Here is a 70,689-nt window from a genome sequence, read left to right as displayed (position 1 = left end):
TAACCAGCTTGCGCATGCAAAGCTCTGATTGTTCACGCGCTCCAGACATCTGCGTCCTGAGCACGGCCACAGTAACATTATCAAATCAGGTGTTGCCACCTCAAAAACTAATTTAACACGCAATCGTTCATGTTGGCTCGTTTCCTTTAATGTTTTTTGTCTTTTATTCTTTTATTTGTGCCTGATGCGTTTCGCTGCTGCGGATCAGGGCGCATCACCTGTTTTGTCCTCGGTGACACACCTAACTGATGTGGTCGGCAAGCACTCCGCTGTTTTCGCGGTCGGTAGATCTTTTAGAACTGCAGTTCAAAGGTAACTCATAAGGTGAATATATATGAACCCAGGTAGCAGTTTTTCTTTAGGATTGAGAGGAGAGGCAGGAAGATAATAAACAGGCAGGACAGAAAAATAGTCAAATAAAAACAAGTTAGTTTTTGTACCTAGTGGTTGCAACAAACAGACACCATTGAAGGTAATCAGAAGTGAGGAACAGAAAATGAAATAATTATTTTAATGTTTAGAGCAGCAGGAACTCCGAGAGGCTGCAGGCACATCAATGAGTTTGCGGCAGCTGCACAGGGAGAGGGGGGAGAGGGCTGAAGCAGAAACTGCCGTTGTTAAAAGAAATGTGTTTACGAGCCTTGGTTCTGGTTCAGGGTTTTTAATAACCAAATATCACCACACACCGTGGGAAAAACTAATCAGAAAGTAACTTCGTCGTCGTCTTCCTCCGCTTATCCGGGTCCGGTTCGCGGGGGCAGGGTTAGGGCTAGTGTCCCTGAGGAAGGGATGTAGACTCTGGTCCCTTCCTCAGTCCCCAGAGTCTACGTCCCTTCCTCAGTCCCCAGAGTCTACGTCCCTTCCTCAGTCCCCAGAGTCTACGTCCCTTCCTGTGTCTCCAGAGTCTACGTCCCCTCCTGTGTCTCCGTCCCCTCTGATTCTGTTGCGAGCTCTCGCATGCCAAAAATAATGAAGGAGGTCAGAAGGTGAGCAGAGATAAGCTCGGGCCCGCTTTGTGTGAGTGGAATCAGCCAGAAGATAAGGAGGAGGGGTCCAAATGAACAAGAAGCACCGAAGCTGGAACAAAAGAAGACCAACTGAAGAAAAGCATCTCAGGAAATGACAAGCCCTCCATGGAGAGTTCTGGACTTTGGGAGGAGCTGAAGACTAGTTTACAAATGTGACATCATATGGGTTTGGCTGTCTTGTGTTGAGCTAAGATATGAAAGTGACAAATTATCACATCATTTTGCTGTCTTGTGATAATGAGATGTATGTAACTGAAAAACGATTACATTGTTTAGGCTGTCTCATGACTGTTTGAGATATTGCTTGGCAGTTGTTCAGGACGAGTATAAAAAGAGCAGCTAGAAGAGTTAGAGAGAGAGTCGACAGTGGAGAGACAGAGCAGAGGTGGGATAGAAGAGGTTGTCCTCCATCCAGAGGACGGAGGATGACGAGGCAGAGAGTAACAGTTGGAGAGAGTCGTACTTAGAGTTAGAGTGTGACAGGTTAGTGTTGACACAAGTCAGCCAGTTATTCTCAGGAAGATTTTAGCATTAGCATCCTCCAAAGGGGATTGGTTAGTTTAATATTTACCTATTTTTTGTATTTTATAATTTTGAAATAAATTTTTGGGAAAAAGAAACCTCATTCTTGATTCTTAAAGGTCCATTTTAAAGCTTTGAGTGGGAGCCCTGACCAGATCTCCAAGGGAGGTGCTGCCTTGAATTGCTTGCTCCTGTATTGCAGGACTTGTTTTCAGGTTGTGACAGACTAAGAAAAGATACCTTAGGTAAGGGAGCTTGTCCGTCCCCGCCCCCCCACCCCCCACCCCCACTCCCCGGTAGCGGGACACCCTAAGGATTATAGTTCATGATGGTTCGTTGGTTCAAACAGGCTCTTTTTTGCACTAAAAAGTCTTTGTATAGCGTGGGAAGAATCCATTTCAAAGGGTGGATTAATTAGATTAATTGATAAATCTATGTTAGCCTGATCAACTAACAAGAATCATTTTCTAGTTACCACCGCCCACATTGCTGACAGAGGCGCAAATTAATCCTGATAGGACCCAAATAATAATCACAAAGATGCCCTCTTCGTGAACTTTTGCCCTAGTATTTAAAACCACTAAATAACGGGAGAAATTAAAAGGACAGTGGTGTTATTACGGAAGAACAAGTAGCGCAAATTTCATTTCACCTTAAACTAGAAAGCGAGTCCTAATTCAGGTGCGTGGTCCAAACCAGGGTCTAGTACAATAATACTCACCTGCGACCCCAACTTCCCTGAGAAAGCAGCGTATTCTAAGGTTCTAACGGAACCAGGTTCTCAAGGAACCAATAAAAGGACACGCTCGCTACAATTCCAGGTCGGTCATCGGCAGCCATCACCGCCAGTCCGGTCCTCGCCCATCGCCGCGGCCCCCAAGACTCCCCAGGTCCCGGCTCCTGGTTCCCCGTCGCCAGCCCCCCAGACTCCTCTGGCCCTCCTTCCTGGTCCCCCTCCTCCCACCCTGCTCTGGCCCTCCCTCCTGGTCCCCCTCCTCCCGCCCTGCTCTGGTTTCCTGTGGGCCTCTGGAATCCACCCTTGAGGGGGGGGGGGGGGGGGTGCGCTGTCATGACTCCCTGTCTTTCACCCTCCTCTGCCTCTGCTGTTTCCACAGCAACGTCAGCCTGCACCTCATCAACTTCATTCATCTCACCTTTTCCTGTAATCAGCTCATCCCACACACCTGCTCCCTCTGCTATTTAACTCCCAGCCTGCTCCCCAACCAGGGCCAGATTATTGAACGCTCATTGCCAGTAAATATTCCAGCCTTTCACCTTGCCTGATCTCAGCCTCCGGACCTCGTTTTCACTCCTGACCCCTGCCTTGAACTCTGCCTGTCACCACAACCCTCGCCTGTCTGCTACCTCGTCTCCAGCCTGTTCCCTGTTCCTGCTTGTCCGATCTGGTTTATACCCACACCTCCTCTCCGACTGTCTCCTACCTCGCCCTCTTCGGTAACGTCACATCTAATAAAGACTTTTTATTTAACTTTTTACTGTGTTTGGCATCATCATGGGTCTTCCAAGTTCTGAACGTGACATTTTTAGGTGTTGTTATTGACAAACACTTATCGTGGAAGTCTCACATAAATTATATTAAAAACTAAAATATCTCGAGCTATTTCAGTACTAAATCAGACGAAGGAATTGTTGAACATAAAAGCTTTGCATATTCTGTATAACTCGTTATTTCTTCTATATCTGACATATTGTATCGAAGTATGGGGAAGTACCTTTAAAACATATACACATTCAATTTTTCTTTTACAGAAAAGAGCAGTGAGAGTTATTAGTGGAAGTGGATACAGGGATCATACTGATCAAATATTTTCACAACTAGACCTAATGGAATTTGACAAACTAGTAGAATATAATTTATTAAAATTTATGTACAAAGCACATAAAGGAATTCTACCAATAAATCTTCAAACGAAATTTGTAAAAAGAGAAAGTAATTATAATCTAAAATGAACTGATATTTTTTTAAACCAAGATTCCGAAGAGCGATAATGGAAAGATGTATCTCAGTTAAAGGTGTCTATTTATGGAATAGACTCAACAATGAAATAAAACAATCTAAATAATTTTCTGTATTAAAAAAATGTGAAATGTATCATGATGAAGTAGTAAGACCTTAAGTAGGCTGACTGACTTGTTTTGTGTTGGGGTGGGGGTTAGATGAACGAAATTCTTTGAGTTGAACAGCTAATGTCTTGATGTTGTGGTTCTTTTGCCTTATCAAACACAAGAGAGAGACAGCTTTTGTCCAAAAACACAGCGTGGGGCTTTTATTTGTACAATTCAGCAATACATCACCAACACTTCATGGGGACAGCCTTCAGCCTTGATCTAAATGCCTCGGCTGGAAACCTTCTGCAAGAGCCCTGTCTCCTACAACACGCAGCATCGGTTATACTCTTCTGGCCCCCACCCTCGTGATTTCGGGAAATGATGGGATGCTGTTTTATTACCCAATATGGTCAAAGTAAGCCAAGACTTACTGGAAGTTGCATAAACTGGACCGAAAAACAGGATGTTGAAACTGCACGTACGCAGCAGCTGGACAATCAGGATGTTGAAAGTGCACGTACACAGGATGCTGGGCTGATAAACAACTTGTCAAAATGCACGTACACAGAACACTGCTTTTTTGGCTCCTACAGATCCCCCCCCCATGGGGGTGTCCACCCCCATAACCAAGCTGGCTACATAACAAATAACATAACACATAAATGAATGTTAACATAGACCAGTAAATGGGTGTTAAATGACAAAATGACTAATATACTGCAGTCTTCAGCCAAACTATATAGGTATAAATGTAACGACGAAGTAACTGCAAAGTAAGTATCAGCTGCAAGACACAACATGGAATGTGACGTCTTTAACCACCCCAGCAATACATTAAAATGCATGCGCACACTGTAAGAGGGCGAAAAACCTGTCCGCTGTTCTTAACAGGAAAATTCCCCCTTGACCTCCTGCCCCAAACAGGACGATCACATAATGCACAGAGTGAGCATACAAGTCTAGCCTAAGTATATGGCAGACACTAGGTAACATTGAATTAACAAAAGAACACACATAAGAGAAAATGAAGTGATGATACCTTCCAACAGAGAATAAAAAATCATGAGTACGATCGTGCATTAACTACCCTTAGCAATATTGCAACCAGTAACTGTACGTGAATATGCAATCAAAAATACAAACTCATGTGAAATAAATGATTGACGTGGATACGAATGAACAACTAGGAGATGTTGATGTGACTAAACCTATAAAAAGTTAAACACAACAGTAAATGTAATGAATATACGAATATACTAGATGTAACAACACAACTGCTCAACCGAAATAGAGAACGGAGTCAGAGTCTCAGTTGCAGAGCTGGAAAAAAGAAACGGAGTGAAGAAAACACAAGAGTCAAGTTCAGTTTTATTGATGACTGCTGCAGGGGTCTTGTCGCTGGAAGAGGACTTCGAGGCCGATTCCTTAGTCGAGTGCATGTAACCACAACAACAACATCTCTGATGAGACGCAAAGCTTACTCCACCGCCATCTCATCAGCCGTCCCGTTCTTCAGGCACATTGGGTGTCGTGCTGAGTCCATTGCGGCCATTTCCATTTGCACGTATTGAGACGACGCAGCAAGGTTCATTTGGGCAGCCAGAGTTCGCTCCCACAGTCTCCTCAAAACAGGTAGGATGCAACATGCCAATAGAGAAATCAGAATTAGTACTACTATTGCACTAATTCCTGCTTTTACCAAAATAGCTCCCCACTGACCCAATTTGAGGGCTAAGGAGTCTAAGGACCAGCTTTCCCTGCCTGCATTCTCCCTCAGCTCTATCTTTAAATCTTTCAATTTCCTCATTCCTTCAGTAAATGCACCATCAGAGGCCGTATTACTTGGAATGTAGGTGCAACATTCTTGCCCACTGGAGTTCAGAAACTTACAGAGCCCACCTTTCTCGGCCAGCAACCAGTCCAAAGCCTGGTCATGCTGCAAAGTCATTTTGACTGTGGCATGAAGTTGTTCACCCAAGAGGCCAAGGTTATTTACTGTGTAATTTAAGATTCTTTGCTGATTAAAATAAACATAGTTGATCCATTTCACATTCTTATTTATTGTTATCCAAGGAAGAATTGACTCTAAACCAGCTACTACCTCATCTCTTGCTTGAAATTCTATGGGAATTCCTGTTGGCAGTCCTATGGCGTTTAAATGCACTTTATGATCAAACACAGCATACCTCTTTGTCCTACGTCTATTGGTAGTCTCCAACTGAAGTAATTCACTCACACCTTCATGCAAGATAGTCACTGGAACTTTCATACGTACTAGCGTACACAACCCAACCCAAAAACTTGGCAAAACATTCATTAGAACATCACCACCACACATCCAGTAGCTGTCGGCCACTGGAATGTCTTGCTCACCTATGAGATCCAGAGTGGGGATCGTCATCGATATGTTATCACAGTCCTGACTAAGAGTTACAGGGTTTTCATACCAAACAGGGGTATCAATGAGAAGTGGCGTCATATTTGCATGCGGGAACCAGGATAATACCCAAGTGACGTTACAGTTGACAGATGTATTACCTACGTCCACTCCTCCATTTTCAGCGAAACCTCCACTTGCAAAACATTCATAATCAGCACTATAATCAATTTTGTAGTCTGTTGGAGGACCATTTTGGTCTGTTTGGATTGCAAATTCAGCACATTCCTCTAGGATTTTATATTCTGCATATTTTTTTAACATACTTGTACTTATCTCGTGTACCATGGAGCAATCTGCATTGGAATCCACACAATGGCAACTTAAGAATAGGTGGAATCTTTTTATTTATCTCTATTTCCTTTCTAGTCTTACAAGTGCGTCGTTGTGTAATGGCACATTCACTAGAAGTATATTTTTCTGGAACAACCTCAGGTAACATTCCGGGTGCTTGAGCGCACACTATGCAGTCATTAGGAGTCATTTCTCTCGTCGTATACAAAGCCCATTTATACCAACTATTTTGCATGGCGGCATCCCAAAGCCTATCCTCTATCGGCAATGGTCTGCCCGCTCTAGGGGAGATAGGTCCTGTGTTACTCCCGGACCTAGGTCTAATCGGCCCAAATAGTGGCTTAGGCACAGCTTTGCGATTGGTCACTTCTTGTTCATTTTGGCCTTGCTGAGTAAGATTACAAACATGGTTACTACCAGAGGTTGCTGTGGGAAAATCAGATTTCACAGCTACATCTCCTGTGGGAGTTGTAGTACTAACAGGTGGCTTAGTAGTTACACTTCTTAACTTGCTAACTGGCGTTGTTTCAGGTCTTAATATCAGTGGAGTCACTAGCTGTAAGTGAGAGGAAGAGCTCCAGTCGGACCTCCCCTCTTCAACAGGAGCTGTGGTAGTCAAAACATCAGGGATTACAGTAGTAGTAGTAGTAGTAGCGCTAGTAGTTAAAACATTATTTGGAACTGTGGTCACACTGTCAGGGATTTTATTTATCTTAGTTGTGGTCAAAACATTATTTGGAATCGTGGTTGTAACACCAGTTTTAACAACTGCTACGTCGAATGCAGGCAAGGATGCTGACCTATGTTGCATCCGGCCTGCTGGATTGTACTTAACTTGATCACGGTGTGCTGCCTCGTCGTTGACCAAGTCGTCTGGCGTATGCTCTTGTGATGGGTCGACGATCTGCTCCTCGGCCATCGTCTCCATCTTCACCTCCTCCAGCACCACCATCAGACCCCCTAGTGTTATCCAAAACAGAACTGTTATCAGGCTTAGCACGCCCTTCTTTTCCTCGGCCATCATGCCGGTTTGTTACGTCAGACACAATACTGCCCTGAGTTTTGTCTTTGACTTTCGTGCAGTGTGTCAGATGATGCCACGTCGATCTTCCTTCGACCTGGACTGCCGTTTGTAGGGACCCTCTCGCCGCGGTTCGTGCCACTTCCTCCTGAAAACTTTGATGTACACCTGGTCTCCAGGAACTACTGGCCCGTCTGCGCCTGCGCTAGAGACGAGCTCCTTTCTCTTTTCCTGCAAATAGATGGCTTTATGGATGCTGGTTAGTTGCTTGATATAGCTTTTGAATTCAAGCTCTAGCTGCTCCAGTGAAGGCCCCTTGTGGGGTCCTCTGAGCTGAGGAGCTGGCATTGGCCTGCCTGTTAGGACCTCATGAGGTGAAAGATGCGTGCTTCTGTTAGTTTGCATGCGATAGCTCATTAAGGCAAGCGGCAATGCATCAATCCAGTTAAGGTTAGTACAAGCACAGATTTTGCAAATTTTAGACTTCAACGTCAGATTCGCTCGCTCGACCATTCCTTGGCTCTGGGGGTGATAAACTGATCCTAATCGTTGCTTTATCCTTAGTTGTTGCAACACACCTTTAAGGACTTTTTCAACAAAAGCAGGACCATTGTCCGAGCTTATTTCCGACGGGATACCAAAGCGAGGAATCACTTCTCTGACTAGAAACTTTACCACTGTTTCTGAACCTAGATCTTTGGAGGGAACGGCTTCGATCCACCGACTGAATCTGTCAATGATCATCAACATGTACCGCTTCCCATGCACAGACTTAATCATGTCAACATAGTCAATGACCAAATGTTTGAAAGGACCTTCGGGCACTGGAATGTGTCCCGCTGGGACTGTGATGTCCTTTTTTACATTGTTCTCAGCACAAATGTCACACTGATCTATTACTTCCTCAACCATGGCTTTTAGGTATGGTGACCAGTAACCTTGTTTGTTAAGCCTTTTCAGAACCTCTGTACGACCACAATGATCAGGACTGTGGCTCTCTGAGATTAGCATTGTCAGCAGGGAGACAGGTGCAACGATCAAGCCCTCATGAGACCTCCACAAGCCGCTTGAGTCCATTGTTGCACCTCTTTTTCTCCAACACTGCTGCTCGCTTTTCTCTGCCTTTTCCTGAATCAAAATGATGTCTTCTGGTGTTATTACAGGTTCTAATGATATTACAGGTGTCAAAATGGCTTCTTCACACCTGGAGGCAGATTTTGCCGCCTCATCTGCTGCATTGTTGCCTCTGATGACATCGCAGTTACCCTTGCGGTGTGCAGGACACTTTACAATGGCCAGTTTCGATGGAAGCATCATTGCTGAGATCAGCTCGTTGATCTGCTTTCCATGAAGGATGGGTGTACCGTCCGTCTTCTTAAAACCTCTTTGCCTCCACACACTTCCAAACAGGTGACAAACACCATGTGCGTATGTAGAGTCAGTGTAGATAGTTGCTACCTGGCCATTTGCCAACTTGCAAGCTTCGGTCAGGGCTTTGAGTTCCGCTAGCTGTGCAGAACAGGGTTGGTTACACTTTTCAGCTTTTACTGTTTCAAATCTGTCATCTACTTTTTCCACAACAGCAAACGCTGCATGGTTTCCTAAGTAGTCTCTAAAACATGAACCATCAACAAAATAGGTGACATCAGATTGATTGAAAGGGGTAGATTCCAAATCAGGCCTTAGCTTAGTGTATCTAGATACCTCAGCTATGCAGCAATGTGGTTCTCCTTCGAACTCAAAGGGAACACTGTTAGCAGGGTTTGTTGTGGTACACCTCTTTATGACAACGTCAGGATATGTCAGTAGTGGCATATACTGCAGGCATCTTGCTTGGTTTAACACAAACCTTCCTCGGTTGATTAGTTCAGATATTTTGTGATGGGTGTAGATGGTGACAGGATATCCCATTGTTATCACTGAGGCTTTCTCATAAGCATAATGCAAAGCAGCCAATCCTTGATAACAAGGGGGCCATCCCTGTGCCACATTGTCAAGTTTTACACTGTAGTACGCAATAGGTTGTTTCCGACGTCCACTGCATGTGTCCTGCATTAACACTGCAGAGGCATACATGTCATGTCTGTTTGCGACGTACAGCAAAAATGGTTTTGTGTAGTCAGGTGTTGCTAAACTTGGCGCAGTTTGCATGTCTTGTTTGATGGTTTCAAAAGCTATCTTAACTTCATTTGTCCATTTTAGAGTCGATTTTAAAGACTCACTTCCAGCATCTTTAATCAGTACCCTAAGTGGTGCGGTTTTTTCAGCATAGTTTTCAATCCACTCGGAGTTGAAACCAGTCATTCCCAGAAATGTCATCATTTGTCCAACAATTTGTGGTTGTGGAGCTTTGCTCACTCCTTCCACGTGTTCTGGTGAGATGGCGACAGTCCCATGGGAGATTACTCTCCCTAGGTACTCTACCTGTGGTTGGCAGTACTGAAGCTTTGTCAGGGAGGCTTTGTGTCCTCCCCGAGCTAACTTCTGGAGGACTTTGATGGAGTCACGATGACAATCATCGATTGTTCGTGCGCAAATCAGTAGGTCATCAACATACTGAATCACAGTGCTGTTCACCTCGATGCCTTCGAGGCTCTGTTTCAAAATTTGATTAAAGATGTGTGGACTGTGTTTTAGCCCTTGTGGTAGCCTTCTGTAAGTGAGCTGTCTCCCACGAAACGTGAAAGCAAAAAGATATTGTGATTCTTTGGCCAATGGGATGCTAAAAAATGCTGAACACAGATCAATTACTGTGAAGTATTTAGCTTCCCCATCATTGTTACTCAGTAATGTGCTTGGGTTTGGCACGTCTGCGTCAAAGTCAGTGATCACGTCATTTACAGCTCTTAAATCATGTACCAGTCTGTACTTGAGCTTGTCTGCTTTTAGCACTGGCAAAATTGGAGTGTTACATGTGCTATAGGTTTCTTTTAGTACTCCTGCTTGAATTAGACCTTCAATAGTTGCATTTATACCCTCTTCTGCTTCTGGTTTGAGTGGGTATTGGGGTCGATAAGGCAGTCTTGCATTTGGCTTCAGTTCCACTTGAACTGGAGTTGCCGATGTTACCAGTCCAACATCCGTGTCATGTTTGGACCATAGCTGGTCTGGAATCTGTTTTAGCATGTCAGCTTTCAACTCGTTTTGAACTGTTTCTGATTCTGCTACACCCTGCATGTGTTTTTTGTTTGCGACTGTTACAACCTGTGGTTTTGACATCATGGTGGTACCGCAGAGAATTTTAATCATTTCTGCATTTTTTGTAGTGTAGATTAGCGGGTTATCTGTTTTCTGCCACTCTGTTTTAGTTGCTGTTAACATCATTGGTCCAAGATCTTTTGACTCAAAGCCTTTGTTTACCATTAAGGTAATGTGTGGTGCTGATTCTGGCACAGTGTGCCATTTTTCAATAAATGGGTTTTCTTCCACATTCACAGCTGCACCTTGCTGTCCTATCACGATGTATTGTGACACTAGCCTAACGTGCAAGTCTTTTGTTTCTTTGTCCCATTTTTCTTCAAAGATTCTACTGCATGATGGATCATAAGTCATTGTGCAGTGATAGTCACTGAACGGTACAGTAGCTTCTGGAATTTGAGCTTCAATGAATTTTTCCCATTGTTGAAACATCTCGGAGACTGGCTTGTTAATGTCACCAAGCCAGTAGACCTTAGCGTGTTTTGTCTGAGCAGTCATTTGAAAGTTTATTCCAGAGCTATCTACATAAATTCCTTCTGGTGTGCACCAGATTTTTGTTTTTAGTTTACACAATGCATCTCTTCCTAGTAGATTAACTGGAGTTTGGTCTGAAATCAGAATTGGGATTACGATTTCACTGTCATCAACTGCTAGTTTTACTGGAGCTGTTAAGGGGTTTATTTGTTTTGCTCCCGAGAACCCTGTTGTCTTTACGCTTTTCTCAGACATGGGGAGATGAGTTGCATAATTTGATTTTATGCACGAGTAGGTTGCCCCAGTATCAACTAACATTGGGACCGATTTGCCTTCTATTTTAACATTGATCACTGGTTCTTTATCGGCGTTAGCTGTTAAAATTGGTAGTTGCTCCTCCCCCCCAGGGCCCTCCGGGCATCCCTAGAATCCTTGTTGTGCTGCCCATGGATTAACTGGACCTCCTCTTCCCCGGTTTGGTCGTGTTCCACGACCACGCCCAGACCATTCAGGGTTTGGAATTGGATCCGGACAGTCTCGATACAGGTGACCCATCTGGCCACACCCCCAACATGAACCTGGAAGTGGGGGTCGATTCTGCTGCACCCAGCCTTGTCGAGTTGGGTAGCGATTGGGGAAACGATTTGGAAATCGTCTCTGTGGTCCGGGCTGCTGTCTACCATACTGGTTTGGGTAGACATTGATAACCGGTTGAGATGGAGTTTGAGGCAGGGCCACAGCTGTCTGCAATGCTTGGACTTGGCTGTCACTTTTCACCACTGCTGCCTGAGTTTTTGCCTTGCTCTGGAGATCATTTATGTGCAGCTGCGTGAGTTTTCTTTGAGCACACTTTTCTTGCTCAATCATTTTGTTATTGTCTTTCCGATAGCGGTCCACTGCGTGGACTACATGGTCTCTGAACTGTGCATGTGGCATTGAGTCCAGTCCCACCACATCCTCCAGTTTGTCTCGCACAGGAGTCGGGAGAGTGGAAATCAGGGATGTTCGGAACAGAGAAGTCATTATTGGCGTCCCCTCAGGACCCTCTTCCGTCTCCAGCTTCCACCGTCTGAGCTGCCTGTCAACAAATGACGCAGGACTCTCAGTCTCTGAAAGTGGCTCACCTTTCAAGGCTTTGGGGTCAATCCTGTTGGGATATGCTGCTCTTATTATGTTCCAGAGTGCATTTCTGTGTGTGTTAAACTCCGTGCCGTCAGCCATTGGGTCCAGCATCCATTGGACTCCATTGGATGCGAGCAATGTTCCCCTAGCTGATGTCCCAACAACTCGAGCCAAAATAGCTTTGAGATCTCCAAGGGCAAGCATTAGCCCAGTTGTCTCCTGTTCGAAGGCCCTAATCCACTTTCCAGCCCCATCTTGTATCTCGGGCAGCCGCGAAACCAAACCAGTGAGGTCGAGGCTCTGCCAGGGAATATAGTTAGCTCTTGTGCCCTTAATTAAAATTGGGTACTGACCATCATTAGTGTATCGAATAGGTGGTTTTAAGTCATGTCTGGGTCTCAGATCACGGCTTTCACTGCTAGGACCTGGTTTTTCCTTCTCTTGAGTCAGACCTGTATTTGGATCAACACGCTCTGGTGAGTGAATGCCTGGTTTGTAAAAAGGCTTGAAACTTTTCTCCTTGCTTGTGCTAGTGGTGTTCTCACTAACCTCATCTGAATGTGTGCCTGTGATGTGATTTAAGGATTTCCGCAGGCCTTCAGATATGTCCTGTATAATTTGGTCAACATCGTTTAGCTCATCCTGTACATTTACATCCTTATTCTCAAAGTCAATCCAGTATGAGTTAGCCTTCGGTTGTTTTTTCAAAAAATCCTTATGTTCTGCAAAACAATCAATCTCCCTTCGTCCTTCACTTACCGCTCGACGTTCTGTACTGCAGTATTTTGGATGCGTTCCACGAGGTGGAGTTGTCTGTTCGAATTCTCTTTCCTCACTTCCTTTTGCATGCTTTTCTTTGCCAGGTGCTTCATCTGATTGCTGTGATGTTGTCAATTTTAAAATTGCATTGTCAACATCTAAACCCTTAGGACCTTTGTCGAATGTGTCGCGCAAATCAAAATCTCCCGTAATTGTAACAGTTCCCAAGAGGGGATACAGGCCCTCTTCTGCTGGGGCCTTCACTTCCTTCTGGGGTTTGTCCAATTTGTCTTTCATTTTGAGAATGGCATGTTTAAAGTTCTGTCTGTAAATCTTTCCTTCATTCCTGAATAAGTCCAGGATCTGAATTTCTTTTTCTCTTTTCTGCTGTCTTTTCTTGGACCCATCTGCTTTATGATCCTGAATTCTCAATTCCAAATTATCGCACGCCGCTACGTCAAAAGTGCCTTCAGATGGCCACGGATTGCATAGTTTTCTCGTCCGTTTTGACCACTTCTCTGACATGTGCTTTATCTCTTTTGCTAAAGCCGGATTCTTTGCTCCCAAAATTCCTGCTGGCGTGACCGACATTTTGCAGTTTCAGTAACACTTATTATTCCTCTGATTAGTAAACTAATTTGTTTATTTATGATCTCCTGAAAATTGAACAAAAATTGAAAGTTGAAACAGATACTGGTGACATAAGATGCTGTAGTCTTGCGTAATCTATTGTTTTGTTTACACAAATGTTCAACAATTTATCTTCTTATTATAAATGCCTTGAAATCAAATCTCTTCTGATTAAACACTAAAGTAAAGTTAGTTCAAAAGCTTTATTTATTGTTGAAAGAAAACTTAATGCCTGATGTATTTATTTCCCCAGCAGTTAAGCTGCAAGATGAGTCTGACTCAAATCTTCTGTCCTGCAGAGTCAGGCTTGTGTGACAGGCTAAGAATAGCCGTATCCTTGGTCCGAGCTGTGTGTGAGCAATGTTCAGCCCACAGGGTAGGGTTTCTCTACGCCTACGGCTCACCAACCAATCCACACACAGAGGTGGAGTCAGAGGCGGGATCGCCTCTGTACTTCTGTGTCTGTGTGTGTGAGGAAATTAACGCACACACAGCTGGTGGGTGGAGCTTACACTTCTATTCTGATTTTCTGCCCAGTCTAAGCTGAGAGTCTGACAGCTAAGGATGTCTGTACAGAGAAACGAACAAGTCCTGGTGACATCAACCGCACTCAGCCTTCAGAATTTAACAACTCTCAAACAGCTTTATAACATTACAACACAGGAAAAAATCAACCACAATAGAAACCCGAATCAGCAGAAGAAAAATCAGTTTTTCTCTAATTTTATCCAAGCAATAGTTTAAAACAGACTCAGAGTATTTGAGCTTTCACCAAACCTTTTTCTTATCTAACCTAACACAAACCAACGTGTTTTGTCAAACACTTCCACGAGTAAAACAACCACACACACAGCAGAACTTTCACACTTGCATAAAGATGAGAAAAACACACTTCAAGGCAGTTTGACACTGAAGCAACATTTCATACCAAACACGCAACACGCATAAACATTATTATTTATTTATTAATCATAATCTATATTTCTCATATTTCACATTACCCAGCTGGTAAAAATAGTTATCACGCTTGTGCACTTCAGCATATATTTTTTATTTATATATATGTCACTTTAAAAACTTATTATTTTAACTTCTGGTTTTCTGTTTAAAGACTAATCAGAACAAGATCACAGACTTTGAAATTTGTATAACCTTAAACATCAAATTTAGCACTGCAGTGAATATTGCTAATCCATTTACACTGTTTTTAAAGCTTCTCCTAGTTCTTCTCCTTTTTCCTTTTTCCTCCTTCTGACCTCTGGCGCCTCACACACACAGCTGGTCTCAGCGCACACACGCTTGTCTCACACACACACACACGCTTGTCTCACACGCACACACGCTTGTCTCAGCGCACACACACACAAAAAAAAAACTCAACAGACAGTCGCCCCGAGCTCCCGGGCCTGTCGTTTCCCGTGCAGCCTCTCCGCTGCTGCTATGACGTCAACACATGCCTTTGCCAACAACTCATGAAATTTACCAATCCTCGAGGATTCAACCGAATTACTGGCAAGCTTATCTGTCACAACTTCAGCGCTTTTTCTCAGATCCCAGTCTTAGCCCGGCTTCACCGGGGCATCCTACTGGATCTCAATCGTCGACCTTTTTTACTTGTCCTCCCTGGACTTTTTTATCAGCTGTCAAATTCTATTCCAATTCTCGCTGTCCCAGCTTTTAATTTGTCACTTTAAACTTTGTCCGTCATCAAAATGACTCAGCTGACTTCACACATGTGTGAATAATTTCACCGCTGCTCTGGACAAGCGCCTTCTCTTGTTGTTATTCTAAATTATGAGTAGGGCATGTTTTTTCTCCCAGACCAGCTCACAGTCCACGGAATAACTCCAAAATTGAACAAAAATTGTTCTTACCTATAAGGGGCCCTGGAGTCAAGTTTCCGCAGACCGTGAACCGAATCCGGAGAGCACACCTCTACTCCCGCTTCGTGGTAGCCAAAATGTGGTTCTTTTGCCTTATCAAACACAAGAGAGAGACAGCTTTTGTCCAAAAACACAGCGTGGGGCTTTTATTTGTACAATTCAGCAATACATCACCAACACTTCATGGGGACAGCCTTCAGCCTTGATCTAAATGCCTCGGCTGGAAACCTTCTGCAAGAGCCCTGTCTCCTACAACACGCAGCATCGGTTATACTCTTCTGGCCCCCACCCTCGTGATTTCGGGAAATGATGGGATGCTGTTTTATTACCCAATATGGTCAAAGTAAGCCAAGACTTACTGGAAGTTGCATAAACTGGACCGAAAAACAGGATGTTGAAACTGCACGTACGCAGCAGCTGGACAATCAGGATGTTGAAAGTGCACGTACACAGGATGCTGGGCTGATAAACAACTTGTCAAAATGCACGTACACAGAACACTGCTTTTTTGGCTCCTACAATGTGAAAAGAGGGAAGTTTTTGCTTCTTTCTGCTCCTTTTCATTTATGATTATTTATGAACATGAATTGTTTTAATGTAACTTTTATTTGATTGATTGAATGAAATAAACTAAACGAACGGACTACAAGTCTATCATCGACCTGCAACCTAGGCTGCCCTGGTACCAAGTGTACCGATGGGCATCCTTATGTTCGAACATGGTGTTCGTTATGGCCAAACTGCGGCTTGCACAGAAGTCCAATAACGAAACACCACTCAAGTTCAGATCAGGCGGGCCGTTCCTCCCAATCACACTCCTCCAGGTCATGCTGTCATTGCCCACGTGAGCATTGAAATCCCCCAGCAGGACAATGGAGTCCCCTGATGGAGCACTATCTAGCACTCGTCCCAGGGACTCCAAAAAGGGTGGGTACTCTGAACTGACATTTGGCGCATAAGCACAAACAACAGTCAGCACCCGTTCCCAGACCCGAAGGCGCAGGAAAGCTACCCTCTCGTCACCCAGGTTAAACCCCAACACACAGGCAGAGAGTCTTGGAGCTAACAAAAAGCCAACGCCAGCCCTGCGCCTCTCACCCGGAGCAACTCCAGCAAAGGAGATAGTCCACCCCCTCTCAAGGACTTGGGTTCCAGAGCCAATGCTATGTGTTGAGGTGAGTTCGACTATATCTAGCCGGTACCGCTCAACCTCTGCCACAAGCTCCTGCTCCTTCTCCGCCAGCGAGGTGACATTCCATGTCCCAAAAACCAGGATCGCCAAGGCTCCCGCCTCGGTCTGCCACCCGATCCACACTGCACTGGGTCCACAGTTGGATGAGCCCATGTATCCGGTTTGGTGAAAGCCCGGCCACCAGGCGCTCGCTCACGGGCCTCAACCCCAGGCCTGGCTCCAGGGTGGGACCCCGGTAACCGTCCGGGCCGGGTACTCCGACTCTTTGTTTTTACGTCCCAGAAAGTAACTAACAAAAAAAAGGAACAACTCATGACGCACGGCAGTTTGAACTGTATTAATAAATTAATGAATTAATAAATATTGGGGTGACATGGGGGTGATCACCCCAAAATCATTAAAATGGCCCAGCAGGTCATTTTGATGTAACATTTGTGGGGGTGCATGTTGCCTTTTGGGCCCCATTAACATCTGCAGACGAATAATAATAAAGAGATCAAATTCTTTGGTGAAAAATAATAAGTGGCTTGCCCCTTTTGGAGGCAGGCCCCTTAATTATTCATAAATTATATAGTTAATGTTAACTGAAAAAGATTCCTGCTTATGCCAATTTCAGAGGATGCATGGAATTATTTTACTCTGACATCTCTAATATTATAACAAGCATGCTACTCTGTAAACTTTCCATGTTAAAGGCAAGCATCTGCCCTGGATTAACTCTGACATGATCTTTTCAGAATAAGGAACAGTATGGTTCCTCTAAAGACCCTATTGATTGGGACAATTATTGAAGACAAAGAAATCAATGTAAGAGTGAAAGAGTGACAAGTAATGTGAAATCAGACCATTTTAATTTATGGTAATGAATAATGAAATTATTTCTTAGCCTCCTTTAATTGGTAAAGCCTTTAGTCAATAGTTCTCTTCAGCACTCACCTAAAGGATTATTAGGAACACCTGTTCAACTTCTCCTTAATGCAATTATCTAATCAACCAATCACATGGCAGTTGCTTCAATGCATTTAGGGGTGTGGTCCTGGTCAAGACAATCTCCTGAACTCCAAACTGAATGTCAGAATGGGAAAGAAAGGTGACTTAAGCAACTTTGAGAGTGGCATGGTTGTTGGTGCCAGACGGGCCGGTCTGAGTATTTCACAGTCTGCTCAGTTACTGGGATTGTCACACACAACCATTGCTAGGGTTTACAAAGAATGGTGTGAAAAGGGAAAAACATCCAGTATGCGGCAGACCTGTGGGCGAAAATGCCACTCGTTACAACCGAGGAATGCAGAAAAGCATTTGTGAAGCCACAACATGCACAACCTTGAGGCAGATGGGCTACAACAGCAGAAGACCCCACCAAGTTCCACTCAGGAAAAACAGGCTACAATTTGCTAACCTGGCCTGCCAGACTCCTCCTCTGTTTAATTCAGCACAGAGAAAGGGGCTGGGAACTCTCCTATTCAAATAACCCCACCCCGTGAGAGTTCTAACCGAGCCAATCAGCACTGAGTAGCGTACGTCACACACCACAACGCCAAGTTTGTCACAAACATAGTCGTGGACGTCACACACAGCTACGCTCAGTTTCTCATAAACAACGAAGACAGTGGCAGAGTTCGCTGCAGCTCTTTCCTCTGTTCTAAATGACTTGAATGTCTTTAAAACCACAACAAGTAGAAGCGCTAAAAGCCTTTCTTCTTAAAAAAAAAGATGTTTGCGCTGTTGCCAGACACCTTTTTTTGCTGCAGCTAAAAAATTACAGCATCGCACGGTACAGTCAGCATTTCCATCTTTTTTCTGATTGGTTATTATTGAGCTGGCTAGTCCCGCCCCTCAAGTGCCTCTCTGCCTGTGAGTTACCAGACTCTTTCTCTGTGCAGAATTAAACAGAGGACGAGTCTGGCAGGCCAGGCTAACAATTTGCACAAGCTCACCAAATATGGGACAGTTGAAGACTGGAAAAATGTAGCCTGCTCTGATGAGTCTCGATTTCTGCTGAGACATTCGAATGTTAGAGTCAGAATTTGGCGTAAACAGAATGAGAACATGAATCCATCTTGCCTTGTTACCACTGTGCAGGCTGGTGGTGGTGGAGAAATGGTGTGGTGATGTTTTCTTGGCACACTTTAGGCCCCTTAGTGCCAATTGGGCATTGTTTAAATGCCACGGGATACCTGAGCATTTTTTCTGACCATGTCCATCCCTTCATGACCACCATGCACCCATCCTCTGATGGCTACTTCCAGCAGGATAATGCACCATGTCACAAAGCTTGAATCATTTCAAATTGGTTTCTTGAACATGGCAATGAGTTCACTGTACTACAACGGCCCCCACAGTCACCAGATCTCAACTCGATAGAGCATCTTTGGGATGTGGTGGAACGGGAGCTTCGTGCCCTGGATGTGCATCCAACAAATCTCCATCAATTGCAAGATGCCATCCTACCAATTTGGGCCAGCATTTCTAAAGAATGCTTTCAGCACCTTATTGAATCAATGCCACGTAGAATTAAGGCAGTTCTGAAGGCGAAAGGGGTTCAAACACTGTATTGGTATGGTGTTCCTAATAATCCTTTGAGTGAGTGTATCGTGCATCCTCAAACACCAGCTCATGTTCTGTGCCAAGCTCTGATCATCTTTTGACTTCTAGTCCTGTCTTGTTTTTCCATTTAAAAATATTCACCCTCAAGAGGTTTTTCAAGATATAGCTGAATTAAAATATAACAGTACTGGTCCTGATGGTTGCATTGCTTGCCTTAAAAGGGTATTCTACCCTAAAGTAAAATTTTGTCTGTTGCCATATTCCCTTAAAAAAGTATGGAAAAACCATCTGTAACCATCCCAGTCATTCTCTTGATCCGGCAGTACTCTTTTAGCTTTAGCTTAGCATAAAACAATGTAAGTGAATGGTACCAACTAGGTACCATTCACCTCAGGCTCAGGGTTACTTGGCGTAACTTTCTGGGACTTTTCCAAAAACGGCGGGGCTGTGGCAGCGCAGAAAATCACACGTAGCGCTGTGGCCATACATTTGCCTCCCATTTTGTAATTTCCAAAAACATCACAACGAAATTTCTGGTGAGTGATCCTAGTCCTACCCTCAATAGAACTTGACCTCAAAATCTGGTGGGCGTGGCCTATTTTTAGAAATAGTGCCCCCTAGGACAATTAAAACTGTTTGCCTCAAGCCGTGCTTTCACTGAGGATTACGAAATTTTGTACACTTATGTAATGTCACAGGACCTACAAAAACGTCTCTTGGAGCCAAGCTGTATATGCCACAGGAAGTCGGCCATGATGTGAAATAAACTGGCCTTGTGTATCTTTGCCTCCAGTTAACAAGTACTATCCATGTTATTAACAGAACATGGTGTCAGAAGAAAATTGACAGTGTTTCAACTTCAGGGGGAGTTGCATGAAAAGAGACATGACAAGATCTATCAGTTTCAAGTCGCTCCACCAGAGAAATTCACCTTTAAAGAGCAAGTCACCCCCTACCAGAGCATTACTTCACTCCCACTTCCTGTTTGAAAAATGCAACAAATGCTGTTGTCTAGCTGACTGAGAGGATGGAGCCGCTCATGGACGTAATTGGGGGGGGGATGTCCCCCCCACTTTTTCCAAAGTCAAGTTATGACCCCTGCACTTTTTACCATCCAAAAACAATATTACGCTATATTAAATTGACACTGGTTGAGCTCTTGGACCAAGTGGAAAACAACCGTCTGTTTCCCATTAGAACATACTGTAAAGATACAACCCCACCCCCCCCCCACCCCCCACCCCCACCCCCGTGTCCCCTCCACTTCTAAAGTGAAAATTACGTCCATGGAGCCGCTAACAAATACACACACACACAGGCTCACAACGACATTGTGACATCATATGGTACCAGCTAACGTTCTAGGGTACGTCTTAGCCAATAGCGATGGCAGATTTAAATTCAATTGCAGTGCAGAGTTTTTACCTGACAACGGCACAACACTGACAGTTTTAGGCAGAATTTTGAAATTCTATTTAATTTAAATTTCAACTAAAATGCACTAAAGTGCTAAACTGTTGACTACACGTGTCTGCAGCACGATTAGATACGCATTTATATTCCGGACTCTTCTTCCAGCTCTTGGAGAGTACAGATACTTTTTTCTCCTCTCCCTCCCTCCTCATCCCAAGGCACTTTGTCCTGTCTTGTGTGCACGGCGCTTTCTGCATTTTTTCTGGAAACTGGAAATTATTAATAATGGATCTGGTCAGTTGGTCTCTCAACGCAATTGACAACAATTTTTCAACGATGAGAACGGGAGAAGGAGCTCCCGGATGCCCCTCTGGGACAGAGCCAGCTGGGTATATCATGGACTCCTGGAAAAGGTGGAACATGATATGCCTCTCTCAACTGTCTGTAGAGGATTCTGAAGATGTTTGGATATTTGTTGTTTTGGGGTCGGGATTCCTGCTGTTTGGCCTGAGCGGTTGCCTGGTTTACCTGAAAATTAACGAGCGTTCGAGGAATATTGGCTCAATCCCGGAGCTCATGGATGGAATGCATCGTGCTGTGAATGCACAAACTCATAAAATTGTCAAGATGAGTCAAAAGCTTGGAACTTTGGCTGAGATTCAGGCTCTGGCACAAAAGGTGGATATAAGGAGCGAGTGGATGGATCAGCATGGATTGGGATGGATTAATTATGCCATTGTTGGATCTAGAGGGGTTGAAGACCAACAAAACACTAAGGCAAAGAGGAAATTATTCTCTGTCTGTCCCCAAAACAATTTTTTTTATGAATCTGGTGCCCTTGGAGCCTGTGAGGCTGAAGTGATAACTCCCCCTCAGAAGAAATGTGGAATGCTGCCGTCACTATGGAAACTCTTTCTCCCTATCCCAGCCTGGGCGGGACTGTGACCGGTGAAGGCCGTGGAACCGTATCTAGGAGTCACTGTGCCCTCTAACCCATTATCTCCCTCCCCTGTCCAAATGGAGGTGACGAGCGCTGCCCCATGCGGCTGCACGCACTGAAGTGAGGAAAGTCCCAACCCTACCTCCCCACCTAGTGGACACTTATGTTGAATAATGTCTGAAGTCAGTGTGCATTTCTGTCTGAGGTGTATTTTTGCATAGCAAAGCTGTCCCCTCTGTGGAGGGTAACTCTGAAGTGCCTTTTTTTCCCCTCCCCCTGACTCTATCCTCATATGAACCCTCCTGATCTATTACTGTAGCGCGACTTGGGCTGCGAATGACCACAGTCACCAATTCTTGTCATGTGTCTATGTATGTATGTCTGATCTCAGAATTGTGTATACTAGTGCCCGACCGATATGCTTTTTTGGGACCGATACCGATATAAAACTTTTAACAAAGGCCGATAGCCGATATAATGGCCGATAAATCTCCCTCACAAAAAAAAAAAGAAAAAATTATTTTCTTAAGCTTAAACCTTGTTGCAAACTTACTTCTCTATTACACACCAAAGAACTGTCTCAATAACTCACTAGGGTTTCCAAGTAATGCAAATAAGATTTATTTAGCAGATCTCAAAAACAACAGAACACACAAACTCAGTCACAGCATAAATCTAACATTCAAGTTTTTTCTTGTAAACTGTGGTTTCCACAAATACATTTTAACTTAAAGGAATATTCCACCACTCAGTAAAATTGTGTCTTGTTAAGATTCCCCAGAGTTAAAGTCAGAAAAAGCATTTTATAACCAGCCCAATATGATCTGGTTGCAGCTGGTTTTCTTAGTTTAGCATAAAACAATGTAAGTGCATTCACATACATTGTTTTTTTAATGTAGGTGAATGCAAGCCTTCCCTTCCATTGCTTTATGCTAAAACGACTGTTTACAAAATGTTTTTTCTGACTTAGCTAACTCTGGGGAATCTAACAACACACACAAGTTTAGGGACAGAAGATCCCTATAAGAATGTTAAAATAATAAAAATGCAGCAATAAATATAACGTAATACGTGTGCTTTGTAACAAAGTAACACTCAGTGGAAGTTAACTTGGTGAACTTATTCACCCTGGACAGTAAATAATTGCACATAAGAAACATAAATAAGAATAAATAAATAAATAAGTTCCAAAACAATAATTTGTGTTCAAAGTTCAAAGGAGTGGAGACACACAACACGAGTTCATAAAGCTGGTGCCATCTGCTGGATAGGTAGCGCAATATCGGCCACATCAGCCGTCTTTTAGGCCAATACCCCAATATCGGCCGGCCGATATATCAGTCGGGCCCTAGTGTGTACAGAAACTCTAATTTCCCTCTGGGATTAATAAAGTATTTTTGAATTGAATATAGTTCATCAGAAAAGAAAGTTAATTTGGGGGTGACTTGCTCTCCAAGTACCTTTCTGGTCCTGCAGTGTCAAATCTATGATGAATATTTTTTTCAGCGGACCCTTTAGATACTGCTGTATAAAACTTATGTTTTTGTCCTTTATTTGACCATTTCCCCCTTTTTTTTAAACACAAACATCAACTAATTGAAAAGAATTGCAGTTTGAATCAGTCTGATGCAGCAGTAAATCAACAGCACAACAGCATAATTCATTTGTTTAGATTTAATCACAAACTTAACAGAAAAATTGTGCATCAGTGTAGACGAATACAACTCTTGTTATTTACAGCTGGGATAAAAATGTGGGAATTCTGCAAACAGATGAACAGATTCACTCCTTAAACTTCCATTCCTGGCGGCACATCGGACACTGCTGCTGCACCTGCTGTGAGTTCAGCCATTTCAGGATGCAGTGCATGTGGAAACAGTGGGAACACTGACCCCAGACCAGTGGGCAGTCATCTCCAGGAACTTTACCTGCAAAATGAGACTTTAATTACATTTTATTAATAGTCACTGTAAAAGGTTGAAGAGAACCTGCTGAAAAATACAGCACAGCTGGTTTGGTTTCCAGCATATGTTGTGCTTTTGTACTGGTACTGGTAAGATGCTCCACCATGTAATGCTAGTCTAGCATGGGATGCTGGACCAGCATTGTATGCTTGTCCACAAGCTAAACCAGCAACCTATGCTGTTTTTGAGATATGAGATGCAGACAACAAACATTCATAAGACCTTTCTTAAGGTGCTGTAGTAACATTTTACAGTTTGTTCTTCTACTGATCCAAAAGATGAAGGATGTTTTGTAATCCTTTGTCACTCAGATGTACCTAAATAGAATAAAATAGATCGTTGTAGGCCTCAGTTAGCCTTCCAGATCTCATTAGGGCAGGATCACCCTTAACAGCAAACATACCCTGAAACATTTTCCTTTCAGCAGCTCTGTAACAATAGTTTTAAGCTAATGTAAGGCATCCTATTCTAGTTCTGGACATTTAAAATCTAATTTTAGGACATCGGATTTGGTGCTACTTTCGAACCAGAACCCATCCCAGCTCGGTTACTCACACTCCGGGCAGCAGCCGTTGAAGGACATCCTGCAGATCCCGCAGTTTTCGTCGTTGGCCACCCACAACCAGGAGGCCACCCCGTTCCACTGCCTGATCTTAACTTTCATCCTCAAACCGCACTTCAGGTCCGCGAGTTATTCAGTTTCTTCCTTCCGACATCCAATAGCAGTAAAATACAACTTTGAAAAAGATTTGTTTTCTGCAACGTAAGGCTGTGTCCCGTTACTTCCGGGGTTGGCGTTCGTCTCACAGAAGCTGCATTGATCGCCACCAAATGCACTTTTTCCAGATTGAAATATTTACCACAGTTCACGGAGCAGCTACCAATGAGCCTTAATGATTTGCAACAACAGTAAAAACGTATGTTCATTAAAGTAAATGCACACACTTAGAATCAAATTAACTAGCTTAGCATTCTTCTACTTCTGTCATCCGGTGTTACAACGAAATATGTCCCTCTTTAGAAAAAGTAATTCTCACCTGCTACTCTGCGGTGTTTTATTTGCAGACATGCAAAGACATGTTGGCATGGAGGAATAACATCTCAGAAAATATACTTAATTCAATAACACATAATTTATGTACATTTGACAAATGAGCGATCACATTTTCCTGAGCCTTGAGGAAACTTAATTGTGGTACTAACCCATCTGTAATCCCCTTGCTAGAAAGGACCCAGATTTTTTAAATAACATAATTAAGAAATTTCCTACAAATATAATTGCTTAAAATGATAATAGCTAAACTCAGCTAGCTACGGCGCGACAAGCGCAGTTTTAATTGACTTTATATGAATAAAATGAGCTATTGCCGCCCTCCAGTGGCGAACAGTTGCAACTACATTTTGGTTCTGTTTAGAAGACATTTATTGAAGCTGTTTTTGGCCTTTTCGGATTATTTGTGTTAAGGAGAAGACGCATGAATAAATGAGGAGGGAACTATATTATAAAGTTACAATAGCTATAAATAAAAAATTAAATATGAAATATTTTTGAAAAGTTGGCAGCATTTGTGATTTTATCAATAATACCTAATTTTAGAGACTTTAATGAACCCATCTTTAAATTTTGATGCGTGCCAAAGTCCATTATACGTTTTAAGAATACATTTGCCATTTTAGTTTAGTGATTTTGTTGTCTTTAATCTGTTTTTAGAAATAAAAATACCTCAAAGCTGTAATCAGTAAGGACAACCATAACACCTCAACATTTACACCAATACATTAGAATTCCTTAAACCTGTCATCATCAGGTTAATCCATTCATTCAATCTGATCGTTTTATTGTAGTTTGAATTTTGTGTTATTCCTCCTCCACCCAGAAGGGGGCCACAGTTTAACCAGGAGGCAGAAAACAGGCCCTGTGGTTAGCTTCAGCATGCTTCTAAATGATAACCGTTGAGCTAGCCGTTCATTCTGAGTGGTAATATAAGTCACCCAACTTGCTTTAGTTGTTTGTTTTTTCTTTAATTTTTATCTTAATAGGAGACACTTTAAAGAAGGATATTTGTCCAGCAGATAAAAATAAGGTAAGGAGGACGTTTTTGTCTTAGCTCGTTGTTGTCGTCAACTAACCAAACACTGATGAGATAAGGTTTTAGCAAAACGCTCAATAGTCTGTCTTATTACGTCTAGGAAATGCATATCTAAGTGAGTTCAGTAATTGTACAAGTCATCAGAGTAAAATCAATTTAGCTAGCTGGCCTAGTAACGGGCCAGAAGGGACCAGAGGCATCAAAAGCTGCTTAACAATATGAGTTTAGTTTGAGACTGGTTACGCCAGTTAGCATTTACAACACGCTAAGAATCGGGGCCCTAAAAAGGCTAAATATGTCTTGTTCCCTTGAAGTTAAGGATGCATCTGCATTATTTGACCGATCTACTTATATCAGATTAATTCCGCCCAGATCAATCATAAAGTCTTGGCTAATACGAAAATCTAACGATCCAGACACTTAATCTGACCATCACTAGTTGGATTAAGTTTGTTAAATCTATTAAGATCTGAATCATGGAAGGATTCCAATGTGTTTGTTTATGTAAATAGCTCAAAAGCTCTTGCTCACATTGTTTCATCAGGTTTTTGCTTTGCTTTCAGTTGTTGGTGTCGCTGTGAAAAGATGTACTCAAACTGGTCTGAGTACAAGAAGCATGAAGGTGATAGAAGTTGGAGAAAGCGGAACAACAGTAACAGCAGATGGGAAGGAAAGTTTGAAGCCCAAATCCCACGGGACTCCTATCGGGGAGATGGACTCAGCAGCACCAAGATGGGGAGCAGAAGTCGAGAGTACATCGACTCTCCGAGCATATGGGCCAGTAAAGATTCACCAAACAGAGACCGGACCAGAATGAGTCCAGTGAGAAGACGTGTGTCCTCCTCATCTGTGTGGGATGCACCTGAAAAGAGAAGTCGAAGGTACACAGAGGATGACGACAGTGATGGTCGATATGGACATGAGTCTTTTGACCAGCTGCTAGGAGATAGTTTCTCACATCATCAAAAGTCCAAGGATTTCAAACACGCACCTTCACGTAAAGACGACTTCAGATACAGGAGGTCACCTTCAGATTTCAGATCCAGGAATTGGCGGGACGAGTTAGCGCAGGAAAAACGACAGGAAGATTTAAGCGACAGAAACGTTTTAAAGCGTTCTGATGGCAAAAGGAGACAGGAACATCCTCGGGAGAGGACTCGTTCACCAGATCACTTTATAAAGGTTAGTCACACATTTCAGTGTTTTGCATCAGGTTAATAACTGTTTAATGTTGAATTTTAATAAACTGTTAATTAAATATCTACATATCAAACAGACTTATGTCGATAGAGAGAGGATGGACAACCCCCCCTCGTATGATTATCATGAAGATTATCGTCAAGAAGGAACACGGGTTCCGTCGGACATATCCAGTAAAGAGGTGGGTTGGTTAATAGATGCTGTGTTTTATTTTCTACATATCTACACATAAACACAACTAATTATATGTTCTTTATCTCTGAGTTCTTTTTATCCTCTGGTTCAACCTTCATGTTGTTTTTATTTCACTGAGTCATAAACTGTGTGTTGTGTTCATAGATTTATCAAAGTTGGTAAATATTTTGTCACAGTTTGGATTTCTTTGATTCATTCAGCTGGAAACTGAAACGGTTTTAAAGCTTGTTGCTTGTTTGAGGAGCCAAAAGTGATTCTGAATCACTTTTTTACAAATTATTTTAAAAGTTCTATATTGAGACGTGGTCTGGACGGACGGATAGACTCAATATAGACGTGATCTGCACATCCATGCGACGTTGACTGTTTGCAGGGAGGAGGAAAGAAATAAACAGCGCTACAGAGAAGTGAGGAGATGAGTAAAAACAAGATGGTATAAAGTCATTTCCTGTCATAAGACTGCATTGATCCCACAGTGGGAAAATCTGTGCATTACCACAGCTCAGGACTGATGGTAAAGGAGTATAAAAGTGACCAAGAATACAAAAATAAAAGATAAAATGAGACAAGACCCTATATACAATAGTAGTTTCTATGTAGACACATACACAGTAAGCATTATGGGTAAGTGGGGGAGGGGGGAATTATGTTTCTCAAAAATAAAATTAATTATTGATGGATACGAGTGATTTTTATCAATATGCATTTGTTCTATATCGTCCTATACTTCTATATTGTTTTCTATGGAGCACTGAAAAACATTTTTTAAATCCTATTTCTGATTTTAATGGGCCACTCTTGAGCTTTTTATGCAGGCTGAACATGAAAATAGTCTCTGATACCTAAATTCCGCATTAGCTTCTGATAGAAAATAGACTCTAGGATAAAAGTCTGAAGGATCAATGTCACACTGTCACTGAAAGCCGCTGTCGTTGTCTCGTCGTCTTCCTCCGCTTATCCGGGTCTGGGTCGCGGGGGCAGCATCCCAACTAGGGAGCTCCAGACCGTCCTCTCCCCGGCCACCTCCGGCAGGATCCCGAGGCGTTCCCGGACCAGATTGGAGATGTAATCTCTCCAACGTGTCCTAGGTCGACCCGGGGGCCTCCTGCCGGCAGGACATTTCCCGAAACGCCTCCCCAGGGAGGCGTCCAGGAGGCATCCTGACCAGAAGCCCAAACCACCTCAGCTGACTCCTTTCGACCCGGAGGAGCGGCGATTCTATTCCCGAGTCCCTCACGAATGTCCGAGCTCCTAAGGCTGAGCGCGGCCACCCTACGGAGGAAACTCATTTCGGCCGCTTGTATCCGCGATCTCGTTCTTTCTGTCCTTACCCAAAGCTCATGACCATAGGTGAGGATTGGGACGTAGATCGACCGGTAAATCGAGAGCCTGGCTTTCTGGCTCAGCTCCCTCTTCACCACGACAGATTGGCTCAGCGTCCGCATCACTGCAGACGCCGAACCAATCCGCCTGTCGATCTCCCAATCCCTCCTACCCTCACTCGTGAACAAGATCCCGAGATACTTAAACTCCTCCACTTGAGGTAGGACCTCTCTCCCGACCTGGGTTGGCAAGCCACCCTTTTCCGGTCGGGAACCATGGTCTCAGATTTGGAGGTGCTGATCCTCATCCCAGCCGCTTCACACTCGGCCGCGAACCTACCCAGCAAGAGCTGAAGGTCAGAGCTGGATGAAGCTAGGAGGACCACGTCATCTGCAAAAAGCAGAGACGAGATTCTCCTGCCACCAAACTCGACACACTCCACACCATGGCTGCGCCTAGAAATTCTGTCCATAAATGTAATGAACAGAACCGGTGACAAAGGGCAGCCCTGGCGGAGTCCAACCCTCACCGGGAACAGGTCCGACTTACTACCGGCTATGCGGACCAAACTCACGGTCCTCTGGTAAAGGGATTGAATGGCCCTTAACAGAAAGCCACCCACCCCATACTCCTGGAGCGTCCCCCACAGGGTGCCCCTGGGGACACGGTCATAAGCCTTCTCCAAATTCACAAAACACATGTGGATTGGTTGGGCAAACTCCCATGCCCCTTCCATCACCCTTGCAAGGGTATAGAGCTGGTCTACAGTTCCACGGCCAGGACGAAAACCACATTGCTCCTCCTCAATCTGAGATTCAACTATCGATCGGACCCTCCTTTCCAGTACCTTGGAGTAGACCTTTCCAGGGAGGCTGAGGAGTGTGATCCCCCATAGTTGGAACACACCCTCAGGTCACCCTTCTAAAAGATGGGGACCACCACCCGGTCTGCCACTCCACAGGAACTGCCCCCGATGACCACGCAATGTTGCAGAGACGTGTCAACCACGACAGCCCTACAACATCCATAGCCTTGAGATACCCAGGATGAATCTCATCCGCCCCCGGGGCTCCGCCGCTGTGTAGTTGTTTGACTACCTCAGCAACTTCTGCCCCTGAGATTGGACAGTCCATCCCCAGGTCTCCCGGCTCTGGTTCCTCCTCGGAATGCGCGTAGGTGGGATTGAGGAGCTTCTCAAAGTATTCCTTCCACCGTCCGACTATAGCCCCAGTTGATGTCAGCAGCTCCCCATCCCCACTGTAAACAGTGTGAGCGAGTTGCTGCCTTCCTCTCCTGAGGCGCCTGACAGTTTGCCAGAACCTCTTTGGAGCGGATTGATAGTCTTTCGCCATGGCCTCGCCAAACTCCTCCCACGCCTGAGATTTTGCCTCGGCAACTGCCACTGCTGCACCCGGCTTGGCTATCCGGCACCTGTCTGCTGCCTCTGGAGACCCACAGACCAGCCACGCCCTGTAGGCCTCCTTTTTCAGCCTGACGACTCCCCGAACCTCTGATGCCACCACGACTGGCACCTTGCGACCACAGCTAGCAACAGCAGCCTCAACAATCGCAGAGTGGAACAAGGCCCACTCGGAGTCGATGTCCCCCACTGCTCTCGGGACGCAGTTAAAGCTCTGCCGGAGGTGGGAGTTGAAGACTGTCTTGACAGGTTCTTCTGCCAGGTGTTCCCAGCAGACCCTCACTATGCGTTTGGGTCTGCCAGGTCTATGTGGCATCTTCCCCTGCCATCTGATCCAACTCACCACCAGGTGGTGATCAGTTGACAGCTCCGCTTCTCTCTTCACTCGGTAGTCCAAAACATACGGCCGCAGGTCAGATGATATAACTACAAGTCTATCATCGACCTGTGACCTAGGCTGCCCTGGTACCAAGTGTACCGATGGGCATCCTTATGTTCGAATATGGTGTTCGTTATGGCCAAACTGCGGCTTGCACAGAAGTCCAATAACAAAACACCACTCGAGTTCAGATCAGGCGGGCTGTTCCTCTCAGTCACACCCCTCCAGGTCAAGCTGTCATTTCCCACGTGAGCATTGAAGTCCCCCAGCAGGACAATGGAGTCCCTTGATGGAGCACTATCTAGCACTCGTCCCAGGGACTCCAAAAAGGGTGGGTACTCTGAACTGATATTTGGCCATATAAGCACAAACAACAGTCAGGACCTGTTTCCAGACCTGAAGGCGCAGGGAAGCTACCCTCTCGTCCCCTGGGGTAAACCCCAACACACAGGCAGAGTCTTGGGGCTAACAAAAAGCCAATCCCAGCCCTCCGCCTCTCACCTGGAGCAACTCCAGCAAAAGAGAGTGTCCAACCCCTCTAAAGGACTTGGGCTCCAGAGCCAATGCTATGTGTCAAGGTGAGTCCGACTATATGTAGCCGGTACCGCTCAACCGCTGCCACAAGCTCCTGCTCCTTCCCCGCCAGTGAGGTGACGTTCCATGTCCCAAAAACCAGTTTCCTTGTCCGGGGATCGGACCGCCAAGGCTCCCGCCTCGGTCTCCCACCCGATCCACACTGCACCGGACCCTTCATGTTCCTCCTGCAGGTGGTGGGTCCACAGTTGGATGAGCCCGTGTATCCGGTTCGGGCTGGGCCTGTCCGGGCCCCATGGGCGACAGCCCGGCCACCAGGCGCTCGCTCACTGGCCCCAACCCCAGGTCTGGCTCCAGGGTGGGACCCCGGTAACCCTCCGGGCCGGGTACTCCGACTCTTTGATTGTAAATCCATGAAAGATCCTCTGAACCGTTCTTTGTCTCACCCTTCACCTAAGACCAATTTGTCATGGGAGACCCTACCAGGGGCACAAAGTGCCCCAGACAACATAGCTCCTAAGATCATTAGGGCACTCAAACTCCTCCACCACGATAAGGTGACTGTTCAAGGAGGAGCTTAAAGCCATACTATGCAACTATTTAATATTTTTAAATTATTTTTTTGAGCCGGTATGTTCTAAAATGACCTTTTACAAGGTTAATGAAATGTCACTCAGACCCTAACGCCATCTGTGGACAGAGTACTGCAACTTCAGAGTGGCTGGCTGCTCTGTTGGGACCTGGCGCTGCAGTCTTGTTCCAGCATGTTTCCTCTATGTTTTAGATCCTGAGCACAGTTTATTTGTTTAATTTAGTGATGAACCACTCCTGTAGACTCTATTTATGTCTGGGGAGACATTTTTGCTGTTAAATTAAGGTGTTAAAAAGACAAACGCACCTCTAGGACAAAGGTTTCATTTTCAGTTTAACCAGTGAATTAATTATGGACACTAGTGGGTGCTAAAAGCAAGCAAAACTGCCAAGTGTGCCTTAAACATTCATGGACTCACCCATCTTGACTTGCAACAGGGAAGGCGTCCAGGACACGGCAGAGAACGTCTCGTCTAGTAGAAGCTAGCTGTTAGCATTAACAACTCCACCACACAGCAGAACTCCTTCAGGCTTGTGTTAATTGTAAAGATAAAACATCAACGTTGCAATTCAGTGGTAGTGTCATGTTGCTGTTATCCAATCGGAGGCCAGATGTCCAAATATCAGGAAATAGCCAAGTTCTGCTGTCTGAAGCTCAGCTGTGATGTGGCTCACTTCTAGTTACTGGAGTGGTGCACCAGTATTGATAAATACATGTTCAAAACCTTTAAATTAAATAGGTTATCTTAGTCCTAAATATACAGCTTATCTCTTAAACTAAAATCCCGAATTGTCCTGGAACAGATCCACTGAAGCCAGGTGTACACTGTGCGAACTTTTCACTTTTTTGAGCCGATTTTCCGCTCGGGTGAGAATCCACAAAATCGGGGCAAGTTTTGCGCTGAGCATTGTAGTATACAGGGGGTTATGAGAGGCGACTAACACCACGTGACCAGCTACTGATCAGCAATCGTGAGCTCGCATGTACTTCTGGCGTGTTTGAAATTTGGCTCGTCCCTCATGAGGGCCAAACCGCTCACGGCGCATGCACAATCATGCGTCAACACTGCTTGCCAGCAATTTCCTTAGTAACACACATTGTTTGTTTTTATTGCTACACTTTTTTTTTTACACACATAATGGCAAGGATTGTCAAGAAAGTGTGTTTGTCATATTCATGTCAAATAAAAATCATCACAAAACACTGATTACTTTCTTTCGTTTTTCTCATCCAACCCCATAAATCCCTGTGTGTCCTCCTGCAGCACTCCCAAAGGACAACAGACATGTTTATGTTTATGTATTTAGCAGACGCTTTTGTCCAAAGCGACTTACAAGTTATAATCGGCATGTTGCCCTTGAGGCTAACAACAGCAATAACAAAAACAACAACAACAACAAACAATTTCCAGTCTGTCGTAGGTGGCAGTGAGGCAGCATGACGAATCATGGAGAGGAGGGAACAAGGAGTGGGGGGACGGGTGCAGGGAGGGTGCTAGTTTAGAAGATGCTCTCTGAAGAGCAGGGTCTTCGGGAGTTTCTTGAAAGTCGAAAAGGAAGCCCCTGTTCTTGTAGTGCTTGGTAGGTCATTCCACATTTGTGGAACGATGCATGAGAAGAGTCTGGATTATCCTGAGCGTGGTGTAGGCACTATTAGCTGATGATCCTGTGATGACCGGAGCGGCTGGGCCGAGACGTAAGCCTTTGCAAGAGGATTCAGGTAGATGGGAGCCGTACCATCTCGGACTTTGTATGCTAGTGTTAGCTATTTGAATTTTATGCATGCAGCTGGCGGTAGCCAGTGAAGCTCAATGAACAGAGGGGTGACGTGCTCTTTTTGGCTGATTGAAGACCAGACGCGCCGCTGCATTCTGGACCATTTGAAGAGGTCTCACAGTACAGGCTGGAAGACCAGTTAGAAGGGCATTGCAGAAGTCGAGGTGGGAGATGACAGTAGATTGCACCAGGAGCTGGATGGCATGTTGTGTTAGGCATGGCCTGATCTTTCGTATGTTATACAGCGCAAAGCGGCATGAACGAGCAACAGAGGCAACATGATCGTTAAAGGTCAAGTGTTCATCAATCACAACACCCAGATTTCGAACTGCCTTTGAAGGAGTAATTTTGGATTGAGATATTGTGCTGTATGGATGGTTTTGCTGGGATGACAAGTAGTTCAATTTTAGAGAGGTTGAGTTGGAGATGGTGGGATTTCATCCATTTTGATATGTCAGAGAGACCGTTTGATATTCGTGCCGAGACAGTGTGGTCATCCGGTGGAAATGACAGATAGAGCTGGGTGTCGTCTGCATAGCAGTGGTAGGAGAAGCCATGTAATCGAATGATCTCACCCAGTGAGGTGGTGTATATGTCAAAGAGAAGAGGTCCTAGTACAGAGCCCTGGGGGACTTTTGTGGCAAGATGGTGCACGGTAGAGGATTGTCCAAGCCAAGATATACTGAATGATCGTCTTGTGAGGTACGATTCAAACCAGGCGTGTGCTTTCTCTGTGAGGCCCATGCTAGAGAGAGTGGACAAAAGGAAGCCATGGTTGACAGTGTCAAATGCAGTGATAAGTCGAGCGGGATAAGCACGGAGGATTTGCCTGTCGCTCTAGCTTCTTTTAAGGATTCCGTCACTGCCAACAGAGCAGTTTCAGTTTTGAACCCAGATTGGTAAGGGTCAAGCAGACAGTTTTGTGAGAGGTATTCTGTGATCTGCTTGAAAGCCACCCTTACAATGATTTTGGTCAGAAGAGGGAGGAGAGAGATAGGTCGGTAGTTCTCCACATGATTTGGAGGAAGAGATGGGTTTTTTAGCAGCGGTTTAACCTGAGCATGCTTGAGAGAGGTGAGAAATGTACCAGATGTCAGTGAAGCGTTGATCACATGTGTGACTGCTGCGGCTACTGTAGGAGCAATAGCTTGGAGCAGCTTAGTTGGAATGGGGTCGAGTGGGCATGTAGTAGGGTGGCTGCACGTGAGAAGCTTGGACACACAGTTCTCAGTGAGAGGTGAAAAAGAGAAAAATGAAGCAGTAGAATGGTTGGGCTAGAAGGAGTTTGTGGTAGCGAATGTTCAGGAGTGGCCAGTTGAGTAAACTGTTTGCTTATAGCTGCCACTTTGTCAGTGAAGAATGAGGCAAAGGTGTCAGCTGATAGATTGTTGGTAGGAGGTGGAGACGGAGGGTTGAGCAGAGTTTTGAATGTCGAAAATAGTTTCTGAGAGTCAGAGCTGAGAATTTTGTCAGTGTAGAAAGCTTTCTTTGCATCAGTGATGCTGGCAGAGAATGAGGACAGTAATTCATGAAATTTCAATTGATCTCCAGGATCTTTCATTTTGCACCATTTCCATTCCGCAGCTCTAAGATTGGTGCGTAGCGAGTGGAGGGTATCATTTAGCCAAGCGACTGAGAGGATCTAGCAGGTCTAGTGGCTAAAGGGCTCAAGTTGTTGAGACAAGAGCAGAGTGTGGAGCAGCGTGACTCAGTGGCATCATTCACTTCATAAGCAGAGAATGTGCTGAGAGATGGAAGAGTGGAGGCAACAAGAGAGAAGTGGTTGGGTGCCAGATTGCGGAGGTTGCGGCAGAATGAGACCATTGGGGAGGAAGCAGTGGACCTCCCTTGTAGAGCCGTGCTGAAATGGATGAAGTAATGATCGGAAAGATGCAGCGGTGTGACAGAGATTGTGTCTATGGCACAGTTTTTGGTGAAAATGAGGTCAAATGCTTTTCCAGCTTTGTGAGTTGGAGGACGTTGTACTAGTTTTAGATCAAATGATGACATTAGTGACAGGAAGCCTGATGAGCTGGGATTGTCCAGGTGAATATTCATGTCTCCAAGGACCATTGTGGGACATTCGTGCTCAGGAATGGAGGAGAGCAGGGTGTCGAGTTCATCAAGAAAGTCTCTGAGTTGACCTGGTTGGCGATATATGACAACCAAAAATATTTTTTTTCGGTACAGTTACCTGGATGGCATCGTATTCAAAGGAGTTGTATTTAGTGATGGGTAGCAACTGACTGTATATCCATTTATTGGAAATTAACATGCCCGTTCCACCACCTCGGCCAGATGCACGAGAAGTGTGGGAGAAAGTGTGGTTAATTGAGAGAGGAGATGGGGTAGCATTATCACATGGTTTGGTCCAGGTCTCAGTGAGAGCCAGTGCATCGAGTGACAGGTGGCTTGCATATGCGGTAATGAAGTCTGCTTTGTTTACAGCTGATTGGCAGTTCCAAAGTCCCACAGACAGGTGGGTATCTTTGGGGGGAGTTGGTTTTAGCGAGTGGAGGTTTTGAAGGTTGCGAAAGCGGTTTGCTGTGTGTGACCTTACTCTGAAGTCAGTGATCACAGGTATAGGATAATGGCACATTTTGCAAGGTGTCGATGGAGCAGCGTGTGGGTTGAGTTTGTTTGCTCTGTGTACCTGCTCTGTGGACACGCGCAGGTAGACACGTATGTCTTTACCCCGGAGAGGCTGAGACACAAGGGCTGATGCTTCAGTTATGCCACCAAACTTATGCTGTGCTACTAGTTGGAAACAGGTGTTCATGCAGCAGCTGATTGCAATGGTTGAGACCTAGAGCACCTGATGAGTATTTTCAGGGAGGGGAGAAACGGCTCGTTCACAGCCCCTTATTGCACTTATTGTTTTCAGTTGGCCCAAACCGGAGCTACTAGACAACAGGATTACCCAAAGATGAGTTTCCTTCTCTTTCCCAATGAAAGATAGTGCAAAGCAAAAGTTTAAGAAGATACAAACAAGCACTAACAGACACTCAAGGCCTTTCGGTGCAGATTCAAGACATCAGTAACAACACAAAAAAGTCCAGCCTGTTGTGTAAAAACTGCTATTTTTAGCATATTTTTAGGTCCAACGTGTTGCCACCAGATGTAGTGTGAGCAGTCAGGTTGCTTCTGAGAACTGGGTCTTACAGTGTGAGCACACGACTCGTGAGATTTGCTTTGCGAGGAAGTCGTTCAGTTTGAGCTGAAGCTGAGTGCTACGAGTGGAAAAAGTCGCACAGTGTCCGTCCACCTTACAGTTTTTCTCAATTGCTAAAGCACAATTCCTGAAACCTTGCTCCCTTTTCTCAAAACATTGAACACAAAACCTCAGCTTCAAGCACGATTTACAAAACCTCTCATTCCTCTTGCAAAATCAAACTTTCGCCTCATAACAGTTTTAGCTGTGCTCAAAATCAAACACTACTCTCAAACCATAAACAAATTACACAAAATGACATACACCATCAAGCAGTCAGTAAATAATACACCAAGAAATAAAAAGCACAATGTTCAGGGCCATACTATTTGTTTGTTGTACCATATACCGCCTGCAGTCCATTGTGCTACAGTGTACAATGACAGTGGGAAAAAATGACATGAAATTAAAAACATCAAAGGACTAAACATGTTCAATGGGCCTCTTCATGTCTGTGGGCTGGGTCAGGCCACAGCACTTCACCAACATCACATGCAATATTTTCCCTCCTGAGGCTCAAATTGGGTTGCACTCTTACCCCCAAATTCCACTACCTCCGCTCCACTCCGACACGAACGCCGGAGCAAAATCGGTCCCGTTGTAGTTGTAGTCAGTCAGAGCAATTCCACTGCTGCGGCCGTACCGCGGCCGTGCTCCGGCAGTGCGGCGCAGTGCGCCGCCCTCTGTTCTGGCGTCTGGCAAAAATAGAATCGATCCTATTTTTGCTGGACGCCGGAGCACCTCCGCAGTAAATGGACAGAAATCACAACCGCCCAACAGGAAAAGGAGCAAGCACAACTTCCATTTTTCACAATAAATCGATAAAAAAAAGGCGTTTTTTGTTTCATATGCACAGGTTTAACAACTTTCAACTATCAATGGCGGCTGAAGTTTAAATGCACAAAAGTAAGCCATAAATACAGTTTCCACTATCAAAGTAGTCACACTTTGTTGATCCAAACATTGCTGATCTCTCAACACAAATGATGGGCAGATTAAACAGTTCATTTCGATGCTTCTCCCACATAACGGGTGTTTGGATCTAACTTCCCCGTTTATTGCTCGGACTGTATCGCAAGATCTCGAAAATCCTGCGCATGCTTGTTTGCCCACCTCAGGTCTCCGCACCGGAGCGGAGCTGTTGTAGAGCGGGTACCAGTAAAAATTGAGTTCAGAAGCGAGCGGCTGCGGAAGGCGGGGGCGGAGCGGAGGTAATGGAATTTGGGGGTTAAGTCCTGCTTTCCTCATTGTCAGCCCATGGACAACAACATGGTCTATAATTGTTGCTCAAATTTCATTGGATATTTTCACTCTTTGTCTTGCTCTTTCTCTTCATCTTTCTCTTTCTTGCCCTCCTCCTCACCCCCCACCTCGCCTACGCACCCGTCCTTGTCCTCACATGAATTCTTCTATCCATTGTCACACTTTCTCATTCCCACCTTCAACAACCTGTTTGCTCTCTGAACTTGCTTATATTGGTTGTCACATCATTTGAAACAAGTGAAATCTATTTTGACTGATTGTGTTCAATCAATGATATTTGTGCTCTTGTTATGGGTAAATGTGCCACTTGTGTTTACCGTTATGGATGACATGAACATTAGAGTGCAGAATGTGTTTTAAGAATGAGAATGCGTTTAGAGTCTTGCTAAACTGTGTGAAATGGTTTAAGGTTTTGACAACAGGCTCAACAGTTATCTTAATGAGTTCAAGCAACTGAGAACTTGCTTCAGTCAATGGATTTTAGTGTTTTAGCAATTGAGAAAAACTGTAAACTGTAATACCTGGTTTCTGTGTCCCATCAGGTGTTTGGAAGTGACTCCACCCCACTGAATGCCTCATTCCCAGAGAGTAAGTCGTCAACAGGCTTCCAGCGATTTCTTAATGTGCTCAACATGGGTGTGAATGTTGATGCTCTCAACCAGATTGTAAGTCAGCCCTCTACAGAAGTTGTTTCTCAAAGTTCTTTTGTGGAAGGTTTGTCCCAGTCTCCCCCACTGGAAAAGTTCACGTTGACGCCCGAAGACGAGGAAAAATGCAAACAGATGCAGAGTGTTTTACAGGCAATTGGTGTCGATTTGGGAGTGGAAGAGCTCGGCCAAATGAATCATCGAATCCAGGAGCGTTTGTACGGCAGGAAGGACGGAGAAGAGCAACGGTTAAATAGAGAAAAGGGAACAAAGCAAGAAATTAGTTCAAGACATCGAAGCAGATCACCGATCTCGAGCAGATCTAGTTTCACCCCGACATCTCAGGACTGTTCTGTAAAACAACACTTGTGCAGCTTTTCCAGGAGTCTAACGGAAGTGGATCAGAGTCAGTTGCCGCGTTCAGCTGAGTACAGCCAGATGATGAGCAGTAGCTCTTTTCAGAGTGGAGGGGAGATTAAAACCACCTCTCAGACCGCTGGATGGAACGTTCCATCTCCTACTTCTACAAATCCTATACCTCTTACTCCACCAATGCCGCCATATCCCCCTATCAGCTGCCTACCGCTGCTATATCCGCCTCCTTCAGCTCCACCTCCTTTCCCCCCCCCAACTGGATCACATATCTTCTCACCTCACTTACCTCCTCTGTTCCCCCACCAGCCTTCACCTCCTAACATCTCCCCCCATGTTTTTGCTCAAATTAGACACCTCCTCCCCCCAAACCATAATTTTATTTCTCCAGTAAATGTAAATTTACTGCAAGCCCAAAATACGACGACAACATCCAAACCACAGAGGTCAAATATACCACCCAGACCCCGCTGCTTGCATGTTATTAAGTAAACATGAGTAATCAGTCATGTTCTCTGTATGTAAAAAAAACTGTATTTTATACTAGAACTAGAATTTGTAACTTTTTGTTTTATGAAAGATCAAAATAAAAGTTGCTGGCTTCAAATGCCAGTTGTTGGTCCCTCAGAAAAAACTAATGGGAGCTTTGTAAAGACACTTTGGGACATCGCATCAGAGAACATCAAGGCTGGACCAGCAAAAATAAACCAAGACTGAGTGGAAAGGTGGAAAACAAAAGCTATGCTCATTTCATACAAAGTCCGTGTCGTGTCCAGAGAGGAATCAAAACACTGTGTTTTTCTTTTTTATTCAGACTTTGTTTTTCACATTTGTTTGTTGTTAAACTGCATCTTTTTGTAGAAACCTCAAATGTGCAGGTCATTTATAAGAATCCTAGCATGACAGTCAAGTTTTCTGTTTTCGCAAAAAGATTTTGTTCTAACATCTCAAATGTATGATAATAAAGACAGTTGTTCAAATGCGGAGCCTACTTGTTTTATTGCACCAGGTTTACATCACCCACCCAGGTCCAGATGCACGAGTATGGTTGTTTTCTGTCTAACGACATGTCAGAAGGTACTGCATCTTTCACTTTGCACCATGGAAGAGCCTTATGTACAATGTCATGTGTTAGTAACCTGAGGTTTCATTGAGCTTGGTTATTTTTCAGACTAGAGATCCAGTTTAAAAAAAATAGGTTTGATGAAAACTTGTTTTCACAAAAGTGAAGGCTGTGGAGAAGTGTTTTGAAACTCAACAGGCCAAACACATCAGTATGTTTGACACTATTATCAGCAGCATTGTTTATAGAACTTTATTAGTTGTTCTGATACAGAACTAGTAAATAACCATAGTCAAACTATTTACAAAGTTGGATTTCAAATTTTGGCCTGAAAATTGTATTTTATTTCTAGTGTTGCGTAACTGTAGCCTGGCCTGCCAGACTCGTCCCCTGTTTAATTCTACATACGGAACTTCCCATATGGAAGCATGGGACTGGCTGGCCAGGCTAGTTGTATAAATAACATTTCTGATATTAACTATAGAATTAAGTAATTCAGATCTATGCATGGTAACTACACAGAACCAAGCTGCCAGTTCATTTTCGATTGCTACCTTTGTTTAACTGAATAGAATTCACATAATACAACAAAAATAACTGGAAACCGTTTTATCCTATGTTGCTTGTGAAATAACCCACTGTTGAGACATTATTTTGTATTATGCCCTTTTTTTAAAATTAAAGTTAAATGTGTGCGTGTGTTTCCATGATTTATGTATTCGTTTTAATCGGCAAACCCTGATATTTAATAGGCTTGGATTTTATTATTGCAGTCTTCGCACTCCGAACAACAGGGGGCGCTGCGAACGGTTGTTTTTAGCAGACAAAAGCCGCTACGTAGTTAGCTCTGCTATTCCTTTGCATTTTATATATAAAAATACAATTTCATTTGTTTGCTTTTATTAATCAGAATATTATTTGCCTTTATTTTTATGATTTCGACATTTTGTAGCCTGAAAACGCTTTTCGGCGGCGTTTTGCAAGTCGTTTGTCCAGAAGAAGTGGGTATGCTAACATTTGTGCTAACACGATTTAGTCACTGTTTCCACAGATTAACCAGTAGTGAACTCTGCCCACAATGATATTTAATCACGTTGTGCTGCATAAATATTTTTAGTTTGCTTATACTTTTTGTATTCTTTTCCACAGGAGTTTAAGTTAACATTAGGGACTTATCTGCACCATTTCTAACATGCATGCTTTATCCTCTTATTTCCTTAGAGACGCGGCGCTTTAAACTTCAAGAATCTAGACAATGAATCCACACGACTGGATGTATCCAGTCCATAGATCGCAGTCCAACCCGGAGCCGACTCCTCAGCAGAGGGCTGTGGAGAATGCACTGATGATGATCAGAGACTGGCAGAGTCAGTCCAGGTTTGCTGCTGTTCAGCCTCATAGCAGCAAGCCTGTGTGGAGTGACAGCAGTCCTCCCACTCACATCTGTCAGGACCTAAATGAACCACAGGATAGTTTCGACTTAGACTCTGAGTTGGCCAGAAAGAGGAAAGAGCTTCAAGAATTACATGACATGATTTTATATAAGAAAGCTACCCTTGCTGTTGAAACTCTGCAGCGTGTAAATAATCTAGCTGTACCCAGTGTTTCTCATGACCAGCAGTTGGATTTGAGCCCAAGAGAAACTCTAAGGAACAGAGTCACACAGATTTTGCTGCAACGTCCGTTCAGCCTTTTTTCTAAGGTAAACCAAGTGGTAATCAGCTGTTTCAGAGTTCTTATAATTATAATATGCAAAGATCAATATTCTTCTTATGCTCAGAAAGTCACAAGCTGTCTGGGGTGGGGTTGAGTTTTGATTTTAGCCCAGACATTTTGTTGTGGCATCACATTTGACTTCAGAGTAGTTGCGTATTCAGAGAAGTTTAAGAGCAATTGTAAGGTTAGCATAGAAACGCTTTCTTGGTAATTGTCATTGATGCCTTTTCTTCTAAATCTCAGCTCCAGAAAGAGAGATCTAAATCATCTAACCAGAGCAAAGAGCAGTTGCAGCAGGAACACCATCCACTGAAGCTCAGAGTGAAGGCTCTGATGATGCACAGATCCAGTGCGCCTTTCATTCCACCTCCAAAGAAGGACGAGGTTTGTAATTTTGTTTTTAATAAACACAAAGTCAACAATCACCTCCCGACTGCTGTGCTGTGAAGTTTTCTGTTAAAAAAAAATTACAAGTGTAACTTTTTTTTTTAGATACTAGAGATGCAAAAAATAAATCTAATTGATTAAAAATTTTCTAAAGTGGACATTTCTCCCAGAGGTAAAATGCACTACTTGATGCACATTCTGGTCACACAAATCTCTGTAATCCTCTGACACGTTTTCCATCCAAGTTTCTTTTGGTAAAATCCTCCTGATTCAACATAATGTTACGCTGATCAGTGTAACAAAAACAGTCTATGTTTGCTAACAAATGTGTGATTGCAGGAGCTGTACCTTCATTTTTTTATTTATAGAAAAAATGATGATTTAAACAACCAGCTGTTTATTTCATGGTATTTTATTAAAATCTTAATTAATAGAAGTTTGCATAGAAATAAAATGTGTTCAACTAGACTTTTTTATTATCTTTCTGATTTTTTTTATTGACCTTTTGTCGTAACATTTATCAGATTCCTGATGTCCTTCAGCTGCCGCTCCACCAGAGGATTAATTCATCACCAGAGGACAAGACAAGAGTTTTTGAGCATTTCGTCAAGATGCTGAACAAAGGAGCTGATACCAGCTTGTTAGAAATGGTACATCCTTGTCATTACAGCTCATTAAAGGCAACATATTATGACAGTTTTTTAAGTCTTTTTAAAGTTCTTTGTACCAAGTCTCTCTCAAATTAAGTGAACAGTTTCAGTACCTTCCAGAATGAGCCACTTCAGGGCTCTGTCACTAAGTAAACAAGCTGGAACTGGCCACGCCCACCCATCGCTGACTCAGGCTGCTAGAAGCTGAGAAGCTCAGATATCACAGAGGGATTTAGAGTAGAGCCGCTGCTCCACCTCCAGAAGCTCTCTCCTGTACATGAGAGGTTTATAAAAGGAAAGTTTATAAAACGACTCTGGTGTTTCTCAGGTTTCTGATGTTCACCGGCCTCTTCCCAGTCGGAATGTTCCTTCACCCACGAAAGAGAGAAGCCACTCCAACGAAGGCCACAAGAACTTCCTCTGTGTTCTCACCGAAAAATCGGGATCCAACAAAAGCACGGTATAGCATCTTGCTTTTATTTATGGTGAATAAAATCACAAACCCTCAATGACTTTTACTAAAATACAAAGTTAAAGTCCCATTAGTTGTCACACACTCTGATGTGTGTGCGAAATTCGTTCTCTGCTTTTGACCCATCCCCTGGGGGAGTGGTGAGCTGCAGACACAGCTGCGCTTGGGAGCCATTTGGTGGTTTAACCCCCCCAATCCAACCCCTTAATGCTGAGTGTCAAGCAGGGAGCCATTGGGTCCCATTTTTTCAAAGTCTTTGGTATGACTCGACCAGGAATCGAACCCTAATCTCCCAGTCTCAGGGTGGACGCTCTACCACTAGGCCCCTGAGTTGGTGTAGGTATTGTTCATGAAACAAAAAACAAATTACAGTGAATATTTAAAAAAAAAAAAACAGCTGGATATCCCAGATCCTGTTCTTGTTCCTAATGATGGACTGACATTTTTCTAAATCAAAGTAGAAAGCAAACAACCCATAAAATCCAGGTTATTAATGTTTTAGCTTTTATTAATGCAAATATAGCAAACTCTTGTTACATTTAGTTTCTATGAAGATTTACAGGTCCTTTAGAGAATAAAAACACTTTAGTTTTATTCAGTAAAGTGGTCTGGCAAAGTTTTAAAAAATGTAATGCATAACAAAAATTATGTCTTTAAATGTGAAAATCCCATTTCTCACTTTTCCCCCTTTATTTTTTCCTATTTCCTTACAAGGATCATAGTTTTGTCGTCTCACTCTGAGACACCAATGAATCCTGGTTTAATAAAAGCTTGTAGGAGAAGTGAAAATAATAGACATGTATTTTGTTTTATAAATTGGTTAATCTTATTTCTATATCTGGTGTTTCTCAGATTTCTGATGTTCCACAGCCTCCTTCCAGTCAGAACGTTACTCCACCCACAAAAGAGGAAAACGACTCCAATGAACGCTACAAGAACTTCGGGGTTCTCACCAAAAAACCAGGAGCCAACAAAAACAAAATGGTACAGCACTTTGATTTTTGGTTACCTGGAAATAGATAAATTAAAGGAATACTTTGTAATTTGGCTTGCTTTTAGCACCTCAGCAGTATTTTAGTTGATTTACTCAGCTCACCTCACATGGACTCACACTAGCTAAATAAAGTAAGAAAGCCTAAAAAACAGATTAGTCTTTATATTTTATACTGATTACCAATAAAGGATTGAGAACATCCTGCTGGCTAGTGTAGCTAAAAAAGAAGAAAAAAGTTACTGCAGAGACCAGAACATGCATGCCAGCCCAGCTAACCACAGGACAGAGGCTGAACGATTAATTGCAGTGTGACAAAATAAGATTTTCTAATCGCAACGGCTGTGATTTGACTGATGGAGAGATCTGGGAAATCTGCACCTTACAGTTTTGTGGTTCAGGTAGGAAGACTAATGGGAGGTCTCTACCTGCTTTTACAACAATAGCTGCTTCTGTGCTGATGGCTAATATACAGGCTAGCAGTTGCTTTTTCAGTTCAACGACTCCTTGTAGCACTTGTATTTTTTCTATTTAACTTTCACCCCACGTCTCTTACTTTCTCTTTCACTTTAGTCTCTGTGTCCGTACGGATTTAAGCTAATAACAACTCTTATAAAGATTTTATATCAGGCAGAGCATTATAGCGGGAACTGGATGCTCCGCCTGCGAGTGTGAGTTTATTTTGTGACGAGGAGCTGGCCGTGATCAAGGAGTCTGATCTGGAGCAGAGTTATGGGACTTTATACAAAACGGGAGGAGCTGAAAGAACAGAAGTGGACACAAAGTTCACTTCATCTGAGTTTGGCTGCACGATGACAATGTCGTGACAGCAGCTTTAATGGTGAATGAATCAACAGCTGAGTCTCATACAGATGGAATGGTTAGTAAAGGAATTTATTGTTACTGCTGCTGAGCTGATAGCTCCTGTTGCAGTGAAAGCCGTGTGTGTGCGTGCATAGGGCTGCTCAATTAATCGAATTTTAATCACGATTACGATCTGAGTTTTGAACGATTATAAAAAACAAAACAAGCCGATTATTTGCTCCTCCCACTTGCGCTGCCCTGAGTTGCAAATGAAGCGCTCCTCCACAGTGTTGCCAACTTGGCGACTTTGACGCTATTTCTAACAGCTTCTCAGACCCCCTTCTTGACTTTTTAATCCTAAAAGTACCTAGAGAACACCTCAGAAACATCTCTGGTAACCCTTAGCTACTTTCTGGATAACTGTCGTCGACATTTCCTGCAGGTTAGCTAAACACTCCGCCTGCGCTGCGGACCGTTCTTCAGGACATTAGGAAAGGGAATGATGTAGTGATGTGTCAGTCGCTAAAGACAGCTCTCGGAGCCGGCTCCTTGTTGGATTAACCAGAGTGAGTGACACACACACCGCACCTGCGGACTCCTGAGCCACTAAAAACGGCTAAATGTGCGCGTGCGGCACGCTAAACACACGTGCAGCTTGCCCCAATTGCTGTGAGACCAGGTTGGGGGGTGGGGGGTGCAGCTGTGGTTGGGACAATTACATTAACTGATGGACTTGTAAATAAATAGTTTATAAATAAGGTAGAAATAAGTTTCTCACGCTGATTAATAATAACGAATCTCTCTGAGGACACAGTGCTAGTGCACTCTCCTACAGCACCTTGACACGACTAAATACGTATTATGCAGCATTTTGTGAACATCAATTTATTTGCATTTATTTGTTATAAATGCCACTGTATAATTCTTGTTGTCAGTATTTGCAAGATATTAGTATTTGGGTCTGTACTGGTTAGACTTAAATGAGTTAAACCAAGGTCTATAGCCCTTGGGTCATCAACCATGAGCTATAAGTATATTGGTCTTTTTATACTGGGAATCAGGAGTTATTTTAGTGATCATCTTGTTTATTTTTGTCCTGATTGTGCCCTGAGCAATTTTATGACTGAATAAAAACAAATAAAATCAACATAAATTGAAAAATCGTCCTAAATAATCGTGATCTCAATTTCAGTCACCATAATCGTGATTATTATTTTTGCCATAATCGAGCAGCCCTATGCGTGCATGTGTGTGAACAAGGCCTTGGACAATTAAACTGTTACAGTAAACTTGTGCATCTGATGTTTTGCAGGTTCTTGATGTCCCACCGTTGTCTCCTAGTGAGAATGCTGCAGCCACAGCAAAGGAGAGCGATGTTGACAAGGGTTTCAAGCGCTTCCTGAGCGTGCTCAACAAAGGGGTTGATGTTGATTTGCTCAGCAGGATTGTTAAAGAGCAAATTGCAGGTAAAATTGTTTTTATAATTCATGTAAAACACTGTCCCAAAAATACTATTTAAAAAGCTTATTGTGGATATTTCGTTTTAAAATACATAACGGCAAAGTTTTTCTAGTAAAAAAGTGGCCTTTCTCAGCAGATCTTCTAAAAAGGCTCTTTTTTTCTAAATCTGAATCTCTGACGTAACCAAAGGGAGTTAGAAGCTAGGCGCTGCCTCAGCTCAGTGTGCAGAGTGGGTAGTTTTAGGATAGAGAGGTCATGTTATCCAGTCAGTCCGTGTGTTTACTAGTTTTGGATTGTGTTCATGTTGATAAACTATAGTTTGTGAAGGCTGTACCAACTCCAGCCTGTCTGCACATCGAGTCCCCGGGTTTCCAGATTAGAGAAACTCTATCTCTGTGCCTGAAGGCGTTTTGTGCAGCTAAAAAGACGGACTTCTGTAGTCCACATCGGTCGGTACTGGGACAGGGAGGTCCGCGCTGGGCTCCAGAGACCCGTGGCGGTGTTTAAAAAATTAAATGTGGATTCCTGGAGCTCAGATCACCATCAGAACCAGGTCAGAACCAACCACCAGAAGAGACGCGCGGCTCAGTGGGCCAGCTAGTTTCTGAGTCGGAACCAGATTAGAACTGCCGCCTGGACCACCAGGAGAGGATGCGCGGCTTTTAAAAATACCGGCTCGCTGGTGTCTGGGTCAGATCCAGCTCACAGAAGCCCGCATAAGCTCCAAAACCGAACGACAGGCGTCTCTCAGCTCAGCGAGCCAGCCGAGCGAGCTTTCTGGGTCGGAATCAGATCAGAACTGCTACGGACCTCCAGGGAAGGATCGGGTGCAGCTTTTAAAACTATCAGCTCTACTAGCTTACTGATTTCTGGGTCGATGACAGGCGTCTCTCCCTCTCTCTAAGCGCTAAACTACGTTACGTGAACGGATATTAACGAGTATGAGACAGCTGACAGACACTCATTAGTATTAATATTATATTAACTGACCAATACTATTTTAATTGTCTGGTACATGATGGTAATCTTTATATTGTGATGTTAGCAAACGAGTTTAAGCTAACGTCGTTAAATCACCTGCTGCTCCCCCGCTGCTTCTCCTTAATCTCTCTGCTTTGGCCGATGGTTTCTCCCTCTGGTTTGTCTCTGCTCTCTGGGGCGTGCAGCAAACTCACAACGTTACGGTTTTGGTCCATCATAAGTAGAATTATAAACATTTAAAGTTTCCTCTGTGTCAGCGCCGGCATTAGAATCCATATTTTTCTCTTGGTTAAGCTAACAGGACTCCCTCAGCTGACATCTCTTGGTTTGGCCAAAAAAAAATAAACCTTTGTCACAAAAATGACTCTAAAAGCCTAAATAATTTATGTATGTGTAAAAAACATTTAAACGAGTTTCTATTATTTTTCTGGGAGTCTCTAACCTGCAATTGTCTCTTTAAAGTTGACATAGAGGACTTCACAAACTTTCCTGCCACTTGTGTGAAAACCAAGTCGGGTGAGGCTCGGAGGAGTGCGAGACAGAGGTCAGACAGTGGATCTGCATATCCAAGTTGCAAGAGGATCAATAAAGCAGAGCCTAAAGCCAGTCCACCTTGCAGAAAGAAAACCTCATCTGTTGCCAAGGAGGCAGAGAAAACAAAGAGAGGCTGCAGTTCGGACTCCAGTAGCCAGTCAGAGTCTCATCAGTCTGTGAAGAAGAACAAAAAGAAAGAGGATGAAGAAAGCCCAAAGTTAGATGAAAAGCAGAAACAGCTGCGTAGTATTCTTGAAACTCTGGGCTTGGATTTGGATGTGGAGGAGCTGAGCAGGATAGCTGAACGCACCGAGGAGAGGCTGTACGGTAAGAAGACCGAAAATAATCAGAAGGTAGACAGCAGGACAAAGCAGGACAGGCAACTGCCGTCCTCCTACGGAGATGACCGCAAACGCAGGCACTCTCATGAACAAGACGAGTATCAACATGAAAGTAGAAACAAGGCACAAAGACACAGTCATGGAGATGAAGAAGACCTTTTATTAAAATTTCCTCACTCTGCAGGTCACAGTTTTTCCCAATACATGCAGTGCTCTGACCCCCACGACCCGCACAGCAGTGTTACAAACCCCTACTGCTCATACGAGGAAAACGGAAGCAATCCAAAGAATCTTTTTTATATTTGTCCTGATCAAATGTCCTCTAGACAACATGACATGTCTGTTCCGATGGATGAGAGACTTTACCCTAATAGTTCTCCTAGAGACACCAATTTACCACTGAATCCAGGCTTGTCCTTTAGTGAGGGTCAGAGTGGAGAGGCCTCGTTCTCTCGATGCCTAACCACCTTGGAGACCAAGGAATTTCACCCCCTGATGGTCCTCAGCACCGAGACCTCTCTAACGAGGAGGACGATGGTGGGACGGTTGTCAAGCAGCAAGGCGTCCGCCTCACGTTACCTGACGGTCGTCAGAACCAGTAAGGGAAATGACGAAAATCAGTGGAAACCTGGTTCTGAAAGAGACCTTCTTAAATCATCTCAGAGTCTCGTAGTCAGTCAAACTGTTGAGAAGAAACTAACAGAAGAGGACATAAAGGCCAGGCTGAGGGAAAAGGTTGGTAAAGTGTTACATTGGGTCCACAATGGAGGCATCAGCGCAGCGGCAGCGGGACGATTTACTTGTATGCTTCGTGGTGGGACAATCCACACCAAGGGAGGTTCAGCCGCGGAGCGGCATCTCCTCTGTCATTCTCGCGAGATAAAAATCCCTCAAGACTTCAAAGGTCACGATTTGTTTACACCATTTGCCACTAAAACAAAAAGAAGGAGATCATGCCTAATATTACTGTTTAATTTTAAATATAATGTACCTCTCCACTGCCAGGTTTAAAGCCTAGAAAACACATTGTTGCACTTTTGGAAAGATGCTGGGAGCAAATAAGCCGCTGGGTCACATGTTTTGACATAATCTACATAGATAAGAAATCGCGTTGCTGTAGTAGTCTTTTATTTTGAAAATTACTGGACGTTTAACACTGAAACTGATATCCTGTCTAGCCCTATGTTAACTGCGGAATTTGATGTCCTAAAAGCGGCTCGCGGCAAAAATGGAACCCAACCCTATTTCTGGCAGTGCGGCTTGCTGCTCCTGGGACACACTTGACGACCGCGTTGCGGCCAGTTTGGATCTCCCCCATAGACTGACTGGATTCTATTTGAAGCAGCGCCGCTGACGCCTCCAGTATGGACCCTGCTTTAGTTTTTTTTTTGTGTTTGTGTTGAATGTGGATAAGATTTCTACAAATGAGAAACCTGTATCAAAATATATTTAAACTAGAAAATGTTTGGTGAAAGTTGTTTCTTTTATAAAGTATGTTTTTGCTTTTATATAGTTCTAGTGAATAGAACCCTGACTGGTGCTTCCACAAAACCTAAAAAAAACACAAGCTATCCTGGAGTTGGTTCTTTTCAATCATGGACTAAAATGTAATTTTTCTGTGAAAAACCATCAAATCCAAGTATGGTAATTGGATTTTGGTTTTATCAAAGCAAATATGCAAAACTCATATGTTAAGTTTCTACAAAGATTTGCAGATCCTTTTTAAATTAGAAAAAAAAATCTCGATTCTATAGGGAGCCTAAGTCACTTACGCATCATGGGTCCCCGGAAGAACGAAAAAAGGAATGCAAGTCAACGGGTCTAAAAACGCTATCTGCAACTTACCAAATGACCAGATTTATGGTGGTTCTTTCCTCCTGTGGGAAGTTTGCTGAACTTACAGCCATTTTCCCTCAGTTTTCTCTGTGTCTGGTTCAATGACATCACTTTCATGAAGCGTATTTGTAGTTCTGGACTTATTTTCTCACAAAAACTAAAATATCTCCAGCCCCCCCCCCCCACACACACACACACACACACACACACGTTCGAAAATAAGCACATTCTTGTTATCAAAATGTGTCTTTAAAATTCACGGACCTCATATGTGAACTCCGTGGCACAGGACAAGTGGAATTAGAAAATTGCGTTTTTAGCCCCGTTGACTTGCATTCGTTTTTTCGTTCTTCCGGGGACCCATGGTGCAGAAGTGACTTAGGCTCCCCAAAAGGTCATGTTGATCAGGTAAAGTTTTTTTTTCTTCAGTACAGCTGTATTTTTTATGTGAAAATCTTTTTTTTTTTTCCTTTATTTTCTTTCCTTGCAAATAAAGGGGATGATACAAATCTAAAAGCACAAAATGTTCCAAAATTTAAAAACCTTTTTAAATGCTTCCTGCTCCAGCGTATACATAAACAGAGTATATACATATACGGTATATGATATACTGTATACATATAGAGTAAACTTATAAAAAAAATAAGTTAAGCTAATAAAATATAATTGTGACAAACCAGTATTACTTTTCATTTCAAATCTGTTTATTATTAATAGAAATCTAAAATACTTGGTGCTGTTTCATTACAACTTCATCATTTACAAAGTATATTTTAACTTTAATGTTTAGTTTTCTGATAAGAGGCTTTAAACATTTTATCATTGTTTTAGCTCCAGGCTTTTAACCAGAAGTCAAAGGAAATAAAGCATCTTGAAAACATGATTCAGCCTGCAGACCTCCTGAGCTATGAGCTCAGTTAATGTAAGTACACTTGTTTTCAATGAAAATGTTTTAAGTATTTTGTGTGTGCATGCGCTTTAGCTCATTAGATATAAGCAGCGATGCATTTTTGAGCTTGGAGTTCCTGAAATTTCTTTAGTAGTTTTAACTTTTTTCACAGCACACCCACTGATCTTTAATTCTTACAAATGTTTGTTAATCTGCAGTTTTGAGTCATTCTCATGTATTTATCTGTATTTTTCAGAGAGAGAGCTCTGTGGACAGCAGAGACACTTAAAGGATCCTGTTGGGAATGAAAGGAACCTCCATGTTTTATATCCAACATTCGGTTAATTATTTTAAATCAAACATAATCACCTTCAAAGTACACAGTGAGACATTTCCTCATTTTATTTTTGCATCACTTCACAGTGAGACGGGCTTCACTGAATGTGATGAAACTTCCTGATGAACGCTGCCATTTTTCTGTTGCAGTTTATTAATGCATAAATTGTTTTGACTGAAAGCTTTGTGTTCTTTGTTCTGATTAGATGTTACAACAATGCTTAATTAGTGTAGAGGATTTTCTTTAGTCTCTCTTGCTTATTTTACTTACTTGCTTTTATAATAAACCTGTAGTAACACTATGTCTTCATCCTTAAGGCATTATGGTTTACTGAAGGTGAACGGTAGCCTAGAAATCAAGACCGGCCGCAGCAGAAGCAAAAGTGTTTTGTTTTGTTGGTATATTCATATTTATGGGATGGCTTGCCAGGCTAGGTGACTGGTAGATTGGAGGCTAAAGTGACAGTGTGCATTTTTCCTGGCAATAGGCGGCAGTAAATACCTTAATTGTTGCAAGCAAACAGTATTTTTGTGTTGGAGTAAGATGATAAATGACCCGCACTTGTATAGCGCCTCTCAGAGTAAGGACTCCAAAGCGCTTTACACTACAGTGTATCATTCATCCATTCACACACACATTCACACACTGATGGTGATGAGCTACAGCCACAGCTGCCCTGGGGCGCGCTGACAGGCGAGGCTGCCGATCACAGGCACCACCAGTTCGTCCGACCACCACCAGCAGACAAGGTGGGTTAAATGTCCAAGGCAGAATTCTCTGTCCGGAGCCGGGATCGAACCTGCAACCTTCCGATTACTGGACAACCCGCTCAACCTGTTGAGCTACTGCTGCCCCGCCCATTAGGATCAAAAAGCCTTGGGGAGTGCAAACTTTAGCAAAATAACAAGCACATGAGATTCCCTTTCGTCAGTGGCAACAAGTGAAGAGGTAAATATGTAAAACAACAACATTTAAGAATGATGAAAGTTTTGTAACCATTTCTTACAAATCAGTAAATGCCTTTCGTCCTCACGGGCTCCTGTAGAAGGAAACATGGCATATAATGTGGCATCGCCCAGAGATTTGGACCCGTTCGCATGTATTTTAGACCTGATTTTTATGGTTGTATATTACGACGCCAATACAGGTCCTCAAAAAATTTGCATATTGTGACAAATTTCATTATTGTAATGTACTGATAAACATTAGACTTTCATATATATTAGATTGATTACAGACAACTGAAGTAGTTCAAGCCTTTTATTGTTTCTAATATTGATGATTTTGGCATACAGCTCATGAAAACCCAAAATTCCTATCTCAAAAAATTTGCATATGAAAAGGTTCTCTAAATGAGCTATTAACCTAATCATCTGAATCAACTAACTCTAAACACCTGCAAAAGATTCCTGAGGCTTTTAAAAACTCCCAGCCTGGTTCATTACTCAAAACTGCAATCATGGATAAGACTGCCGACCTGACTGCTGTCGAGAAGGCCATCATTGACACCCTCAAGCAAGAGGGTAAAAGACAAAGAAATTTCTGAAAGAATAGGCTGTTCCCAGCATGTTGTATCAAGGCACCTCAGTGGGAAGTCTGTGGGAAGGAAAAAGTGGCAGAAAATGCTGCACAACGAGAAGAGGTGGCAGGACCCTGAGGAAGATTGTGCAGAAGGACCGATTCAAGACCTTGGGGGACCTGCGGAAGCAGTGGACTGAGTCTGGAGTAGAAACATCCAGAGCCACAGGCGTGTGCAGGAAATGGGCTACAGGCAGGGCCGGATTAACGTTGCAGGGGCCCCTGGGCACAATGTGATTAGGGCCCCACCCCGGCCTCCCCCAACATCACTGTCACACAGTAGCACTTTTTATGTTTGTTTATTTAGCAGACGCTTTTATCCAAAGCGACGTACAATTTATAACCTATAGGGCATGTTGTTTAGACATTTCATAACATTGTCAATATTAAAAATCACTTATGTTGATACAAAAGCAATTACCTCCAGGTCAAAATAGTTTTATAACCTAATCACAAACGCTCATACCTAATGATTTTCCTGTTGTGCCTCACTCATTTGTCTTTTTTTCCTCTGTCCTCTCTCATTCCTCCTTTTCTGTCTCTTCCTCACAGCGCTCCTGTCTTCTCTTCTGTCTGTACTAACAAAAGTGTTGTCAATCAGTGGGGGCAAGTGAATTGGGCCACACCGAATGGGACAAAATACCAGCTACTGTGTGTGTGCAAACCTGGTAAAGACCCATAATCGTTTGACCTCTGTTATTGACAACAAAGGTTATGTTACAAAGTATTGAGTTGAATTTTTGTTATTGATCAAATACTTATTTTCTACCCTGATTTACAAATAAATTCTTTAAAAATTCGGCCATGTGAATTCATGGATTTTTTTTCACATTCTGTCTCTCACAGTTGAAGTGTACCTATGATGAAAATTACTGACCTCTGTCATCATTTTAAGTGGGAGAACTTGCACAATCGGTGGCTGACTAAATACATTTTTGCCCCACTGTGAATCTTAGTCTAAAACATTCAGAGCATGAAATAATATTATTCACAAAATAAACTTTTCTCATTTGAAAATGCATATCAGAATTGGCACTTGAGCTCTTGCGCTTCCGCCTTCTCAAATTTCCCACGCAGCAATGGATTGTGGGTAATACCCTTGCCCGAAGTTCTTATGAGTGCGAACTTGGATTGAAGGACGCAAGGGTGGAAGTGTGCGAGTATTGGGATTGGGCCTAAATCAAGTGATGGCTGCCATGTTTGCTCACTGTCTTTTATTCAACCTCTGTGTTCTGCCACATGAAACAGGCTTTTAGGCTAACTAGTCTAAAGAGGTGATTAAAAAATTATGTTTTAACAACATGCAGTTAAATACTTGATCAGAAGTCCAGTAAAAAATAAAATAAAACATACTGATTTGCTGTTAAATGTGAAAGAAAAAAAAACTTTTTTGTTTATCTGAATTCTTACCATTTTCAAGACAAAATTCTGTGTTAATGTTATTTAAAAAAATTCAAATTTTTATTTATAATTTTTTTCATTGCTGGTTCTTTGGAGTTTGTTTAAGAAGACGAGCTGATCTATTCTAGAGCTGGGTATGGTTTTATGTTAACACCACTTGGGTGAGGAGAATGTCATTAAAGAAAAAAGTTTAGGGTTTCACTAAGTTTTAGTTCTATATCTCCATTTGTTGATACGAATCAGTGAAGTAACTTAAAAGTGGTAAATTTTGAAAAAATAAATGTTTTATAGGGTAAAATATCAAGACTTTTCAAGTAAACAGGTTCAAGTCCCAAGTCATAAAATTAATGACTTGAATCTGACTTGATTACAATTCATGTAACTCAAGTCCACACCTCTGTTTTCTGAAGTACAATTATGATTATATTTTATACGTTTTAATATAACAGCTATCAAAGTTAATGCAAAGAGTCAATAGTTCCAGTGTTTTTTCTTTTCCTTGACCTCAATATCCAACCTCTGGTCCAGATTCTGAGTGATGGCAGCCCAGTCTTCAAATTCGAATCTAGGGAGTTTCAGAATGTTTAGACCTCAATTAAATCCATTTAAATGTATTTTATTTAAAATGTTCATTCTGGGGGGTAAATATTTTGTTTTGGAGAGAAAACAGACTGAACTACATTTAGAATGGATTTTATGTGGCAATTTGTTCACATCCTTGTTGAGGATCGATCGCAAGTTAGGACATGCAAAGGGACAGAAATTCTTTATCGTCATGCATACACAAAACAGTTGTTCTATACAGATTAAAGTCTGAAGTTTTCTTGAGTCTATATTCACGATGATGTCTTTACCCGATGTACTTCATCATGCTGGAGAAGTAATTCTTCACCATCAAACTGTCGGGAGGAGTTCCTCTTGGATGATGTTTTGGTACCATTCTGTTCTTAAACTGTGAATCCACATCCTTGGCTGAGAAGCAATCCCGCCACACACATGAATAGGTGATGTTTTTGTTTCAAAGAACAGTAAATCATGTGTGACATTTATCAGAGAAAGCGACGACTTTCGGTCCTCACGGTCCCTGGACCTTTTGCTGATGGTTTGGAGACATGGCTCCTTTACTGACCCATCATAAAACAGAGACTTCAAACTTTTTGTGTAATTTAATATTTATCATTCTCAAAGGTCACTTTGAAATCCCTTTTGACAGTTTTTATGTCAGACTTTGTTCAATATTTATAAAATCCCTACACTAGAGAATTCAAAGGTAACTCCTCATTGGGAATCATTTGAAGTTTATGGTATTTTTAAATACTCTGAGTAAACTATATGTCTTTGAGTGAAGAATCAAAAGAAACATTGTATATGTACATGTATGTTTTAAATTAATCCAGATTTAGACATTAAGTGAATACAACATTAAAGACACTTAACACACACCCATTTCTGTTTACCTTTGGTATAGATTTTTACAATAAATTTGTCAGGGAACTTTTAACAAGAACTGAGTCTTTTTATGAAGACGGGTTTCGGGAAAACAAAGCTAAGACATTTCAAATAAAATACTCAGGTAGTCACAGTTTTAGCAACAAAGAGTCAGAGATCCGTCATCAGAAAACGGGATCTTTCTGGATTCAGTTTCATAAATAGGAGCATGGTTGTTGTCTACAGTTCATCTTTCTCCTCTCCTTGACAGAAGCAGGCGGCTCTCTGGCTGTTCATGTAGGGTCTGCAGCCAAGAGTCCACACGGTGTTGAACAAGGTGTCAGCTACAGTTTCACAGGCTGAAGACAGAGACACCAGTTGGTTAGTTAAAACATAATATCTGTTCTCATGCAGCTCCTAAAACAGCCTCACATGGTCAGCTCAGGACTTAAAGGTGCCCAAAAGAAGCTCAAACTATCACACATCCAAAATGATCTTTCTCTGCAGGGTGTCTGGGCTCTCCCTTAGAGATCGGGTGAGAAGCTCAGTCATCTGGGAGGGGCTCGGAGTAGACCTGCTGTTTCTCCTTATTAAAGGAGCCAGTTGAGGTGGCTTGGGCATTTGGTCAGGATGCCTCCTGGACGCCTTCCTGGTGAGTTTTTCTGGGCACGTCCAAACAGGAGGAGACCCAAAGGAAGACCCAGGACATGATGGATGGAGGGACTATGTTTCTTGGCTGGCCAGGGAGCACCTTGGGATTCCCTCAGAGGCCTAAGTAGCTGGGGAGAGGGAAGTCTGGGCTGCTGCCCCCGCGACCCGACCCCAGATAAGCGAATGAAAATGGATGTTACGTTAATCTAAGTTTCTTATTTATTTTGTTTTTAGTTTATCTAATCTTTATGATTAGAAGCAAGAAGATTTTCTGTTTACTGTCAGAAATAATCAGAGTTTTAAAGCAAAGTCATTAAGGCAGAATCCTTCAACTTCATGACTGACCTTCAACCTTTGACACAAAGCCGAGGCTCTTCTTGAGGTCGGAGCAGATGCTGTGGAGGCACCAGCGGAACTTGGAGTCGCAGCGATATTTGTTGGAGCCGCAGGTGTCATAGCACATGTCCAGCTGGTTGCAGCACTTGGTCATCGCAGGAATGCCAACGTCCATCTGACACGCGGGAAACAGAAACGATTGGTTAGACCTGAAGTTAAATGAAGACTCACCAAAATAAAAATGTTAGTTTACTCTAAAAATACTGATCATGTTGTGTTGAAAAGCTGTTCTAAATCAGCTGAAATGTAAAAGTAAACAGATTGTTTATTAAATGTAGAATATTTCTTTTATTGCAATAACCTTTAACTTCTACATTAAATAGGCTTATATTTTGCTGCCATTTGGCAGAAATAAGGGATATAATGTAATTTGCAGTATTACTAATACAATTACATTTTAATTTTAACATCTCCATATTATTTTAGAATTTTTTACTGTAGTATTTTTCCCAGTTTAGTCCATATTTTAATAAAATAGGCACTAAAATATGATAGTAAGGGTAAGACTTTACAATAAGGGTCCCTTTATTAACATGACTTAGTGCATGTATTACTAAGCTGACACCCTTTGTCCTAACCTTAAAGAGCAAGTCAACCCCTACCAGATTCTAACTCCACTCCCACTTCATGTTTGAAAAATGCAACAAATGCTGTTGCCAGGCAGATCGAGAGGGCGGAGCTGCTAACAAATACACACACATAGGCTCACAACAGCATTGTGACATCATAATGTACCAGATGACATCATAGCATACCTCTTAGCCAATAGCGGTGGCAGATTTAAATTAAAATACAGTGCAGAGTTTTTACCTGACAACGGCACAACACTGCCAGTTTTAGGCAGAATATTTAAATTTTAACTAAGATGCACTGAAGTGCCAAATTATTGACGACACGTGTCTGCAGCACGATTAGACACTCGTTTATTTAGTTTATCAGCAAAAAAAAGTTTATTTGGGGGTGACTTGCTCTTTAAGGACACTTAATGGTCACGTTATTAACCCTTTGTTTATTAATGCTTAATAATGCACTAAATAACATTAATAAATGGGCCCTGATTGTAAAGTGTTAACATAAGTAGTAACTGCTCCTACCATCAGTGCTGAGAGGGGTTTTTTAAATATTTTTTAAATTTTTTAATTTATATTAATAACAAATGCCTCTAAGTGTAATTTTATTTTGTAAACTGTCGATTAAATTTAAAGAAAGTTATGCTTTATTATTGTTTAAGTTAGTAAAAATAGGCTTAACTCCAACTAGTTTGTGGTGTGAAGAATAGTTGCATCTGATATGAATAAAATAAACATTTAAGCGGCTTGTAAATGGGTTTGTTGGCTGAATGAGTCCAAATTAAAAGTGAGTTTCAGCTGAAAATTGATACTATGAGTCAATTTTCACTTCAAGGCTCCATCAAGGTCATTTTCACATTTGTATAATTTTCTCTAGATAAATCAACAAAGCCCACCCCATCTGGAACAGGAAGACCAAAGAAGTAGGAGCTGCATCCATCAGGCTCGGGCATCTGGAAGCCGGGACGAGGAAGAGGAGCTTTACCTGCCAGAAACACACATCATCAGACACAGGTCTCGTTTCACAGCAGGTCAGTAGAACGGTTCTGGACTCATGTCTGACAAACATCTGGGTTTGAAACTGTTGGCACCCATTTTTAAAGGATATTAACAACATCTCTGCCACATCATTCAGAGTCCACAGTTCGTTTTAGGCCTCCACCCAAATGATGATAAGAGGAAAAGCTTACAACAAAGGTCTGAGGGAATTTAAATGTTTCAGAGCAAAAGTAACTACAGATTAGCTCCTGATTTATAAACACTGAAACTGCTTTAAAGTTAATCCTTTTGATTTGAACTTTGTATTCATTCAGTCTTACAACATTTATTTACATCTAAGGAAATCTGTCTTGCAGTTGGAAAAGCAGGTGATTCAAACATCTTTATTATGAACGTTTTAAACGATTAAACCAGACAAAAGATAGGAGGAATTTAAAAATGATCAGTTCTACAATCTAGTCTAGAGTACATGTTTCCCAAATCTATAAATGAGATGATTTCTGTATTTTCTGCAGGATTTTTACAGATTCTGACCCAACAATCAGCATCTAAAGATGACAAAGTGCATCTCCGTATCTTCTGTTTAACCCAAGTAAGTTTCTGACTCACCATATCTGCAGCGGTACTGGCACACGCCGTCTTTTCCACCCATGAACTCCAGCATTGAGTCAAAGTATCCACTGACAGCCTCGAAGCCTCCTCTGAGGGAGTTCATCCCCCACTCCTCGCTCTCATCATCTCCTGCCTGGGTGCCACCTGAAGCTTCACCTGGTGGAGGTGGAGGTGATGTTTCTGGGTCTTTGGCCTCCTGACTGACAGCTCCGAGGATGAACAGGCCCAGCAGGAGGGGGACGAGAAGAGCCTGGCGGGTCATCCTGAGGCTCATTGTGGACACAGTCTGGTTTTCAGAGGCAAGACTGAAACTGACTGCATGACCTGAACTTTGATTCTAACTCAGGGCCGGCCTCACATGTGGAAGAACAAAGTCCAGCTTCTATCTGATGGGTTTGACGTGTCTGAGCTTTTATCATTCCTACTGATTGGTGACTGCCCCCCAGTTGCTGTTCAGATCGATTCATTTAAATGATGTTTGTTCTCAGATTTGGTCTCCCTCACAAATCTGGAAACAAACAGAAAATCTGACTTTAACTCTATTGGAATGTGTTTTCAAATAATTTAAAAAATAATAAGTATGTTACTGAATCTGTTAGCGTGTTAGTGCTATGGTGTTAACTAAAAGATAGCCTATTCTCCATATGTCCTTTTTTAATTTTTGTTTTCATGATTAGGATTTTTTTTAATTAACTTTACTGATGCAAATTTGATTCAAAGTCAAAATATGGAACATCTGATAGAAATGGAATTTTTATAACACGTTTAATTATTTCAACCTCTTTGACATGTTCTGTTTATAAATGAGGAGTCTTCTGACACCAGATAAATTTTTACAGGAACATTATTATATACTGTAAATTAGGAAATTTTTGTTTCTAAACTTGTAACTAAACAGCTAAATCTGAATTCAAAGGTTCTTAAACTGAAAGAATGACGCTTTTGTTGGCAGAAAACACTAAATATTGTTAAATAAATTTAAAAAATATACATTTGAAAGTCAATTTAAATAGAATTGTCAAGAAATGTAATTTATTTCTTTATGAAGACATTGGACTTCAGTACCAAAAAGTTGATTCCTAGAAAGAGTCATCAACTGAAATCTGTCTTGCAGTTTAAAAGTTTGCATCGTATTGCAGGTATGTGTATTTATCTAAACATTTATACTTTATTCGATTGTTTTGATTGATTGTTTTTCATCTGTAATTTGTGTATCTGCCGTCTGCCCCACACTCCGGAGCAGCAGGTGGCGGAAACGTCATCTGGAGCTACCACCACTGAAGAAGAAGAAGACGACGACGACGAAAAAGAAAAGACTCAAATTTACGAAAAGCTTGCGTTCTGCAGCTGTGAAAAAGTAAACTGGTCTCACGGATTTCACTGAAGAACATCCGGTCAGCTAACATTTAGAGGAAATGAAATGTTGCATTTGTTTACACGAGGGAAAGTCCTGCTAGCTAACACCATTAGCCTGTCAGCCGCACGTGCCGAAGTTTGTTTACTCTGAGTGTCGCCACAAAACAAATGGCTTTTGCTAATTTGTTCTCCAGTTTGGCAACTGTCAATGAAAATGAGACGAGACCGGATCGATCAGACTTGATATTTAGGTAAAAAAAAATTTACTTTAAATAACATCCAGCAGTATGTCTTTTATTGATTGCTTTGTGTTTTAGGAGCAAAACTGAGGATGGTGTAGGAGAACGAAAGAGGAAAGCACAGAGCCAGCAGCGCGGCTCACACAAGGTAAATTAAAGTTATTACATTTATCTTCATAATCTAAGATCAGCTCACATTTACATTCAGTTAATTTCCTTCTTCAGTCTTTCTGAAAATCTTTCATTTTATTTTCTAATTCTAATTTCCGATATACATATTTTTGTTTATGCTGTTTATAGTAGTACTAGCCAAAATATGAGCGCTCAAATTTGGATTTAATTTTTTAAATTATTTTCACAGAGGAGATGTTACCAGACATCCACGTCTTTTGACACCTTCAGACCAAACGTCCAGACCAAAGGCTGCCAAAGGCGGAGAGCAGACAGCGAGGACCGTGGAGACTGCAGGAAAAATAACCACAGCTCTAAACCCGGTTACAACAGCACACAGAACTGTAAAAATCACAATTATAAAACTAAACAGAACCGTAATGTGAAGCAGCAGCAATGGAAGCAAGCAAATCAGCAGCAACACAGAAACAGAATGAGAAACAATAACAAAGATGGGAGAAACTTCCCCAAAAAAGATGGAAGGGATGATAAAGACATCAGACAAGTAAATAAGACTCAACTTTTGCTGTTATGAGAAACTATCTTTGTTCTGTGCGTTTAAAACAAAATTCATCACTCTGCTCATCCTTTTTTCCACTTGATATTCAGGAAAAACCAAGATTCATGACTCCGGAGTTCATGGAGCAGAATGCTCTGCTGGTGGATGGACGATTGCTGTGTCGGCATTTCCTCTGGGGGCGCTGCATCAAGGCAGGTTAAGCCAAAGCTTGCAAAATATTATATTTTGTTTTAACTGTTCAATATTCCTCACTTTCTTCCTTAATGCCTAGGCAGAGGAATGTCAGCTGGAACACGTTCAGGGTCACAATGATCTCATCAAAGAGAGCTGTAAGTTTTATATCCAAGGGTTTTGCTGGAAAGGAGAGAGCTGTCCGTACATGCACAATATCCTTTTGCTCGTCTTAAGCAGTACGGTGCTTATGTCTTTCAGGTGCTTTTTAATTGTTTTCCTTTACCAAGAGTCACAGTCATTTCCCTGTAAGTTCTTTCACAGAAAAAGAACATGTTTACATGAAGAAAACTGCAAGTTTTCTCACGATCCCCTGAACGAAGTCACAGAAAAACTGCTGGATGAGGTGTGTGTGTGTGCTTCATGTGGAGATCTGAAGCTTAACAGGCTTTCTCTGTGCTGAAGTAGATGTTTTCCCATTGTAGGTGTTAAAGCAAGAAAAAGAGTACTTTGAACTTTCAAAGGAAGCTAAACAGGATCCGTCAGAGCAGCCAACAAGTGAGACTGACGTTGTTGATGCAAACCTGGATGTTCTCCCACAGCCACTCAGGTAATTTTCTCCTTTTGATTAACCCACGACAACATAATAAAACAGAAAAATTCAGAAAGGAACAACCGCTTAAAGAGAAAGATAGAATTATTTTTAGTCTGTGGGTTTTGGAAATGATTTTTGCATCAGATTATTAAAGGTGAACACTTGTTTAATCGGTACATTTGCAGTGGTACCTAGTAGAAATGAATGCCTAGTAAGTTGTACTCTGTGGGGGAAAAGCACAGAAGCACCTGTGTCAGCACAGAGGAGTGAGCTGTAGGAGACAGTAGCTTCAGATGACAGGATTCTTATTTACTGATAACTGAACATCTTGCCTCTGATTGGCTAACAGCAACGTGACTAACCCTTTCTTTCCACTGCGCATGAAAGTGGAGCGAAACTACACGGCAGTTAGCCGCTGTTATAGTGGATGAGTTCCTTTCCACTGTGTGCACAATGTGACGTTTTGATGGCGCCCCAGAAGCGAGGGTACGCTATCATTACGTTGTATTTCTTTCATGCTACGCTTCCAAAACACATCAAACTTTGCACTTTAGAACACGCAAGGCAGGAAGTCAAACACAAAGCAGAGTAAAACATCCAGACACTTTCAAAATAAACCTCACGTTCAGGTAAACGTACGTTAATTCCTGTTAAAACCCCCGTAGCCGATGTAAACAGAACAGAAAATAAACCACAGACCTTTTTTGATGCATGCAGCTGCCTTTCTCTTAGCTTGAAATCTTGAAAGAAATCTGTTTATCTTGGTACAGTTTTATTTTTGGAGGGATCTCCCAGTTATTTTTGTATATTTTCTGGCCAGGGAATTTGTTTTAACATGATTGTTTTATTTTTTTTCTCTAAGCTTTTACAACAGCACAGAGGCTCAGACAGAAACTAACATCCATCAGGCAGATGAAGGAGGATCAGTCGCCGCCGAGCCTCACTGCTCTCCGTCTAACAGTCCAAACCCACATGAGCCAGTTTCTTACTCCGTGGAAGCTGTGCTTGGATCGCAGCATTCCAGAACTCTCTCTTGTTTCTCTAAAATCGCTGGAAGTGAGGAGTCTTCCTCTGTCTCTGTTCATCCGGTCTCCTCTGATACAGCTCTGGGTTTAGTGAATCAAAGTGAAGTTCCTTACTCTGTTGATGCCGTTCTCAGATCCTGTAAATCCTTAAACACGTTCTCCTTTGGCTCAGCACCACCTCCTCTCACCGCACGCACTGCATCTTATACCCCAGGTCATGTAAATCCTCTACGGCAGCCTGAAAACAAAAAGAAGACGATACAAAACACCAGAGATGTAACAAATGCATTTGAGGAAAATACGTCCAGGAGTTTCTCATCTCATCGAGAGGACACGGTCCTGATTTCAGACTCTACTTCTGATTCTTCTCTCACATCTGAGGATCCAAAAAAAAAGGATGAAACTTTGTTAAGGTTCCAGAAATCATCTGAAATAAGTTCTAATGAAGTTAAACTGGAGTTGTCATCTCCTGTCACTGAAGCAGAGACGTCTGGATCCTCCAGAACCAAAGGAGAAGCATCACACCCTGAAGTCTGCACAAGGAACACAAAACCTCCTAAACAACCAGCACATCTGAAGCCAGATGTTTCAGCTCCGATGTCCAACTCACAGTCTTATTCAAAGGCTTTTTCTCCCTCGTTAAATGTCTGTGAGCTGAAAGGAGGACGTCTTGTCCCTCCCGCTACTCCTGTGGAGACAAGAGCTCCTGCAAAGGTAGCAGTTCATCAGTTCGCAACAAGACGGTTAACTGAGATCCTCCAAAAGAAACCATCAGCGTTGAAACGCGCCACGCTGGAGGATTCTTCTAAAATCGCCTCAAAAAGTGAAATTCGACTTTCTGTTGGATTGAATAAAACCCCAAACCGATTGCTTAGTAGCCTTTTTGCAAACTCTCTCACTGATGGGGTGACGCCGACATCTGCTGCTGCTCCGGTTTGTTCTCAGAGTTTAACTAAGCCTCAGCGAGCTGCAGGTGTGGAGGAGAAGAAAACTTCTGCGTCCTTCATCAGTCTTTTTGCAGCCCCTCTCAGTGGGACTCTTCCTTTCCCAAGATCCTCATCTCAGGCGGCTGAATGCACTCAGCAGTCTCACGAGCAAACATCCGAACAGTCCACAAACCTGAAAAATAAAAGTGATGCCGTAAATCAGCTGGTGGCTCCAGTCTCTAGTCAGCCCGAGTCTCCCGGTCGGTCCGGACAGCTGCAGACGGACGCCTCGTCACCCAGAGGTGAGGAAGCGCTGTGTGCTTTTGTGATCTCTGATAGGTTGTGGTTTCCTGCTGCTGATGGAACATTGTTGTTAAAACTTCAGGTTCTTTCCTGAAAACCCTTTTTCTGCACCTGAAGCCGTACCAGGATGATAAAGAACAGGACAGCAGTCAGAGCATTGTCCGCTCGGGTATGACCTTTGTTTTTCTTCACTGGTATTTATAATTGTTTTTGCTGCAATTATTGCAGAATTTACTAATGATGGCTTTTTATTTTAGACCGATTTAAGCAGGAGAGGAGCAGCACTGAGTGTGTTGACCTGAAGCAGCAGCAGAAAAGTCTGGTAGGCAGTTTAGTTAAAACATTACACTTGATTCTTCTGCTCACAGGATCCTTCGTTTACTTGTTTTTAAGTCTTCTCACCCCAAATATATTTTCTATGCTAAATGCGAGAGAAGTTTGACTAAAAGAGGTAGAATCATATTTCCAAGAGAGAAATTTTTAAATCAAACACGACATAAAAGCTAAACTCGTGTTAGCCACAAGAGGCAGTGTCTAAAGATTACGGGTCAGACGTTACTGATATTGGTCATCTGGGCCCTCATTTATCAACCGTACTTGCATAGATCTGTGTGTGTTTCGTGCGTGGGAACTAATTTACGCATGGTGTAGTATTCATCATTTTGTACTTGTGCGTATAAATGTTCCCAAATATAAGAAAACCTCAGGCCATGCACGTCAGTGAGCTTACGGGTGCCAACGCGTCATCTGTGAGCTCACTGATCTGATACCTGAAGGAGATCCTTCTGGAGCTCTGCTGGGATTTGGGACGCATTCTGGAGCGACAGACAAACTGCACAAATCTGATTCCAGTCCATAATCTATTTGTTACTGCCCAGGGCCATTTGGGTTTTACAACTATGAGAACTCCCCCCAGAGCCTCCTCTGCTCCCCAGTCAAACACATGTTGCCAAGGTAACCAGACTGAATGACAGCTCAGAAGAGGCCGCACTAGAAGACATTTCCAAATAACACAAACTCCAAACAGAACAGCTCCTTAAATGTAAATGAAAAACAGTTACTCTACGATTGATCAGATTAAATAATTTATTTCTGACGAGAACCTCTCCTCTGTCCCGACCGCGTTTATAACCTCTGCAACTTGTTAGGTTCTTTTGCACTTCGGCAGCCAGTGCCTCGATCTCACTGTCAATAAAGTTTTCTTTTTTTTTAAATTTTATTTATTCATTTATTTATTTTGGGAGTAACCCAGAGAATTCCCCGCATGAGCTGAGGACACGGTGTAACCAAATATGGTTGAGGGCGTTTCTGTATGTAAATGACTTGGAACGGACACGAGCACCTGGGTACGCACAGGTGGAATTCATCATCAGACAATTCCAGAGAAACATGCAGACGAGAGACCGCCGCATGTTTCATAGGTCACGATTTTGACCGTTCGTGTGAACATTCTAAATTTCGTTCATAGGAAGGAATGTAGGATTTATGTCTGTTTCTAATATTAATCTGTCATTTTAGATGTTTAGGTAGCAGCTCTTTATCAAAGGTTACGAGTTGTTCGCTGGAAGCAAAATGATTTCTTTATAACTGGATGTTTGTCTTCACAGTCGACTGAGAAAACAGCTTCACTCTCAGCTGACGTCCGCTTCCCCTCTTGGACCTCCCAGAGCTCCTCCGAGCCAGCAGGTGGATCGATGGTTAACTGTCCAGGTGTGACAGAACCTCAGGTGAGAAAGACTGGGACTCACACCCTCCCATTTAAACCAGTGACTCAGCGTGACAGCAGCCTGAGAGGGAAGAGGGCTCATGGAAACTCGACGGCGACTCCACTCAAGGACCTTTTTAAGACTTTAGAAACTCCAGTTTTTCACAAATAATGAAATAAACTTCAACAACCTCTCTGCTTTCTTCTGATTATATTAGGATCCAGTTTTTCCCTTACATAGGCGTCCAGCGCCTCGCCTGCAAGAAATCCCAGCGCCACGCCTGCAAGATCCCGTTTTATAGATTTTTTTTTTGCGCTGTTTCCCAAAGAAGCAGTGGGAACTACTCTGTTGTTGCTTGTGATCATATTTATATGTCGATGGATCACAGCCGGCAGGCAGCGAGGAGGAGGCAGGGCAGGGTGGTTACAGCTAGGGATGAGCCGCGGATAAAGTATTTTTGACGAATACGAGCATGAAACGAGTAAAACTCGTAAATATCTGTAATCGTGCTGAAGGAAACTCCTCATTGGGTAACTGACTGTCTTCACGCTCTGTGATTGGCCAGTCACATGGAGCGCCCGCCCCTCGCTACACACAAAACTCTGCTCCGGCCCACGCACACACACACAGACAGTAACAGATCTCCTTAGGTGTGTTCTTGCTGTGTCTTTCTAAATCCATGCTTTCGTTCTTTTTTAAACACAGAAACAGTTTTGTTTACCTGTTTGTAGCTACAGTTTCGCCGACGGCTGCCGGCTTCTTCAGGCTGACGCTGATGGTGGCGCGTCACTTCCTTCTCCGTTTATCTGCGGGCAGCAGAGGACTTTGTCGCCCTCTACTGCCCCGCTCTCCCCTCTCCGACGATGCAGTCCCATGGGCAATAAACAAAGGAAAACAACAAACAAAAACAGAAAGCAAAGAACAACCCAAAAAAAGAACCAGAAACCCAGAAAGACAAGAACCAAAACCAGTGATAACCCTACCATACATCAGAGGCATAACGGAAAAAATCAGAGCAACAATGAAAAAACACAACATAAACACACCAACAAAGCCATACACAACAGTTAGAAACAGATTAGTACACCCAAAAGACAAAATATCAGCTGGACAAAAATGTGGAGTCATCTACGAAATCCCATGCAAAATATGCAATAAAACATACATAGGAGAAACCGGACGCCAACTCAACACACGGACAATAGAACACAGAAAGGAGTGCGAGAAAGAGGCAAATCGTAAACACACAAGAGCAGCAAAAGAAGAAGCAGAAAGTACAATAAAAAAGTCAGCCGTAACAGATCATTGCTTAAGAGAAAACCATATAATGGACTGGGACAGCACACGGATCATAACCACCGAACAACAAAAATACAAAAGATGGATCAAGGAAGCAATAGAGATAAGGAGACGTGGGACCATGAACAGGGACGACGGAGTTTACACGCTGGACCACGCATGGGACTGCATCGTCGGAGAGGGGAGAGCGGGCAGTAGAGGGCGACAACGTCCTCTGCTGCCCGCAGATGAACGGAGAAGGAAGTGACGCGCCACCATCAGCGTCAGCCTGAAGAAGCCGGCAGCTGTCGGCGAAACTGTAGCTACAAACAGGTAAACAAAACTGTTTCTGTGTTTAAAAAAGAACGAAAGCATGGAGTAACAGATCTCTCTGTGCTTGCTTCACTGTTGCTCACGTTTCTTCGGTGCTCCCTAGGTTTTCTTCAGCTCGCCTCTTTTTTGGTTAAATATTTAAAGTTACTTTTTTCGTAACGTACGTGGTGCATTTGACAAGACAGAGCTGAAAACGGCTCGTGCATGCGTCGGCCACTGCCTCCGCTCCGGTCGGGTTTTTAAAATTATTTTAATCCCCCCCCCCCCCCTTACGTCTCTCTCTCTCACACACACACACACATCAACATTGTTTTGTTTAACTGTGTGTGGGAAAAATGCCAACAATGTTAGGAAAAAATCTGTTTAATCAAATTAAAATAAAATGGTTCTAGTATTTCATATTTCCTAGTTCCTACTGCATGAGTTCAGATGTATTAATTCATGCACTTAAATATTAATGTTGTGATTTTATTGAAAAACTTGTTCTGTAATAGTTCCTTTACTGCTGTCATCAAAAATATTTAATCTCAATTCTGAGGCTGCTCTGTAAATAGTTTTCAAATAAACAATACACATAGCAACTTCTGATCAATCCATATCAATTTCAGATTTAAAATAATGTATTGATGTAAACCACACCCACTAATTTCCAAATAATAAATAAGAGGTGCATTCATCTGTGTATCTCCTTTGATCCACATTAGTGATGTTTTCAGCACCAGAACGATGAAGCAAAGAAACAGATTCCTGAGTTTGTTAGTAATTTTATTTATTAGATGCATCTGACCTGTTCTATTTTTCTCTGAAATGAGATCAAATCAGTGCTTCTATGGGTTGTCTCCTCTCTGCACTAGAAAAATGTACTTTATTATAATGTTCACTGTAATGCATCTTGATGTTCTTAACAAATAAATTAATTCAAAGATATTGGTCAATAATGCCAAATATGTAAATTTGTGTTTCAGTCATTTTTATACTGGCTTAAAAATACTTCATTAAGTCCACTAAGCAGGGGTGTAGAACGTGTTTAACAGGGCCAGCCCAGTAATGATCTTGGACCAAAATAAAGGGGGCAGAAAGTCAAATAAAGGGGGCAAAAGAAGATGTTTTGCCAAGATGCCAAACCCCCCTGCAAAGTGTGTCACTGAGAGTTTAAAACAAAAATTATTCTTGTGCAAAAATTGGTGTATTCACCTTTAATACTAGTTATTAAAATGCAGCAGTTGCTGGATTGGTGCAGTTCAAAGTGGAGTGCGTCAAAACAATATTAACAATGATGAGACGTGTCATAATCCCCCCCCCCCCCCCCCCCCCCCAACAGCTGGAAAAATTTCTAGGGGAAACACTGGGATCTGTTTTGTTTTTCTGACCTACAAAGTTATTTTTGCACAAACATCCTTTATTAATTTATAACAAACTATAACATTTATCAGGTTTTTAGTGCAAGAATAAATCAATGTTAAATTTGTGTTTACTATAACTAGTATTCAATAAAGAAGTACAATTTTCTGTTGCAGCTTCATTTAAATTAAAATTGGTGTTTCATTTAGTTGTGATTTTTTTATTCTGTGCAGCAATATTTAAAGGTACGATTTGTCAGGATTTTATAGTGAAAACATGTCATCCCAACATATAACTAACCACCTCAATTAGTTATAAAGTTTATTTCTTCAAAATGGTGTGCAGTTTAAAAATCCTGTCACTAGATGGCGCTATATGTCTGTTTTAAATTCAGATTGACAAAAAAAACAAACTTTCTCCAGACCTTTTAATTAATTTGACAAGATCCAATTATTAATCCACTCTTATTTGTTAAATGTATTGTTCTGTTTATGAGCAGCAGAAAGGCTTTTTCACTTTGGGTAGACTGATCTATCTGGCCGATATTTATCCTTAGTAATGCTGATTTAAAATCAGGCGCATCCTCAGGCAGCCTGGTGCTGTTGCAGAATTTAAATGTATTTTTACATTCACTAATAGCATCTGCATAATAAATGCTCTAAATTAACTTAATCAATCTAACTGATCAGTGCACAAAGTTAAGATTTAAGCTAGTTGAATTCAAAATTCAAAAGCTGATTTAGCTTCAGACATTTTGTGCATTAACTGGTGTTATTAGTGACTTTTCAGCATGAAAATAAGGTGGAAAATGTTTAGATATCGGCCACGAAAATCAGCCTGTAAAATTCGGCAATACTTTTTGGCCATCGGCTGACCATGTCTACTACATATCGGTACTGGCAATAGAAAACCTAATATCGGTCAACCTCTATTTTTAATAACTCTCCTAAAACGTGACTGGAAAGTTGTTGAAACATTCTCCTCTTAAAGCTGCAGTGGCAAGTCTGCAAAACAAGGTGGATTTTAAACGTAAACACAGTCATGAACTCTTCCCCCCTCCTGTCTGCTGTCATCCCTAGGCCTTCTGATGCGGGGACGCTCTTTGCCACAAAAAACGAGAACGCTAATCACCAGTCTCAGTTTTCCAGTTCCAAACGTTATGAGAGAACCACTACCATGGGTTTTTTTTTCTCCACAAAATATTTAGAGATATTTGACAAGGACATTAAGTGATATGGAAAAAAGGTTTAAGCAAGCTTGTTTTGAAGATTTGCCATTGTATAAAAGTAAATTCAGTGCATTGAAATAAAGAAACAAAAATAAGTGGAATATAACAAAGAGCTAAATCATTTAAAAATAATACAGTCATAAGATTTGTGCTTGGACCATCCAGCTCTGGTGTTGGCTGGTAGATTTTTAAGGTTTAATTTAGTCTTCAAACCTTTTTATTATGTCACACAGATCACAAACTGACTAAATCATCTTGAAGCTGCTATAGATAAGATTTGACATTGATACCTGCAGAGATGTGCACACATCGTGCACCTCACCCATCGACAATTACATATATACATATACATAATAGCGTTTCCCCATCATTTCGCAGGGGGAACGGTAACTTCAGTGAGGCCATCAGATTTGGTTCTCCCTGCAAAATGAGGGGGAAACGCTATTTGTGGGCTGCGAAACGAAGGGGAAGCTTATCTATCTATATATTAAATATCTATCTGTATCTGTCTGTCTTGTCTGTCTAATAAATGTATCACAGAAGGAATACACAAAAGACATTCGCTGAATCATGCTTTTTGAACCTTCATGGTTCCCGTAGTCTCCCTGTGCACGAGCAGAGCGTGCTAGTAATGTGTGTGAACGAGCTAACGTTAAGCGCAGGTTTTCTTTGTGCCGCCTGGGTGGAGCCGAGCAGCGCTTTTGACGCTGGGGGAGCTGTAGGGGAAACATAGGCCGTGTTCGAGATGAGCCAGTTCTGCGCAGATTAGACCAGCAGTGATCGGCGAGCAGTGCATGCCGGTTTTTTGTGTCCAACTTGATGCCGACTTGCTCTGACGTCATGCATACGTAGGCAACGATAACCTCGTGAGATCAAGGCGGCCGCAGATTTTGGAGCAAGGCGCTG

General features: G+C 42.6%; 4 protein-coding genes across 8 annotated transcripts; 2 read left to right on the top strand and 2 right to left on the bottom strand.

Moving 5' to 3' along the window:
* Positions 1-23,189: 23,189 nt before the first annotated feature.
* On the bottom strand, positions 23,190-24,508 carry anapc11 (APC11 anaphase promoting complex subunit 11 homolog (yeast)). The gene is made up of 2 exons (XM_015976915.3): positions 24,050-24,508; positions 23,190-23,458 (listed from the first exon to the last, which is right to left on the bottom strand). Exons 1-2 carry the CDS (start codon positions 24,156-24,158, stop codon positions 23,313-23,315), a joined length of 255 nt encoding a protein of 84 aa, XP_015832401.1. The 5' UTR covers positions 24,159-24,508; the 3' UTR covers positions 23,190-23,312.
* A 2,153-nt stretch (positions 24,509-26,661) lies between these two features.
* Positions 26,662-51,137, top strand: LOC107397046 (uncharacterized protein DDB_G0284459). Of its 4 annotated transcripts, none has more exons than XM_070550031.1 (11): positions 26,662-26,766; positions 26,861-26,965; positions 38,019-38,064; positions 41,518-41,658; positions 42,186-42,311; positions 42,640-42,771; positions 43,636-43,767; positions 45,891-46,044; positions 47,483-48,630; positions 50,563-50,653; positions 50,877-51,137. In XM_070550031.1, exons 3-10 carry the CDS (start codon positions 38,047-38,049, stop codon positions 50,650-50,652), a joined length of 1,941 nt encoding a protein of 646 aa, XP_070406132.1. In that variant the 5' UTR covers positions 26,662-26,766; positions 26,861-26,965; positions 38,019-38,046; the 3' UTR covers position 50,653; positions 50,877-51,137. The 4 variants fall into 4 exon arrangements, with proteins under 4 accessions (XP_070406132.1, XP_015832399.1, XP_015832397.1 ...); XM_015976913.3 differs by lacking the exon at positions 26,662-26,766 and adding an exon at positions 40,780-41,260 and having other exon boundaries at positions 26,889-26,965; XM_015976911.3 differs by lacking the exons at positions 26,662-26,766; positions 26,861-26,965; positions 38,019-38,064 and adding exons at positions 40,367-40,563; positions 40,780-41,260.
* A 3,950-nt stretch (positions 51,138-55,087) lies between these two features.
* On the bottom strand, positions 55,088-58,921 carry LOC107397045 (group XIIB secretory phospholipase A2-like protein). The gene is made up of 4 exons (XM_015976909.3): positions 58,589-58,921; positions 57,877-57,965; positions 56,361-56,526; positions 55,088-55,723 (listed from the first exon to the last, which is right to left on the bottom strand). Exons 1-4 carry the CDS (start codon positions 58,863-58,865, stop codon positions 55,605-55,607), a joined length of 651 nt encoding a protein of 216 aa, XP_015832395.1. The 5' UTR covers positions 58,866-58,921; the 3' UTR covers positions 55,088-55,604.
* A 978-nt stretch (positions 58,922-59,899) lies between these two features.
* On the top strand, positions 59,900-65,915 carry LOC107397044 (streptococcal hemagglutinin). Of its 2 annotated transcripts, XM_070550624.1 has the most exons (11): positions 59,900-60,198; positions 60,265-60,334; positions 60,548-60,862; positions 60,967-61,072; positions 61,153-61,264; positions 61,346-61,454; positions 61,534-61,658; positions 62,506-63,896; positions 63,980-64,066; positions 64,155-64,219; positions 65,505-65,915. In XM_070550624.1, the coding sequence occupies exons 1-11, from the start codon at positions 60,116-60,118 to the stop codon at positions 65,772-65,774; spliced, it is 2,733 nt and encodes a 910-aa protein (XP_070406725.1). In that variant the 5' UTR covers positions 59,900-60,115; the 3' UTR covers positions 65,775-65,915. The 2 variants fall into 2 exon arrangements, with proteins under 2 accessions (XP_070406725.1, XP_070406724.1); XM_070550623.1 differs by having other exon boundaries at positions 61,153-61,454.
* Positions 65,916-70,689: the final 4,774 nt, after the last annotated feature.

The sequence above is a fragment of the Nothobranchius furzeri genome, chromosome 4, assembly GCF_043380555.1.
Source record: "Nothobranchius furzeri strain GRZ-AD chromosome 4, NfurGRZ-RIMD1, whole genome shotgun sequence".
Taxonomy (NCBI): Eukaryota; Metazoa; Chordata; class Actinopteri; order Cyprinodontiformes; family Nothobranchiidae; genus Nothobranchius; species Nothobranchius furzeri.
Note: the sequence above shows the minus strand (reverse complement) of the source record. Positions and strands in the feature narration are given on the sequence as shown.

Coding starts and splice junctions, on each gene's coding strand:
- anapc11 (XM_015976915.3), bottom strand. CDS start 24,158: ATGAAAGTTAAGATCAGGCAGTGGAACGGGGTGGCCTCCTGGTTGTGG. Junction 23,459..24,049: donor CAACGGCTGCTGCCCGGAGT/GTGAGTAACCGA, acceptor CTCATTTTGCAG/GTAAAGTTCCTGGAGATGAC.
- LOC107397046 (XM_015976913.3), top strand. CDS start 40,814: ATGAATCCACACGACTGGATGTATCCAGTCCATAGATCGCAGTCCAAC. Junction 41,659..42,185: donor CACCTCCAAAGAAGGACGAG/GTTTGTAATTTT, acceptor AACATTTATCAG/ATTCCTGATGTCCTTCAGCT. Junction 48,631..50,562: donor AGGCCAGGCTGAGGGAAAAG/GTTGGTAAAGTG, acceptor TCATTGTTTTAG/CTCCAGGCTTTTAACCAGAA.
- LOC107397045 (XM_015976909.3), bottom strand. CDS start 58,865: ATGAGCCTCAGGATGACCCGCCAGGCTCTTCTCGTCCCCCTCCTGCTG. Junction 57,966..58,588: donor CCAGTACCGCTGCAGATATG/GTGAGTCAGAAA, acceptor TGTTTCTGGCAG/GTAAAGCTCCTCTTCCTCGT. Junction 55,724..56,360: donor CTTTGTGTCAAAGGTTGAAG/GTCAGTCATGAA, acceptor CTCTGTCTTCAG/CCTGTGAAACTGTAGCTGAC.
- LOC107397044 (XM_070550623.1), top strand. CDS start 60,116: ATGGCTTTTGCTAATTTGTTCTCCAGTTTGGCAACTGTCAATGAAAAT. Junction 61,073..61,152: donor GGGGCGCTGCATCAAGGCAG/GTTAAGCCAAAG, acceptor ATGCCTAGGCAG/AGGAATGTCAGCTGGAACAC. Junction 63,897..63,979: donor GGACGCCTCGTCACCCAGAG/GTGAGGAAGCGC, acceptor TTAAAACTTCAG/GTTCTTTCCTGAAAACCCTT.